The sequence below is a fragment of the Dasypus novemcinctus genome, chromosome 16 (assembly GCF_030445035.2).
Source record: "Dasypus novemcinctus isolate mDasNov1 chromosome 16, mDasNov1.1.hap2, whole genome shotgun sequence".
In the NCBI taxonomy this organism is placed as follows: Eukaryota; Metazoa; Chordata; class Mammalia; order Cingulata; family Dasypodidae; genus Dasypus; species Dasypus novemcinctus.
In genome coordinates, this window is record NC_080688.1 from 36240865 (window position 1) to 36298234 (window position 57370).

At 41.3% G+C, this 57370-nt stretch overlaps 2 pseudogenes; one reads left to right on the forward strand and one right to left on the reverse strand.

Moving 5' to 3' along the window:
- The first annotated feature begins 17277 nt into the window (after positions 1-17277).
- LOC101441969 (ubiquitin-conjugating enzyme E2 K-like) lies at positions 17278-18996 on the forward strand (annotated as a pseudogene).
- An 11738-nt stretch (positions 18997-30734) lies between these two features.
- LOC101438213 (vesicle-trafficking protein SEC22b pseudogene) lies at positions 30735-31331 on the reverse strand (annotated as a pseudogene).
- Positions 31332-57370: the final 26039 nt, after the last annotated feature.

Consider the following 57370-nt stretch of genomic DNA (forward strand, 5'->3'; position numbering starts at 1 on the left):
CTTCTTTCCCAGAAAAATAGCTAGACAGGCTGAAACAGCCTGGAAAAAAATCTTCTAGGGTTTAGGATACCAGGCAAATGCTGGACACTGACCAGAAGAAAAAGGTACAAAGGAAAAAACTCACAGCAGCACAACTGTGAGTTAAAACCAGCAGCTGCTGCTGGGTGCAGTGTGGGGCACCCTTCCCCACACTAAAGACACTAGAACTCTCAAGCCTCTGGCCAGTGGCTACAGACAAAGAGAGCCCCAAGGATCCACTGCCCCAGGAAACAGGAGAGAGAGAGGGACACAGCCTAAAGTAGACACAGCTTCTGACCCACAAATTTGGTTTTCTGTGTCCCAGGAGCCCTTCCATGCTCGGTGGGACCATGCCATTGTTTGCTTTGGGAGCCAAAAAGAGACTAAAGAGATCTGACCCCCCCCAAATCTCCCTCTCTACTAAAATGGGACTAACTGTTGAAGGCACACCTCCCCAGGAAAGGGCAGAGAGAGGGACACAGCCTAAGGTCGACTCACCTTTTAACCCAAAATCTGGTCTGCTGTTCATTTTTTTCTTGAGAGTTGGGAAATTTTCAGCTCTTCCAGGCTTGGTGGGGTTGTGTCATTGTTTGCCTTGGGAGCCAGCTCCAGACTAAAGAATTCCCAGACTAAAGAGATCTGACCCTCCAAATCTCCCTCTCAACTAAATGGGACTGATTGTTGAGGACACAGAGGGAAGTGGAATTATTTCCTACCTGGGAAAAGGGTGGGGATTGCCAGAGAAGACTGGAGAACTGTCTCTGAGAAAGTTTGAATTGCAAGGCTCTTAACCTCCAGGCAGGATCCAGTCCCAGTTGCCGAAAAAGTATTCCAAGCAGGCATTGAATTGAGAGGGCTGCTAAAGAGTGCCATCTGCTGGTAGGTCAAGGAAGTACATGTGAGAAAATTAAGTAAAAGTGGCTTTTTCTGGTCTTTATAGCCTCATTCCCCAAGGCCTTAGGAAGGTCTGCAATCCATTACTGGGTCCAGTTTTGAGCAACTAACAGGGACAATCCTAAAGACCCAGGTTGAGCCAAGAATCAAAGAGATGCAGTAACACAAGCCTCCTCCCACTAAATCCACACAAAAGAGAGAAATTGAGCACCTAAGTAAACTACTATCCTAATCAGATGTCTAGAGATTAACAAAAAATTATGAGCCATGCTAAGAAAATGGAAGACATGGCCCAAGGAAAGACATATATCACAGCCCTAGAAGAGACACCGAATTTTAGACAACTAACTAATAAGATGTGCACTCATTTCCAAAATTGAATTAATGAGTTGAAAGACAATATGGCCAAAGAGATAAATGACATCAAGAAGACATTGAGGGAGCACAAAGAAGAATTTGAAATCCTGAATAGAAAAGTACAGAGCTCATGAGAATGAATGACACAGTAGGCAAGAGAAAAAACACATTAGATGCAAATAACAGCAGACTTGAAAAGAGAATAAAGAATTAGTGATATCAAAGACAAAACAGCTGAAATTGAAGAGAGAAAAGTATGGAAAGAGTTGAGCAGGGGCTCAGGGAGTTGAATTGTTGCAGCAAAGCCAGGAATTCTGAATGACAGAGAAACCCAAAACAACACTCAGAGATGCGGGGGAACAGGTTTATTACACTGGGCTCAGAGGAGAGTCAATCTCCAAATTCTGAGCCCCATTTTTCAGTTTTCATAGGTTTATATGGGATTGTATGTGGGATCAGTGTGTCTTTTGCTCACTGGCTAACACGTTGCTAGGTGAAATTTTGCAAGTGGGGTTACAGAAGCAGAATGCAGGTGCAAGGCCATGCTTTTGTGGGCTGATTTACAGAAGTGGGGGGCACAAGTGGTTTGTTAGATTACAGAAGCAGGGGACAGGAGTCATTCATTTGATATTCTACTGTGAAGGCCATGTTCTCACAGGCTGATTTACAGAAGCGGGGGCAGGAGTGGCTTGTTAGGTATTTTTGCAAGGTTATGCTTTTTATTTCTCAACAGAATGACAACACGAAATGCAACAACATAAGGTGTCATGGGAATTCCAGAAGAAGAGATGGGTAAAGGGGCAGAAAGAGTATTTGAGAAAATAATAGCTGAAAATTTCCCAACTCTCAGGAAAGAAATTAACTTACTTTTCCAAGAAGCGCAGCGTGCCCCAATCAGAATAAATCTGAGCAGACCTATTCCAGACACATACTACTCAGAATGTTAAATGTCAAAGATAAAGAGAAAAATTTGAGAGCAGCAAGGGAGAAGCAAACCATCACATATAAGGGATGTCCAGTTAGACTTATTGTGGATTTCTCATCAGAAACCATGCAGGCAAGAAGAGAGTGGTATGATACAATTAGGATACTGAAAGAGAAATCCTGCCAGTCAGGAATTCTTTTTTCAGCAAAATTGTCCTTCAAATATGAAGATGAGTATAAAATATTCACAAACAAACAGAAACTAAGAGAATTCATTAAACATAATCCACATTTGCAGGAAATATTAAAGGAAGCCATATTAGTTAGAGTTCTCTAGGGAAACAGAATCAACAGGAGATAACTATAAATAGTTTAAGATTTTATAAAATTCTCTCATGTGATTGTGGGGATGCACAAAAGCCCAAATTCCACAGGCAGGCTGCAAAAACCAAGGATTTGATGAATGTCCTTGATGAGTTTCCAGGACATTGCCTGTCCGAAGTCAAACTGGAAAATTCGCTCTGAATGCTGAAATCACTTCCTCTTTTAAGACATTCAACTGATTGGATAAACGTCACTCATTGTTGACAGCAATCTCCTGGGTTGATTGTAGATGTTATCAGCCATTTATGCAATAAACTCACTGGTGACTAAAGTCCATAATTGTCCTTTTATTACAATTAACCCAGGACTTGCTCGACCAAACAATTGAGCACAATTACCTGACTGTGTTGATACATTACCTGGCTGTGTTGACACATTAGCCTAACCATCACAGTCTAACTGCTGTCAACTTGACAACCACACAAGTTACCTTAAACCATACTTAGTCTCTAAATAAAAACAATAACAGACATGCATATATATATATATATATATATTTTTTTTTTTTTTTTTTTTTTGCCCAACAATATTCAATGTCCTGTGTACAACTGGAAATGCATTAATTCCCTACTGAATAAGGTGCAAGTCCTTGGGTAATATTCACTCTTTTTTTTTTTTTTTAAGATTTATTTTTATTTATTGCTCTCCACTTCCTCCCCATTGTCTGCTCTCTGTGTCCATTAGCTGTGTGTTCTTCTGGGTCCACTTGCATTATAGGTGGCAATGGAGAACTGCATCTCTTTATTGTTGCATCATCTTGCTGCTTCAGCTCTTCATGTGTGCAGCACCACTCCTGGGCGGGCTGTGCTTTTTTTTCATGCAGGGTGGCTCTCCTTGTGGGGTGCATTCCTTGCATGTGGGCACCCCTATGTGGAGGCACCCCTGCATGGCAGGGTACTCCTTGCGTGCGACAACACTGCGCGTGGGCCAGCTCACCACATGGGTCAGGAGGCCCTGGGTATCCAACCCTGGACCCTCCATATGGTAGGTGGACACTCTATCAGTTGAACCATGTCCACTTCCCAATATTCACTCTTAAACTTGACATCCTTACTTATTTTGACATGAAACTAATACAACTTGTCACATGATAAGGGAAAATGTTAGGGAGGAAAACAAAGATATTCATTTTATGTACATATACTCACACTCATAACAAAACAAGGAAGAAAGATTCATGAGCATTACAGTCTTCGTTTCTGTAACTGGTCATGTGGTAGAAGTTCATATTTATCACTACCTTCTACCACTACCCATTCCATGTTCCTGTTACCCTCAGCAATCATCTCAGCTGGCTGTAGTTTTTTTTTGTTTGTTTGTTTGTTTTAAAGATTTATTTATTTATTTAATCCCCCCTCCCCCCGTTGTCTGTTCTCTGTGTCCATTTGCTGCGTCTTGTTTCTTTGTCCGCTTCTGTTGTTGTCAACAGCACGGGAAGTGTGGGCGGCGCCATTCCTGGGCAGGCTGCACTTTCTTTCACGCTGGGCGGCTCTCCTTACGGGGTGCACTCCTTGCGCATGGGGCTCCCCTATGTGGGGGACAGCCCTGCGTGGCACGGCACTCCTTGCGTGCATCAGCACTGTGTGTGGGCCTCAGCTGGCTGTAGTTTTTTGCCTGGTGGGGTGACCCAAACTTTCTGAAGATTCTGGCCTATAGTTAGTCCTACTTGGATTGGGTTGTTGCAATTTTCCATTGACTTTGATCCCAGGACACGGCAGTACTGAAGATTCCTGAAGGTTCTGGGCCATAGTTAGTCCTATTTGGATTGGGTTGTTGCAATTTTCCACTTTCAATCCCAGGACATGGTAGTATTAAGAGACTCCCTAAAGGATCTCCTGTATTACAGGCAAACTCTTCTTTATTCCCATTATGTTTATGCAGTATTACTTTCCCTTGATAATCAGGATCAATCACTCCAGCCAGTACAGTAATTCCCTTCTTTGACTGTTGATTCAGAGGTAAGAGGAGCCCAAAGTGACCAGGTGGCAGTCAGTCTTAACTTCTAGTTTAATGGAATCATTGTTGTATTCCCTGGTAAAAGCACTTCTCCTTTTGTAACAAAGATCTGTAGACCAGCAAAGCTTAAGGTAGCAAAGACAGGAAGCAACTTTCCCTAGGGGATTACTAGGGGTAATAGTGAGTGGGGCCACTCTCATTTCCACCCCTTGATTCCTAGACCCATGAATTCTGGCTATGGGAGAAACAGCACCATAGAGTGGACACAGATTTAGAGCATACACAACCTCCTGGAGAACATTGCCTCAGCCCTGAAAAGTACTGCCACCTAGTTGGCACTGTAATTGAGTCTTTAAAAGGCCATTCCACCATTCTATTAATCCAGTTGCTTCAAGATGATGGTGAGCAGGGTAAGACCAGTGAATTCCATGGGCATGTACACAATCCTGCACACCATTTGCTGTGAAGTGGGTGCCTTGATCAGAAGCAGTGCTGTGTAGAATGCCATGGCAGTGGATAAGACATTTGATAAGTCCATGGATGGTAGTTTTGAAAGAAGCATTGCATGCAGGGAACACAAACCCATATCTGGAATATGTTTCTATTCCAGTTAAAACAAATCACTACCAAAAAAGAAAAATAAACAAATAAAAGGAAAACTAATTGCTGCCCCTTCCATGGTGGAAGTGGTCCACTATAATCAACCTGCCACCAAGTAGCAGGCTGGTCACCTTGAGGAATGGTGTCATAGCAGGGGCTGAGTGTGGGTCTTTGCTCCTGGCAGATTGGGCACTCAGCAGTGGCTTTCACCAAGTCAGCCTTGATGAGTGGAAGTCCATGTTGCTGAGCCCATGCCTAACCTCCATCCCTAACTCCATGGCCACTTTGTTCATGAGCCTATTGGGCAATGATAGGAGTGACTCAGGAAAGAGGCTGAGCATTAGCCACAGAACAGGTCAAATTATCCACTTGATTATTTAAATCTTCCTCTGCTGAAGTCACCCTCTGGTGAGCATTCATGTGGGACACAAATATTTTCATGTTTCCTGCCCACTCAGAAAGGTATATCCACATACCTCTTCCCCAGACTTCTTTGTCACCAATTTTCCAATCATGTTCTTCCCAACTCCCTGACCATCCAGCCAAACCATTGGCAAAAGCCCATGAATCAGTGTACAAAAACACCTCTGGCCATTTCTTCTTCCAAGCAAAATGAACAACCAGGTGCACAGCTCAAAGTTCTGCCCACTGGGAGGATTTGCTCTCACCACTGTCCTTCAAGGACATCCCAGAAAGGTGCAGCAGTGCTGCAGCTGTCCACTTTTGGGTGGTACCTGCCTATTGTGCAGAACCATCTATAAACCAGGCTTGAGTTTTCTCTTCCTCAGTCAACTGATTATAGGGACTCCCCAAGAGGCCAAATCTGTGGGCTGGGAAAGAGAAGGCAGCATGGCAGGGGTGGTGACCATTGGCATTTGGGCTACTTTTACATGTAACTTACTTGTGCTTTCAGGATCCACTTGAGCCCTATCTCATATATATACCACTTCCACTTTATGATGGAGTGCTGCTGTGCACACCCAACTTTATGGTTTGGTGGTTCAGACAATACCCAGCTCATGATAGGCAACTCAGGTCTCATGGCCCAAGGTTAAGTGTTCAGTCTCTATTAAGGCCCAGTAGCAGGTCAAAAGCTATTTCTCAAAAGGAAAGTAGTTATCTGCAGAGGATGGCAGGGCTTTACTCCAAAATCCTAAGGGTCTGCATTGTGATTCTCCTAGAGGTTCCAGACAGCATCTCTATTTGCCACTGAAACTTCCAGCACTATTGGATCTGCTGGATCATATGGCCCAAGTGGTAGAGCAACTTTCACAGCAGCCTGGACCTGTTGCAGAGCTTCCTCTTGGTCCAGCCCCCAATCAAAACTAGCAGCTTTTCTGGTCACTCAGTAGATGGGCTGGAGTAGCACACCCAGATGAGGCATGTGTTGTCTCCAAAATCTGAAGAGACAAACTAAATATTGTGCATTTTTTTGGTGATATGAAGGGCCGGATGCAGCAGTTCATCCTTCGCTTTTTTTTCCCTTTGTTTCTTTTTGTTTGTTTTTTTTTTCTTTTTTGTTTTTTCATTATTTTTTTACATTTTTAGATTTTTAAAAATTTTTTCTCTTTTTTTGAAATTTTTGTTTGTTTGTTTATACTTCACTTTTTTAAAGATTTTTAAAAATTTCTCTCCCCTTCCCCCCTCCCCAGTCGTCTGCTCTCTGTGTCCATTCTCTGTGTGTTCTTCTGTGACCGCTTCTATCCTTATCAGTGGCACCAGGAATCTGTGTTTCTTTTGTTGTGTCATCTTGTTGTGTCAGCTCTCCATGTGTGCGGTGCCATTCCTGGGCAGGCTGCACTTTCTTTCGTGCTGGGTGGCTCTCCTTGAGGGGTGCACTCCTTGCATTTGGGGCACCCCTACACTGGGGAAACCCCTGCATGGCAGGGCACTCCTTGCATGCATCAGCACTGCTCATGGGCCGGCTCCACATGGGTCAAGGAGGCCCGGAGTTTGAACTGCAGACCTCCCATGTGGTAGGCGGAAGCCCTATCCATTAGGCCAAGTCCACTTCCCTATATTTCACTTTAGAAAGGGTATCTTGACATGCCCTGCACCACCAGATGTCTAGAAATTCCACTGAGGTGGAAGTCCCCTATATTTTTGTTGGTTTTATCTCCCATCTTCTCTCATGCAAATGCCTTGCCAATAAGTCTAGAGTCGCTGCTACTTCTTGCTCATTAGGTCCTATCAATATGATATCATCAATGTAATAGACCAGTGTGATATCTTGCAGGGGAAAGAGATGATCAAGTTCTCTGCAGACAATATTATGACATAGGACTGAAGAGTTGATATACCCCTGAGGCAAGATGGTGAAGGTATACTGCTGACTTTGCCAGCTGAAAGTAAACTATTTCTGGTGGTCCTTACTAATGGCAATTGAGAAAAAAGCATTTGCCAGATCGATAGCTGCATACCAGGTACCAGGAAATGTGTTGATTTGCTCAAGCAATGATACCACATCTGGGACAGCAGCTGCAATTGGAGTCACCACCTGGTTAAGTTTATGATAATCTACTGTCATCCTCCAAGACCCATCTGTTTTCTGCATGAGCCAAACAGGAGAGTTGAATGAGGATGTGGTAGGAATTACCACCCCTGCATCCTTCAGATCCTTGATGGTGGCACTAATCTCTGCAATCCCTCCAGGAATCTGGTATTGCTTTTGATTTACTATTTTAATAGAAAGGGGAAGTTCTAGTGGCTTTCACTTGGACTTTCCTACCATAGTAGCCCTCATTCCATAAGTCAAGAGATCCAGTGTGGGGATTTTACCAGTTACTGAGTATGTCTACTCCAACTATGCATTCTGGAACTGAGGAAATAATCACAGAATGGTTTTGGGGACCCACTGGACCCATTGTGAGATGGACCTGAGCTAAAACTTCATCAATCATCTGACCGCCATATGCCCCTACTCTGACTGGTGGACCACAGTGATGTTTTGGGTCTCCTGGAATTAATGTCACTTCTGAGCCAGTGTCAAATAATCCCCCAAATGTCTGATCATTTCCTTTTCCCTAATGCACAATTACTCTGGCCATAGGTCTCCTTGGGGAAAGCTGGGAGGAAGATTAACAGTATAAATTTTTGGCAGTGTAACAGGATCCTTCCCCAAGGGTACCTGGCCTTCTCATTCAAGGGGCTCTGGGTCTGTAAATTGTTTCAAATATGGGAATTGATTAAGGGGCTGTGACTTTCTTTGTCTGCAATCCAAGTTAGGGTTTTGTTCACTTGACCTAGAACTCTTCTGCTTCTACAGATCAAATAGGAATTTAAGACTGCCCATCTATTTCACTTCTAGGTACCCCATAATCTATTAGCCAACACCATAACTCTATGAGACTCAGACTCTTTTGCTTGCTGCTTTGAATCTGCCTTTCACTGCAGTAGCCATGCCTACCTTGTCTTTGTAGCGATTAAGCCTTGACACTTGACTTTTCCTGGCCTGAGATGTGATCATTCGCATAATGTTTAAAGATTCTAGTCCCATTACAGCAGTTCCTACAGTAATGTCTAGACAACAGAGAAGAGCAACCACAGAGCTCTCAGGGAAGATGGAGTTATTAGTCTTACAAATTATTCCTCACAGTCCTGATTAAAGGTGTGTTCTCTGGGTATTCCTGGAGGGGGGTGGGGGGAGGCGGAGCTGGCCTCAAATGTTGAATCCATTCTAGCATTCCAATTTCTCTAAGCCTTTGAATTCCCTCTTGTACTGTATACAACGATAAATCAGGCATCTCAACCTCAGACATACTAGGCCATCTTTTGGTCCATGTGTCAGTCAGCCACCCCAACAAACTGTTAGAGCCCTTTCTAACCCCTCAAGTTACCATGCTGAATCCATAATTTCTGCTTAGTGGACCCATATCACTGAATTTAGCCTACCTGATCCAACTTTATATTCCTTCCACCATTATCCCATACCCCCAGTATCCATTTCCACACATATTCCCCTGATTTCTGTCAATATAGGTTGGAAAACTTACGCAGTTTTTTTCAGAGTATAGCTTACTTCCTCATGGGTCACACTTTGTATTTTGCCTTTGGGGGCTTGTTGAGATTTTATTCTAGTAATAGTGTCAAAGAAAAGAGGGCTGGTCGGGGTGGGTAAGAGGATGGATTAGAAATTCCTTGCAAGCTGCTGACCTCAAGACTTTCCTTTGCATTTTCATCTTGTGAGACTTGGTTAATTTCATCAGGAAGGGGTGGGAAGGCAGGGTCAAAGTTGGCCATTGCATGCTGGAGTTTGGCTGGTACCTGCCTCAAGGCTGGGAGAAGATCCCAACTCCCTTGGGCAGGTCTGAGCCTGGGCAGTACAGGCTTTATTTTGGCTGGTACCTGACTCAGGAGTGGAAAGAGATCCGGACTCCCTGGGGCAGGCTGGAGGCTGAGTGATACAAGGTTGACACTGTGTGGTCTCTACAAGGCAGGCCATCACAGGTTTATCTGACAAAGTCTTGGTAGAATTTAGGGTTTAATGTCCCCACTGATATCATCATCATCCCATTCATTTCCATCCCAATCCTCAGGGTTCCACTCATTTCCAATCAATGCATTCACTTTAACAGCAGACACCCTGCAAGGTTGAGGTTTTAGTTTTCTTTGTAACTTTGCAACTCAATGAGTCTGTACAACGAGACTCTGAATCTGGTTTACAGAGATCTCAAGTCTGTGGCTGCATGAAATAAGATTTCTTTTTTCAGAGCACACATAGGAATTTTCACATCAGTCACGTGGCATTTAAGTTGCAAATTTGAAGCCTTTAGGTCATCCTTTTCTTTCTTTTTTTAAAAAAATATTTATTTATTTATTTCTCCCTACCACCACCCTGTTCCGCCCATTGTCTGCTCTCTGTGTCCATTTGCTGTGTGTTCTTCTGTGTCTGCTTGTATTCTCATTAGGTGGCTTTGGGAACCAATCCTGGGATCTTCCTGAGTGGGAGAGAGGCAATCATTCTCTTGCGCCACCTCAGCTCCCTGTTCTGCTACATCTTTTAATATCTCTTCTCTGTGTCTCTTGTTGACCATCTTGCTGCACCAGCTCTCCACGTTGGCCGGCACTCCTGTGTGGGGTGGCACTCTTGCGTGGGGCAGCACTCCTGTGTGGGCTGGCAGTCTGTGTGGGCCAGCTTGCCACATGGGCCAACTTGCCTTCACCAGGAGGCCCTGGGCATCAAACCCTGGACCTCTTACATGATAAATGGGAGCCCAACTGCTTGAGCCACACTCATTTCCCCATCTCTTTCTTTTGTAACTATATCCAGAGTATCTAGGAGGAACCTGCCAACACTATTGTACCTTTGTATTTCACAAAACTCTGTTAAGGTGTTGAAAACACTCTTACTCAGATCCTTGTCACGTATAAACATGGAAGTAGGGGAATCCAGTAATGATATTTTGCATATCTCCATTGCCAACTCACTCCATGTACTGTTAATGGTCTTTTGATTATTGGAAAGGGAGTCATTAGTACCCTTGAGTTCAATTAAAGAGTCAATTGCAAAACTCCCAGAACCAGTTTAGAAATCTCATGTTTAAGATTCTCTTCCTCAATAACAGTTCCTAGTACCAAGTTGCATTAATCAGGGTTCTCTAGGGGAACAGAATCAGCAGGAGACATCTATAAGTAGTATAAGATATTATAAAATTCTCTCACATGACTGTGGAGATGCACAAGTCCAAACTCCACAAGCAGATCACAAACTAGGGGCTCTGATGAAGGTCCTTTATGAGTTCCTAGGAGATGTTGGCCACCAAATTCAAGCTAGAAAATTCTCTCTGAATGATGAAATCACTTCCTCTTTTAAGGCATTCAACTGATTGGATAAAATGTCACTCATTGCTCACAGCAATCTCCTTGGTTGATTGTAGATGTTATCAGCCATCTATGCAATAAACTCATTGGTGACTAAAGTCCGTATGTCCTTGTATTACAATTAGCCCAGTGCTTGCTTGACTAACAACTGGGCACAATATCTGTCCTAGTTGACATCATTAGCCTAACAACCACAGAAGCCTTAGATCCTGAAAGAAAAAAGAAAGGAGAGGATTGGAGGAGAGTAGAGAAGAAAGAAATATCAAAAAGTAAAACAACAGACAAAAATATGAAATGGCATATGTAAATCAAAGAATAAATTGGTGGGAGCAAATGATGCATTTAAAGAATATCATTGAGTGTGAGTAGATTTAACTCCCCAATCAAAAGATATAAATTGACAGGATGGATTTAAAAAACACCAGCCATTTATATGCTGTTTACAAGAAACTCACCTTAGACCCAAGGATACAAATCAGCTAAAAGTGAACGGTCTGAAAAAGATAATCCATGCAAATAGTAGAAAGAAGGGAAAAAAAAGAGCAGGGGTAACTACACTAATATTGTACAAACAAGACTTTAAATGTAAAACATTATGAGATACAGAAGGCCATTGTTTATTAATAAAAGGGACAATCCACCAGGAAGATATAACAGTCATCAATATCTATCCACCTAAGCAGGGTGCCCCAAAATACATGAAGCAAACTCTGGCAAAACATACAAAACTGAAGGGAGAAATAGACATCTCTACAGACATTGGAGACTTCAACACATCACTCACATTATTAGATAGAACAACTAGGCAGAAGATCAACAAGGAAACAGAGAACTTGAACAATATGATAAATGAGTTAGACCTAACCGACATATCCAGAATGTTCTATCCAAACTCAGCTGGTTACACATTCTTCACAAATGCCCATGAATTTTTCTCCAGGATAGAAAACATGTTAGGGCACAATGCAGCTCTCAATAAATAGAAACAGATTGAAATTATACAAAGCACCTTCTCAGATCATAATAAAATGAAATTGGAAATCAATAATATACATGATAGTGGTAAATTTGCAAATATGTGGAGGCTAAACAATATACTCCTAAATAATCCATGGGTCAGAGAAGAAATTGCAAGTGAAATCAGTAACATTGAAACAAATAAAAATGAGAACAAAACTTATCAAAATCTATGGCATACAGCAAAGTTATAGCCCTAAATGCCTATATTAAAAAAGAAGAAAGAGCTAAACTCAAAGATTTAACTGAACAACTGGAGAAACTAGAAAAATAACAACAAACCAATCCCAAAGTAAGCAGAAGGAAAGAAATAATAAAGATAGAGTAGAAGTAAATAAAATTGAGAACAAAAATAATAATAGAAAAATCAACAAAACTAAATGGTGGTTCTTTGATAAGATTAATAAAATTGACAAACCCCCAGCCAGACAAAGGAAAAGAAGAGAGAAGATACAAATAAATACAATCAGAAATGAAAGGGGGGAAGTTACATCTGATGCCACAGAAATAAAAATGATCATAAGAGGATATTATAAGAAACTGAACACCAACAAACTAGACAACCTAGATGAAATGGGCAAATTCCTAGAAAAGCACGACCTACACCAATGCTACAAGAAATATAAGAACTTAACAAACCAATCACATTTAAAGAGACTGAATCCATCATCACAAACCTCCCAACAAAGAAGAGTCCAGGACCAGATGGCTTCACAGGTGAATTCTACCAAGCATTTAGAAAAGAATTAACACCAATCCTGTTTAAACTCCTTCAAAAAATTGAAAAGGAGGGAAAATTACCCATCACATTTTATGAAGCCAATAGCACCCTAATAACAAAGCCAGATAAAGACACTATAAGAAAAGAAAATTCAGACCAATCTCTCTAATGAACATAGATGCAAAAATTCTTAACAAACACTTGCAAATCAAATCCAACAGCATATCAAAAGCCTTAAACATCATGACCAAGTGGGATTTATTCCTGGTATGCAAAGCTGGTTCAACATAAGAAAATCAATCAATGTAATACATCACTTTAATGAACTGAAGGAAGAAAAACATAGAATCATTTCAATCGATGCAGAAAAGGCATTCAACAATATCCAGCAGCCTTTCTTGATAAAAACTCTTTGAACGATAGTAATGGAAGGAAAATTCCTCAATATGATAGAAAGGCGTATATGAAAAATTGACAGCCAACATCATACCCAATGGAGAAAGGTTGAAAGCATTCCCTCTAATATCAGGAACAAGATAAGGATGCCCTCTGTCACTACTGTTATTCAATATTGAAACAGAAGTTCTAACTAGGGCAATTAGACAAGGAAAAAAAATTAAGGGCATCCAAATGGAAAAAGAGGAAGTAAAACTCTCACTATTTGTAGATGACATGATCCTGTATTTAAAAAATTCTGAAATGTGTACCACAAAGCTAGTTGAGCTAATAAATGAGTTCAGCAAGGTGGCAGGATGCAAGATCAACATGCAAAAATCAATAATGTTTCTGAACACAACTATTGAACAATCTAGGAGGAAATCAGGGGGAAAATTCCATTTACAATGGCAGCAAAAAGACTCAAATACATAGGAATCAATTTAACTAAAGAAGTATAGGACCTATATGCAGAAAACTAGGAAACAATGCTAAAAGAAATCATTGAAGACCTAAACAAATGGAAAAACATTCTGCGTTCATGGATTGGAAAAATAAATATGGTGAAGATGTCAATCCAACCAAACTGATTTATAGAGTCAATGCAATCCCAATAAAGATTCCAACAGCCTATTTTACAGGCAATTATCAGAAAAGGCAATTATCAAATTCATTTGGAAGGGAAGATGCACCTGAATAGCCAAAAGCATTCTGAAAAAGAAGAATGATGAGGGAGGAATTTCACTGCCTGACCTTGAAACATATAACAAAGCTACAGTGATCAAAACAGCATAGTTTGAACCATGGAATAAAGATAGACACAATGATCAGTGGAATAGAATTGAGAATTCAAAAATAAACCCTCACCTCTCTAGTCAATTGGTTTTTGACAAACTTACCAAGGCTATGTTAATGGGATACAACAGTGTCTTCAAAAAATGGTGGGAAGAACTGGATATCTATAATCAAAAGAAAGAAAGAGGACCCCTATCTCACTCCCTATATAAGAATCAACTCAAAATGGGTCAAAGACCTAAGTATAAAAGCCAGTACCATAAAACTACCAGGAGAAAATGAAGAGAAACATCTTAAAGACCTTGTGGTAGGTGGTGGTTTCCTGGACCTTACACCCAAGACATGCTCATCAAAAGACAAAATAGATAAATGGGATCTCCTCAGAATTAAACACTTTTGCACCTCATAGGATTTCATCAAAAGGGTGAAAAGGCAGCCGGCTCAATGGGAGAAAATATTTGGAAATCACATGCCCGATAAGGGTTAAATATCTATGACATATAAAGAGATGTTGCAACTCAACAATAAAAAGACATGCAGCCTGATTTCAAAAGGGGCAAAAGGCTTGAATAGACATTTGTCCAAAGAAGAAATGCAAATGGCAAAAAAACATACAAAGAAATGCTCAATATCACTAATGATTAGGTAAATGCAAATCAAAACTATAATAAGATATCATTTCACACCATCAAAATGGCCACTATTAAAAAGACAGAGAACTACAAGTATTAGAGAGGATGTGGAGAGATAGGAACATTTATTCACTGTTGGTGGGAATGTAGAATGGTACAACCACTGTGGAGGGCTCTTTGGCAGTTCATAAGGAAGTTGAATATAGATTTGCCAAATAACCCTGCAATACCACAACTGGATATACACCCAGATGACCTGAGAGCAGTGACAGGAACAGATATTTGCACATCATTGTTCATAGCGGCATTATTCATGATTGCCAAAAGTTGGAAACAACCCAGACATCCATCAGTCGACGAATGGATAAACAAACTGTGGTGTAGTCACATGATGGAATATTATGCAGCTGTAAGAAGAAATAAAGTCGTAAAGCATATGGCAACATGGATGAACCTGGAGGACATTATGTTGAGTGGAGCAAGCCAGACAGAAAAGGACAAATACTTTATGATTTCTTTCCTATGAACTAAATACATTGTGTAACATATTGTATGATTCCATTTACATAAAATGTAAATATAATCAACTTATTTTAAAAAGCATATATTGTAAAAGTGATTGCCTAACTTGAGTTCCATCTTTTTATTTTTTTCTACCCTTCTTTTACTGCTTTCAGGAATCATCTTTTATGAAATGGTTGACAACATGAAATCTTATTTATTAAAAAGGGCATCATTTAAATAATGTGATAGAAGTGACATTCAGTTATGAGTTGGGAGGCCTTGGTTCAATCCTTATGTTACAATATATTTCTGACTATTGATACCCTTACTTGAACAATAAGTAATTTGTCTGGATTATCTCTAGGGTCACTTCTAACATTAAAATTCTGTGTCTTGGTCCTTGTCCTGTGAAGTACTACTGGCTGGAAAGTCAGTTTGTAGCTCTGATCTCCTTTACTTTGAACACGGTGCGGACTAAAGCCGACAGTGTCTCAGGCACTTCCGAAAATTGGTGGCTTCTTGAGCCCCCCAGCTAGGTGCTTGGCTCCTCCACCTCTGCCACTAACTCCATGTTGCTTTCATCACGGAAAACAGAAAACAAATATGAAGAAGGAAGCCAGTTTGTGTGTGTCCAGCTCCCAAATTTCCAAAAGGAATCGGAGAATTCTTGTGACTGGCCCCTAAAAATTCTGAAAAAAAGAGAATCAGATTCCTGAATTCTGAGGCAGAAAGCAGTGGTATAGGAAAAACAAAGAGAAAAAAATGTTGAGAATCTCAAAATTTCACTGGTTTGAAGAGCATCTGAAGGGTTTGACTAGAGGATGAATGCCAATATTAAATCTGCTGGGGTTTCATGTGCAAGACTGATGACAGAGAGATCATCAAGAATTAAAGATAACGTATATCTTTAAAAAAATACAATTTACAAAAATGACGTGGTGGGGGTGGGGAGTGGGTTACATGGGAACCTCTTATGTTTTTTTAAAATCTTTTTTAATGTAATATTTCTTGTCATCTATTTAATTAAAAAATATATTGCATAGAAAAAATAAAATAAAAAAGATAACAACGTACAGTTTTGGTGCTTAACAATATTCCTTTTTTCTTTAATAATGGATATTTCTTTGAATTTTAAAAAGAATTAAAATTTTTTTCATTAAATATGACTTAAGAAATATAAACACTTAAAACTATAACTTGAAAATAAAAATAGATTTCACCTTTACCTAGAAAAGGGTGGGTTGTGGAACAGAGATTTAGTTTTCATTTTGGTTCATTAAACATCATAAAACAATTAGGTAAAATAAAAAACTTCTGTGCTTCATGGATTGTACAACATTGTGATTATATAACTAAAAACAAATTTTTTGTGTTGAACTTATGGAAATGATTTACATTGAATAAAAATTAAATAAAATAAAGAAATCAAGAAAAAAATTCTGTGGCTCTAAGAAATATAGCTTGAAAGGGAGGGGAGGAAAAAAGGAAAAGATTGGGAAACAGATGTGGCTCAACCAATTGGGCTCCCATCCACCATGTAAGAGGTCCAGGGTTCAATGCCCAGGGCTCCTGGTGAGGGCAAGCTGGCCCATGTGGAGTGCCAGCCCACGATGGAATGCCACCCTGCAAAGGAGTGCCCCCCTCCCTGGGAATGCCACCCAGCACGGGAAAGCCACCCCACACAGGTGTGCCAGCTGACTGAGAGCTGGTGCAGCAAGATAATGCAACATGAGACACAGAGGAGAGAATATGAGAGGATGTAGCAGAACAGAGAGTTGAGGTGGCACAAGAGAGTAATTGCCTCTCTCCCACTCCAGAAGGTCCCAGGATAGGTTCCCAGAGCCACCTAATGAGAACACAAGCAGACACAGTGAATGGATGGAGAGAGCAGACAACACAGGAACCAGGAGAGGTAAGGAGAAAGAAATGAAAAATAAATCTTAAAAAAAAAAAGGAAAAGATTATATTTAATGGGAGGGAACAGAGAAAAAAGTCAAATCATTTTTCTTTTATTTAAACCTGTATATTAATTTTAGGTACAAATATGTAAAATTTTTGATTTTCTGGGAAAATAAAGGAAGTAATTTCCCCCCAGTGTTTCCTACCCTTCCTTATGGAAGGATAGGTGTCCTCACCCCTTGGTGGCTGTAGAAACAGCATATTTGGGCGTCTTATTGAAATGGCTTCCTTCTCCTCCAAACAAAGCATTATCTCGGAGGGATGAATGTGCTGAAGACAGAAGGACTGAGGAGAAAAGGAAAACGGTAACTTGGAAAAGCCCACCCCCACCCCCACCCCCACCTCCACCCCGCTTTCTGGTTTTCATTTTGTTTTGTTTTCCCCTTGTCTAAACCACAAGGGATCCGAATTCTGGTCCAGAACTCCTAAGACAAGAGGGCGAGGGAAAGTTTTCCAGAGGCCAGAAGCTGTGATTTTATCACTGGTCTAAATCCCGTTTCCCTACTGCCTGGGAACCTCGTGGGACTACAACAGCCGCCTCTTCCAGTTCGGTGGCTAAGGTTTTGCTCACTTCTCTTTCATTCGGGAATATGAAATTTGGAGGATATTTTTTGCTGTTGTTTATTTAATTAGAAGAGTTGCGAGCTTACAAAACAATCATGCATGACATACAGGACTCCTATATATCACCCCATTACCAGCACCTTTCACTGTTAAATAAATTGGAACATCTGTTACAAAAGATAAAACATCAAAACAAGACCTCCATGCCGAAAACAGCGTAGCGCTGGCAGCAGCGGCGCGCGTGCGCACCTGAATCCGGAGGGAGGAGCCAGTGAGGGAGGAGGCGGTGGCGGGGAGGGGGTCCGCGCGCAGGCGCAGGAGGCGGGGACCAACCAGCTGCGGGGACGTAGCGAAGGTCGCGGTGCAGCGAAGCAAGCGGGAGCTCAAGGGTGCTGAAGAGCAAGGAGAGGAGCAAAAATCAAATTAAAGGAGATCTCATTGATGACCATTTTACAGAATAAAGAGGAGAAATAGCAGGACTTCCAGACGTATCATATGATGGAGGATGATACCAGCTAGAGATATAAAATACCAGAAACCTATCCATTTAATCCCCCTAAGATCCGGCTTAACATTAAAATATGGCATCCTAATATTAGTTCTGTTGATGTGGGCTATGGGTGGAAGGCTCTTTGTCTCTTCAGAGATAACTAAGTTGTTTGACTTGTGGGTGTGAAACGGTAAGAGGCTGCAGTCCTGCTCTTAGGGACCAGCAGGCTCCAGTCCCAGGAAATGTTTAACAAAGCAAGGGCTATAAACTTTAAGTATTTAGGGGAAATGCAAAAACCAAGGCTTATCTAAAATGTCTGGAGTCCTTGCTAAAAGCTTACCTAAGATGTGAAAGAGATATATGCTAATTGAAGCCTATTGAGAACTGAAACAAAGGGACCATTTGGCCTTTCCTCTCTGTATAAAAGACGTTTGAAAATCTTGTTCGGGGCTCGGGATTCAAACTGAAAGCTCCCGAGTCCGGCCGGCCATCAATAAACCATTTTTCCTTCTCAAAATCATTGCTGAGTCCTGGCCTCTCTATACTCAAATAATTGAACTTCTCTTAAATTCCACAACACTGTCACAGGGGCTATTTGTTTGGATATTCTGAAAGATCAGTGGGCTGCAGCAGTGACTCTCGGCACGGTATTATTGCCATTGCAAGCACCGTTGGCAGCTGCAGAACCAGATGATACACAAGACGCTGTGGTAGCAAAATCCTGAAAGGTTCATACAGCGCGACTTTGGGCACATGTGTACCCTGGAGTACCAATTTCTAGTCTGGAATACTCCAAAAAGATAGAAAACCTGTGTTCTGTGGGCTCTGATAGGAATGCAGTAATAGTGGCCTTGTCTTCAAAATCATGGGCTGTAGAGACTGCAACAAAATTGCTTCTGAGTAATTGGGGCAGAGAGAGCCGCTGATAATATAGTCAAGCTTGCCCTTGCCCCTTCTTGAGGAGAATCAACATTAGATTTCTTTTAAACTGGCATTCTTGCCTAATAATGTTCTCTAGACACCATTGAAGACTGAAAAAAACAAAACCCTGCTCTGTAAATAAAGCTAATTTAATGTCCGTGTAAATTTAAAAAGGGGAAATACTTTAAATTTTTTTTCTTGATAGTGTTAAAATTCTTTGAGCTAAGTTAAAACTATGGAAAAACATCCTACGTTAGTGTGTAGCAGTATTTCAAGATTAGCAAGAGTTTGCTTCAGGATTTTTGTTGAACAATTAAGATACTATTTTGAGTGTCAGGACCATTCAAATTGCTGGTGTTGCATCACAGCTACCTTGGCCATTGTTTTTTTTTTTTTTTAAGATTTATTTATTTACTTATTTATATCCACCACCCACTCGTTGTTTGCACCCCCTGTCTGTTCTTTGTGTACATTCACTGTGTGCTCATCTTCTCTTAAGGAGGCACTGGAAACCGAACCTGGGACCTCCAATGTGAGAGAGGTGCTCAATTGCTTAAGCCACCTCAGCTCCCTGCTTTGTTGTGTGTCTTTCACTATCTTTCCTCTTTGTTTCTCCTTGTTGCGTCATCTTGTTGCATCAGTTAGGCAACCTGCCCTTAGTGCCACTTGCTGTCTTGCTTCATCTTCTCCAGGAGGCACCAGAAACTGAACCCAGGACCTACCCTGTGGTAGGCAGAAGCTCAATCACTTGAGCCACATCCACTTCCCCCTTGACCATTTTTAACATGGATCCTCTGTGAGTGTGAATTTACTTGCATGCTTGTACTTGACTTCTTAGGGTGGGTAGCTGAAGAGACTACCATTTTAAGCATTTGAGAATTCTCAAATATTGGATTTATCCAGAATTGAAAATGGTAACCTATCCAGAGCATTTTTTTGTTCTTGTCAACAGATTGGTATACCCTACTCTTCCCCTCTACCACACACAGCTAATATTTTAATGGTAAATTTCTCTGTATTTGGTGCAGAAATGTGCCGAGGGACAGTACTATCCCCTGCTTCATTTTTAGGCCCTTTGTTTGTAATGTTTTGTCTTGATTTTTCAAGCACTCTTGAAGCTTTCTCATGTAAATAATAATGTAAAAATGGAGTTGCCAATTTTATTTATGTAGCAAAAAACAGTAAAATAACAGCAAATACTTGATGTTGCCGTATTCCCAGGTTTAATGAAAGAACCCAATTTTGTTTTTTACTAAATTTGACAACTTTCTATTTTTAAAATTGTCTTAGATAAAAAATTTTTCTTTGAATCTTGTAAGGATGCAATCAACTGCAGTAGTTGTTTGTGTTTGCCTAACTTGAAGCTTTATTGTGTTATTGGATACTTTAACAAGTCACTCTTGCTTGCATATTTTCCCTATTGAAACATGAAAACTATGTTGGTGTTTTACTGTACATACATGAGATGCATGTAAGAATAGAAATGTGTTCAAAATCTAGTTTCTTTATGATGTTTCTAATATGAGAATTGAAATCTTTACCTTCTTTTGTACATAGTCTAACTTTCTATTCGTATTAAAGTTGCATTTCATTCTAAGTTCAAAAATTTGAAAATTACTAGTTTTGCAAGCTCTAACACTAATGTGACCATTTCATAAAGGTTAACGTAGATGTGTGCGGGCAGCCCTATATACAGAAACACAGTTCTTATTAACAACAAAAAAGTAATGGATTCAGACTGAATTAAATTAAGACTATATTTTGAAAGTCATATTTAAAAAGATTTGCTTTCTCTAATGTTATTTATCCTAAATTTATCATGGATAAAAGTGCTTGGAGAATAATTTTTTGAACCATCAATTCAACATAACTTCATTTGACTTCTCAATAATCTTGATACTTAGAATCAATGAAAGAATCATTATTAAATTTATTTCAAAATATTACTGCTATCTATAGTTCTGCTATTGGTTTTTCATAAATGTTGAGATGAAAACTCTGCTCATAACTCTAATATAGTAGGGCAAGTTGTAGACTAGAAGAATAAAATGAGTGAAAGGGAAGCGGACTTGGCCCAATGGATAGGGTGTCCACCTACCACATGGGAGGTCCACGGTTCAAATCCCGGGCCTCCTTAACCCGTGTGGAGCTGGCCCATGCGCAGTGCTGATGCATGCAAGGAGTGTCCTGCCACGCAGGGGTGTCCCCTGCGTAGGGGATCCCCGTATGCAAGGAGTGCACCCCATAAGGAGAGCCGCCAGCGTGAAAGAAAGTCCAGCCTGCCCAAGAATGGCGCCGCACACATGGAGAGCTGACACAGCAAGATGACACAACAAAAAGAAACACAGATTCCCATGCCACTGACAACAACAGAAGCAGACAAAGAAGAACACGCAGCAAATGGACACAGAGAACAGACACCTGGGGGGAGGGGGGGAAGGGGAGAGAAATAAATAAAAATAAATCTTAAAAAAAAAAAGATAAAGATATTGCAGACATTTCCTACATTATGGTTTGGTTTGCAAAATATATCATATCATGGGGGTTGGGGGGTGGGGATAGGGTTAGAACAATGGCTAAATCTGGTATGTATTGATTTTCTAGAAAATAGACTTTTACTATATGCAAATCATATTTTATTATATTCTTTGCCATAAAGCCTTGAATATACTAAAATAAATAAAACTTAAGCAATAAATAATTCTTCAAGTCCCAAAATCTTTTCTACCAAAACTCAGTTCATGTAAGTGCAAAAATAATATATAGCTATTCATCAGATAGCTAAGATTTTCTTTTAATTATATAGTTTCTAGCTTAATATAAATATTTATATAAACATGTAATTGTATATTTATTTATTTTTGAGGTATTGGGGATCGAACCTGGGACCTTGTATATGGGAAGCAGGTGCTCAACCACTGAGCTACACATAATCCCTGTATATTATTTTTGTTCATGCAAATATACTCAGAATATATCATTCCTTTTATAATCAATAGATTTTATTTTTTAGAGTAGGTTTAGACTTACAGAAAATTGAAGATAATACAGTTATCATATAACTCTTATCTCCCCCACTCAGTTTCTCCCTATTATTATTATTTTTTAAAGATTTATTTCTTTATTTATTTATCTCCCCTTCCACACCCCCCAGTTGTTCTGTGTCCATTCGCTGTGTGTTCTTCTGTGACTGCTTCTATTCTTATCAGCAGCACCAGGAATCTGTGTTTCTTTTTGTGATCATGGTATCTCCCCTGCCAGGTAAATATTGTGTTTCTTTTTGTTGCGTCATCTTGTTGTGTCAGCTCTCTGTGTGTTTGGCGCCATTCTAGGGCAGGCTGCATTTTCTTTTGCACTGGGTGGCTCTCCTTACGGGGTGCACTCCTTGTGCGTGGGGCTTGCCTACGTGGGGGACACCCCTGCGTAGCAGGGCACTCCTTGTGCGCATCAGCACTGCGCATGGGCCAGCTCCACACAGGTCAAGGAGGCCTGGGGTTTGAACTGCAGACATCCCATGTGGTAGGCAGATGCCCTATCCATTGGGCCAAGTCTGCTTCCCATCTCCCAATTAACATTTGAAATTAGTGTCATACATTTTTACAGTTGATAAACCAATACTGATATATTATTATTAACTAAAGTTCATGGTTTACCTTAGGGTTCACTGTTTGAGATGTAAATTCTATAGGAATTGACAAATACATAATGCCATGTTTCCATGATTACATACAAAATAGATTCTCTTCCCTAAAACACCTTGTGCTTCACCTATTCATCTCCCTGGCCCTGAAACCTTGGCAAATATATACATATATTTAAAGACAAATCAATTTTATTGGTATATATTAATAAAGCATGCAATTCATCCAAAGTGTACAATCAATGGTATTTGGTAAAATCACATAGTTGTACATTCTTCACTTCTATCATTATTAGAGCATTACGTTATTTCAATAATAATAATAAAGCAGACAAACAAGTAAACAAGACAATTCTTCAGCTCTCAGTTTTTCTATGTTTCTGCTACTGTACATAGCTGCTTTTTCTGGCTTTTTTGGCAGTTATTTATTTATTCAGTTATTTATTTATTTATTAATAAATAATATTTATTTATTATTGAGCTATATCCACATACCAATATGATCTATCAGAAGAGTATAATCAATGGCTTCTAGTATGATCACAATGTTGTGCATTCAAACCACAGAAAATTTTAGAACTATTTCATTACTCCAAAAAGTAAAACTCCGCACCCCTTAGTATGCCTTCCCAAGCCCTACATAACCACTAATCTAATTTCACCTTAATAATTGATTTGTATTTATGTTTTATATACATGGAATATACTATATGTTATACAATATATTTAGTTCATAGTAGTGCAATCATACAGTATTTATCCTTTTGTGTCTGGCTTGCTTCAATCAACATAATGACCTCCAGGTTCATCCATGTTGTCATATGCTCTACGACTTCATTTCTTCTTACAGCTGCATAATATTCCAGCGTGTTAATACACCACAGTTTGTTCATCCAGTCATTGGTGGATGGACACCTGGGTTGTTTTCCAACTTTTCGCAACTGTGAATAATGCCGCTATGAACAATATTGTGCAGATGTCTGTTCGTGTCACTGCTCTCAGTTCTTCTAGGTATATACCCAGGAGTGGTATTGCAGGGTCATGTGGCAAATCTATATTCGACTTATTTAGAGACTGCCAAACAGTCCTCCACTGTGGTTGTACCATTCTACATTCCTACCAACAGTGAACATGTGTTCTTATCTCTCCATACACTCTGCAATACTTGTAGTTCTCTGTCTTTTTTTTTTAACATTCGTTTTATTTTGGGAAGCGGATTTGGCCCAACAGTTAGGGCATCCACCTACTACGTGGGAGGTCCAAGGTTCAAACCCAGGACCTCCTGACCCATGTGATGAGCTGGCCCATGCGCAGTGCTGATGCGCATAAGGAGTGCCGTGCCATGCAGGGGTGTCCCCCGCATAGGGGGGCCCCATGCGCAAGGAGTGCACCCCGTAAGGAGAGCCGCCCAGCACGAAAAAAGTGAAGCCTGCCCAGGAATGGTGCCGCACACAAAGAGAGCTGACAGAGCAAGGTGACGCAACAGAATGAGACACAGATTCCAGGTGCTGCTGACAAGGATACAAGTGGACACAGAAGAACACAGCAAATGGACACAGAAAGCAGACAACTTGGGGAGGGGGAAAGGGAGAGAAATAAAAAATAAAAAATAAAATAGATAAAATAAAAAATAAGAAAAATAAAGGACAAAAAATTCTTTTTATTTTATTTATCCCCCATCCCTGGTTGTTTTGTGCTCACTGCTCTCTGTGTCTGTTGTGTGCTTGTCTTCTTTTTAGAAGGTGCTGGGAACCAAACCTGGGACCTCCCATGTGGGAGGGAGGCACCCAGTCATATGCACCACTTCTGCTCCCTGCTTGTTGTGTCTCTCATTGTGTTTCCTTGTTGTGCTAACACACTTCACCAGCCCATCGCATCAGCTCACTCTCTTGCTCATCATCTTTAGGAGGTACTGTGTACTGAACCCAGGAACTCCCATGTGATAGGTAGGTGCCCAGCTGCTCAGACCACAACCATTTCTTTGTCTTTTTATTTTTATTTTATTTTATTTTATTTTATTTTTTCTCTCCTCTTCCTCCTCCCCACCCTGTTGTTTGCTCTCTGTGTCCATTCACTGTGTATTCTTCTGTGTCTGCTTGTATTCTTGTCAGTGGCACTGGGAATCTGTATCTCTTTTTTGTTGTCATCTTGCTGCATTAGTGCTCTGTGTGTGCAGTGCCACTCCTGGGCAGGCTGTGCATTTTCCCTTGTGGAATGCACTCCTTGCATGTGGAGCTCCCCTACGTGGGGGACACCCCTGCATGGCACGGCACTGCTTGCATGCATGAGCACTGCGTGTGGGCCAGCTCACCACATGGGTCAGGAGTCCCGGGATTTGAACCCCGGACCTCCATGTGGATGCTCTATCAGTTGAGCCAAATCTGCTTCCCTCTCTGTTTAATAGTGGCCATTCTGATTGGTGTGAAATGGTATCTTATAGTTTTGATTTGCATCTCCCTAATCTTTAGTAATGTTGATTATTTTTTCATGTGTTTTTGCCATTTGTAAAATTTTAAAGATAGTAAAGTTGTAAAACTAGGACTGTGTCTAAGACTTCTGGAAGGATAGGAGGAAGAAACGTTTTGCGCCTTCTCCAAGGAGGAGCAATATTCAGCTTGGCAGCTTCGGGATGAAATCTCTCCAACCCCGAGATCTATTTGGCCTGTCTCCCGAGTCCAGAATGGCCCAGAAATGCCCAATGGCAGAGGCCCTGTGGTTCCCAGGGTGGCGGGAATCAGGAGCAGCCGAACGTTCCCTGAGGTTTAACTCAGGAACTTCTATTTGGATAACCGTGTAGTCAGTCTCAGACCCTGGAATGTCAGGGTGGCAAGAACCAGAGCAGTAAACTCTGAATGGCCCCAGTTCCTTGGTTGCTTCCATTCAGAGGGCAGCCAAACATCCCCTGAGGTTTCTCAGGTCCTTTGATTTGGGGTGCTCAGAATGTCTCCCACCAGCTGGCTTGAGCACATTGGTCTGATCTGTGGAATTTAATCAGACACCCCCCAGGACATAGGTTGCCCACGGGGATGCCTGTAGGCCAGGTTCTGAAAATTAAAATTCTCAGGATGATGAGAACAGAGCATCAGTTCCAAATTATGTGAAGTGGTGAACATTTTAGTCAGACTAGGACTCTGGGATGCCAGATCGGTCAATTAAAAAGTGCTTCTTCATTCTTCCTAGAATAATGGGCATGGTCTCTAGCATACCAGTAAACTCCCCACAGGAGTGTCTTCTCAAGAATCAGGAAATCCTGCCTCCTGCTGGTCTACATGGCCACAGTAGAGCCAAGAGCAGCCTCCATATGAAACCTTGAATTCCAGTTAAACCAAGTAAGAAAAGAGGACAGATAGATCTGAGGCCCAGAAACCTTATGTTGTGTCTCCTTAAAGAATTGAAGAAATAAATCTAAAAATTTGACTAACTTCATTTAGAAACTTCCATTAGTTTAAACTTGATTGTGCCTATAAACGGTGTGAGTAGAAATCAAGATCCAGACCAGTTACTAATCCTCTCCTGGAAAATGAGAAACCTCATGTGCCATCAATTAAAATCAAAGAGCTTCTAGAAATGCTAAAGGTATAAAATTCTTCTGTTTTAATCTGTGCTTAACTTTGTGTTCAACTTTGAAATCTGGATTTAAACTTTGTCAATTTGCTTGTACCTAGGCAATCAGATTTGGGGTATACCTGTTATAAAAAAGGATGATGGTGAAAGGTAACCTAAAAATGAGTATTTAAATGTCAATGCTGTCTTGCAAGTGGATTTAATGTATAAATCACAAGTGGAATTAATTCAACTGCTAGAAAATCAGAAAAGTTTCACAAAGTTGTTCAAGAAATAGACTTCAGCATTGTAAAACTATCATGCATTCACACCAGGCCCTCTATACACTGCAGGTTGCCTCTCTATTTGAGTTATTGGCTAGGTTGGTCACTGATCCCTATAACAATAAAGGTATTTACTACATCTCTGATTGTGCTCCTGAAGTCGGTGGAGACTATATTGCTTTTCAAACTCCTGCAGCAACCAATGATGGCTTGATATAGCCAAATATACAATGGATATCACCTCCGGACTGGCATTGTTTCATAGTGCCGAAGGGTGTTATGTACAAGGCTGGTGGAATACTGGAAACTACCTTCTTAGCTTCTCTCTAGAGTCGATGTTGCTGCTACTTGCTGGCTGTGTGAAGAACATACCAAGAGGAGCAATGATCACCAGAATACTGTGAGTAGAATTTAAACACAATTGGCATTATGGCCTGCTCCCATGGAGAGATAACATGTAAAGTATTGCAAACCTGGAATTTAAATCTATTAATTGAAACTCAAAGAGAAACTTATGCACTGGGTAGTACATTAATTAGTATTAAGTGTTGTACCTATATCCTACTCTAGATATATGCCTGATAATTATGGTGATATCTTTTCTATTCTAGACCATATACAGAGAAATATTGAACATGTTAAAAGTTCTGGTAAACTTCATTTTCTAAGTAGTTAATGTGTGTGCTTATAAGATAAAGGAATGTCCACCTTGCCTAAGAGCAGTGGGAGAAACAGCCCTTTTAATTAAAAAGCCACCAAATTAACTTGGGGGGTGACCTCTCAGTCTTCACCCATACCAGGTGGACGACATGGTTAGCCCAGGTCTCATTCCTGGCCCTTATTCCAACACCTGTCCCACTCATACCCTGGGGAGGACTGGAAAATCCACACACCATCCTGCCAGGGCTAAGCATTTCCCACCAGAAGGGAAACAGTAAATGGGGTGGCTAAGACTCACTTCAGCTTAGCTCCTTGGAGATGGGCATGGGCAATCTTTCCTTATCCAGGACCTGGAAACTGGGTTCTGATCAAAACTTGGCAAGAGGGAAGCGGACTTGGCCCAGTGGTTAGGGCATCTGCCTACCATATGGGAGGTCTGCGGTTCAAACCCTGGGCCTCCTTGACCCGTGTGGAGCTGGCCCACGTGCAGTGCTGATGCGCGCAAGGAGTGCCCTGCCATGCAGGGGTGTCCCCGCGCAGGGGAGCCCCATGCACAAGGAGTGTGCCCCATAAGGAGAGTCGCCCAGGGCGAAAAGAAAGTTCAGCCTGCCCAGGAATGGCACCACACACACGAAGAGCTAACAAAGTAAGATGACACAACAAAAAGAAACACAGATTCCCGTGCCGCTGACAACAACAGAAACGGACAAAGAACACACACCAAATAGACACAGAGAACAGAAAACTGGGGCAGGGGGGAGAAGGGGAGAGAAATAAATAAGTAAGTAAGTAAATAAATAAATAAATCTTAAAAAAAAAAAAACTTGGCAAGAAAACAAGCCTCATTGTCAATTAGAGCCAAAGTGGAAGGAAACTTACTCTGTAGTTCTGATCACTCCAACAGCCAATAAAATTAAGAATTTCCAGCTTGGTGCACTAATCATGAGTGAAGTCAGCTGCCCAAGAAATTGCCAGTTTACCAGAAGCACCTGGATGGGATGTATGAACGTCAGTCATTAGACGGCCTGAATTACCTCTTTAAGAGAAAAAGCTAAGTCGTGTCAAAGTCAGCTGTTCCCTCTAACTCTAGCCCAAATGCCTATTGCTCGGGGGAGGGCAAACCAGACATCCCTTAAGAAACCTTGTCCGTTTTCATCTCCTGTAACTTAACTGAAAAGGGCAATGCCTCTTCTCATTCCTCTCCCCTACCAAAGGAACTGGGATTGGCAATTTGTACCTGACCCCATTGCCTATTGCAGTGTCTCCCTAGAGTTAACCAACAGCATAAAATAACTCAAGGAAGAATACCGTTTCCCACCAACTTCAGGAAAAGGCAACCTTCATAGGCATCTGGCTTTTCTACTTTTGTGGTCCATTATCCTCTTAATGGGATCATATATTCTCATAATTCTAATCAAGTTTATTTCTTCTAGAATCAACACTTTGTTAGCCATATGGAAATTTCATCCAGCTTCTCAGGGAATTTATATAAACTGAGACAGGAATGAGGAGTTCTCGGAGATTTTCTCAGATAAATGTATTTAGTAGTTTGAAGTTGTTCTACAAAAACTTTAAATTTAATTCACTACATTTTCAATTTTGAAATTGAGAATGTCCTGGAAGATGTTTATGGGGCATAAAACTACTGGACACAGAGGAATTTTTAATGTTAGCATATTGTGGAAGAGGTAAACAATAGTGGGGAAAGTGATGAAGGGGCAGCCGGGTTTTGTCTAGGTTCTCAGGTAAACTGCAAGAAATGGATTTCAAGAGCAAGTCATGTTGATTAAGGCAGTAATTTATTAAGGTAGGGAGGGAAGAGAAATAGGAGAAAATAACAGATTCCAGGTAGAGAGAAAGGGGCTAAAAAGTGATAAAGAGGGCTGATGTATAGAATACAATTCCCCATTACAGATCATAAATCCCCAGGTTTACTTGTGTATTGTTCATCATGGTGAGGGGAAACAGGCGAGAGCAGGGTGCAGAAGGCAGGAACAGGCACTGGGAGAGGCACTGGGAGAGGGCCAGTTTGTTTTTCTGCTTGCCTTTTATTTTATTTTATTTTTAAGATTTGTTTTTTATTTTTTTCTCTCCCCTCCCCAAGTTGTCTGCTCTCTGTGTCCATTTGCTGTGTGTTCTTCTGTGTCCACTTGTATTCTTGTCAGCGGCACCCAGAATCTGTGTCTTGTTTTGTTGCGTCATCTTGCTGCGTCAGCTCTCCATGTGTGTGGCACCATTCCTGGGCAGGTTACGCTTTTTTTCATGCTGGGTGGCTCTCCTTACAGGGCGCACTGCTTGTGCGCAGGGCTCCCCTATGTGGGGGACACCCCTGCATGGCACGGCACTACTTGCACGCATCAGCACTGCGCATGGGCCAGCTCATCAAACAGGTCAGGAGACCCTGGATTTGAACCCTGGACCTCCCATGTGGTAGGCGGATGGCCTATCCATTGGGCCAAATCCACTTCCCTGCTTGCCTTTTAAATCATTAATTATTCTGCCCTTTTGCTAATGACACAGGAGGAGTGACAGCTGTTTGCTGTTTTAATTGATTACCTCACCCATCAATCCCCAGGAAGGCCCAATGGTAAGACCCCTGGAGAATATTCAGGGCATCTCCTGGCTTCTGCAGAAAATCTTGTTCCAAATGGGATTTCTCGTGAGGGTTTCCCAGCAGCCATCTTGGGAGTATCAAAGGACACATGTTAATGGCGGCAGTTGTTCTGCCAGGTTCCAGATCTGTCTATTAATTCCCTATCTAGCCTGCTTCAAAGGGGCAGGACAAAATGATTATGAGCTGGACCTTTCTTCTCATTAAGCCAGGGAACTCTGGCCATCCATATGCTATACTCGAGTAATATAAACCAGATGCTGAAAGATAAAATTAAGACTGTCCCAAACTAATTTAAGTCTTTTGTTTAAGGAGTAAATGACAGAATGATTTAGCTTCTTAAGGAGTGCTATAATATAATTTCGAGGCATCTTAATATAATTCATTTAACCCTAAAGGAATTGTGCAAAATGCAAAATATCATAAAAGGAAAACAAGAAGAGTTAACTTTTTACAGGGGCCAATAGATAGGATCTGTACAGCACAGCAATCAGCATTCATATACTGGAGTTTTGTTTGAAAGGCCATCAAAAACCCAGATTATAGAAAATCACAAATGTCACCAACAAAAGGAATATTGATTAGAGTAAAAAACTTCCCATAGGATTGCATTCTCTGAAGGAATTCAAAGTGTTGCTAGCACAGGCTGGTTAAGCCAAATCTCATGGATGGATTCATTAGAGAATGAGAATGCCCCAGCCAATGCTATTTAAAGTGTAAAACACTGGAAGGGGAAAAAACAAAATAAAACAATCTACTGATCTTTAATAACATCCATGGCTAAGCACCCGGAGAAAGCCTCTGTCTCAAAAGGGACTTTCTACATAGGGTTAAACTTCATTAAAGAGGTGAGACCTTTCATTTTCAGGACACATCTCTTCTTGCAAGGTCTTTAGAGGCAGAAGTTCCACTTGGCCTTAATATACATACCTGTGAGCTCAGCTTCCTAAAAACATACACCTGCTGGGTTCTAGGTTATACTTTCCAATGACTGGATTCACTAGTTCACAGCCACCAGAATTGCACACACACTATTAACATGATGAAAAAGACAGCTATTCCTGCACGTTTGGCATAAGTGGAAAACATATTCAAGTACTTTGCATCCTGGAAGTACTTCTAGGACAGACTGGGCAAGTTGTTAGCCTTTTAATCCAATACTGATCGTCTGCACATCTTGCAATTCAGTATTGATGGAGCCTATGTTTTTCTGAGCACGACTGTCAATGTAATGCTTTTTGGTTTTCTGAATGTAGGTATCAAATACAATAAAGGAATAAGGTCTAGACATGGTGGGCACCTTCTTCCCATGCTGTTCATCAAACTCTTGAGTGCAAATCTTCCAGGTAGGCAAGAGCCAACTTCTTAGGGAGGGCAGTTTCACAGAAAACCAAGTAACATAGTTCCTGCTCGTTAACATAGCAGTCATGACTCCTGCTTCCAAGGTACATCTGGTAGGGGACTGTTCATTCAACTTTCAAAAGAGTTGCTTATCTTGACTCTGCTCCTGTTGAAGGTTTTTGCCAGACCATTCATCTTCCTGCATCGAGGCGGCCAGGGGGAGCCCATCTGCACTCGGGCGATCGTCGTCAGTAACACCATCTTCGCAGGGTACAAGTAACCAACACTGGCCAAGACAGCCATAGGTGTAGTTCTCACTTCCTCTGCCTGGATAACAGTTGCAACTCTACCAGAGTTCCCAAAGATCCAGCTGCTTGTGTCTCCACATCCTGCTGAGGTCAGAAGTTAGTGTTACACGAAGCACAACAACATAGATGTCATAGGAGTTCCAGAAGAAGAAGAGAAGGGAAAAGAGACAGAAAGAGTATTAGAGGAAACAAGAGCTGAAAGTTTCCCAACTCTCATGAAAGAAATGAACTTACATATCCAAGAAGCACACCCCTATCAGAATAAATCCAAATAGGCCTACTCCAGACACATACTACTCAGAATGTCAAATGTCAAAGAGAAAGGGAAAATTCTGAGAGTAGCAAAGGAGAAGCAAACCATCACATACAAGGGATACCCAGTAAGATTTAGTGCAGATTTCTCATCAGAAACCATGGAGGCAAGAAGAAAGTAGTATGGTACATACTACTATGTATGCCATCTGAGAATTCTTTATCCTGCAAAATTGTCCTCCAAATATGAAGATGAATATAAAATTTTCACAAACAGAAACTAAAAGAGTTCATAAATAAGAAACCACCTTTGTAGGAAATATTAAAGGAAGCCATAGAGCCTGAAAACCAAACAGGAAAGAGGCTTGAAGGAGAGTATGTATAGAAGACAAGAGTAGCAAAAAGATAACTAAATGAGTAAAAAGACAGTCAAAAAAATAAGACATGACATATGAAAACCAAGTAATAAAATGTTGGAAGAAAATGCATTCACAGTAGTATCCTTGAATGTGAATGGATTAAACTCCCCAATCAAAAGATATAGCCTTTTTAAATCCATTTTTGACAGAATGGATAAAAATCATGAGCAATTCATATACTGCTTACAAGAGTCTCACCTTAGACCCAAGCTACAAACTGGCTGAAAGTGCAAGGTTGTGTGGTGTAGGCCACACAAAGAGTAGCCCAAAAAGAGCAGGGGGAGCTATACTCATATCTGGCAAAAACAACAACAACAACAACAACAAAAAACCACTTTAAATGCAAAAAAGTTATAAGAGATGCAGAAGGCCTTTTATATATTAATTAAAGGGACAATCCACCAGGAAGATATAACAGTCATAAATATCTATCCACCTAACCAGGGTGCCCCAAAATACATAAGGCAATCTCTGGCAAAACTGAAGGGAGAAATAAATATCTCTACAATAATAGCAGGAGACTTCAACACCCCCACTCACATCATTAGATAGAACAGACAGAAGACCAACAAGGAAACAGGGTACTTGAATGGTATAATGAGTTAGACCTAACAGACATATACAGAATATTGCCCAAACTCAGCAGGTCATACATTTTTCTCAAGTGCCCATGGATCTTTCTCCAGGATAGACCACATGTTAGGTTACAGTGCAGCTCTCAATAAATATGAAAAGATTGAAATCATACAAAGCACCTTCTCAGATCATAATGGAATGAAACTGGAAATCAATAATAGGAAAGAGGAAATTTGCAAATGCGTGGAGGCTAAAAAACATACTCCTAAATAATCAGTGAGTCAAAGAAGAAATTGCAAGTGAAATTAGTAAAATATTGAAACAAATGAAAATGAGAACAGAACTTATCAAAACTAATGGGATACAGCAAAGGCAGTCTTGAGAGGGAAATGTATAGCCCCAAGTGCCTATATTAAAAAAGAAGAAAGAGCTAAAATCAAAGATCTAACTGAACTGGAGAAATTAGAAAAAGAACAGCAAACCAATCCCAAAGCAAGCAGAAGGAAAGAAAAAGTAAAGATTAGAGCAGGCCTTTCCAGAAGATGGTGGACTAGAAAGGCATGGGGCTCTATTCTCTCCCAGAAAAATAGCTAGATGACAGGCTGAAGCAGCCTGGGAAAAAAAAAATCTTCTAGAATTTAGGACACCAGGCGAAGGTTGGACACTGCCCAGAAGAGAGAGGGACAAAGGAAAATAATCGTGATGGAAAAACTGTGAGTTAAAACCAGCAGCTGCTATTACCGGCACCCTCTCCCGCACTAAAGATACTCTAGTATTCTCAGGCCTCTGGGTTGGCTACAGGTAGAGGGGTGTCCAGGGATCCACCATCCCAGGAAAAGGGAGAGAGAGGGACACAGCCTAAGGCTGACTCAGCTTTTGACTCATAAATTTGTTCTGCTGTGTCCTTCGAGCCCTTCTAGGCTGGGAAAGGCTGTGCCATTATTTGCCTTGAGAGCAAGCTGGGGACTAAAGAGATCCAGTACTGAAGAGATCTGACCCTCCCAATCTCCCTTTCTACTAAATTAGACTGATTGCTGAGGACATAGAGGGGAATAGGATTATTTCTTACCTGGGAAAAGGGAGAGGGCTGCCCACAAAGGCTGGAGAACTATCTCTGAGAAAGTTTGTATTACAAGGCTGTCAGCCTTCAGGAAGGAACCTCCATCACATTGATCCAGTCCATATTGCAGCAAATACTCAGGCACTGAATTGAGAGGGTGCCAAAGAGCACTGTTTGCTGGCAGACCAGAGAAATGGGTGTGAGGAAATTAAAAGAAAATAAGTAAGAGAGTTTTTTTCCTGGCATTTATAGCTTCCCTCCCCAAGGTTCTAGGAAGCAGGGCTGCAACACATTACTCGGTCCGGAGTCCAGTTTTGAGCAGCTACAGGGACAATCCTAATGATCCAGGTTGAACCAAGAATCAGAGAGCAGAAGTAACACATGGCCTCCTGCCACTAAATCCATAAAAGAGAGAGAAATTAAGTATCTGAATAAAACATCATCCTAATTAGATGCCTAGACATCAGCAAAAAATTATCAGCCATAATTATGAGCCATAAGAAAATGGAACACATGGCACAAGAAAAGGAATATATCAAAGCCTCAGAAGAGAAGCAGGATTGTAGACAACTAATTAATAATATAGAAACAAGTTTCCAAAATCAAATTAATGAGTTGAAAGACAATATGGTAAGAGATAAACAACATCAAGAAGACATTGAGGAGAAGTGGCAAGATGGCATTGGTTTAAGTGTGCACTCACCAGCTCCCTTGCAAAAAATGCCTGAGTGGCAGCAAGTTCCTATTGAAGTGAGCTGTTTTGAGAACCCACAGAGCAGGAGGCTTCAGGGCATTGATCTGGAGAGAGCTGGACAAAGAGATAAATTGCTTAAGGTAAAATCTTTTTTGCCCCTGAGGCTACAAATTGTGGTACAGCTAAGCCCCACCCTCAAGGCAAAGCCTCTGTGAGACACCCAGCAGAGGGAGGAGGGAGCATTCTCCAGGAGTGGGAGGGTTCTAGCAAAGGGTGGAAAAGGGTTTCCTTTCTGTGGGTTTGGTCGCCTGGACCCCCTTTGAGCTTTGAGGAGCATACTGACTAGCTCGAGGTGGCACCAGGAAGAGGGGAGAGGCAAATCTGCTGAGGCAGCCTGATTTACCTAACCACAGTGGGTTAAAGAAACTTGGCCTGGAATAGGACAGTCAGGCAATTCACCAGTCCCATGCTGAAAATGATCAAACTTTCAACTCCGCTGTGGGAGGTGGGCAGTAGGAAGCAATTAATAAGCTTCCAAGAGCCTATTTAGGATCCCCTGGGAGGAAGGGGTAGTCTGGAAGAGGGTTGAGAGTCATTTTCCTATGGTGAGTTAGGTCACCAGGGTCTCATTTGAATTTCAAAAGGGAACTCAGCCTGACCTGGTGAGGTGAAGGGAGATCCCCTCAAGCAGGCTATTGCATCCTGCTGCCCTGGGAGAGAAAGCAGTAAGAATAGAAATGGGCAGGGACAGATTCTTAATCAGCAGGAGTCTATCCAAATGCAAAAATCAAACCTTCCTAAGAGAAAGTGACTGGATAGTTTTCTGCAGAGCTCTGACCCAACAAGAAAGTTTAGCTGAATGAAGGAGTTTCCACCTTGAATATACAAGGTCCCTAGTTCAATTTCTGGCCCGTCTTAGAATAGTGACCCACTGGGTTATCAAACATAAAGTTAAATGATGTTTTAGGACAGGGAAAACATAGACAATATTTTTCTATTAGCTTCTCTTGGGTCTCTTATTTTTCCTAAGAAAAAGTTTACTTAAAAAAAAAAATTAACTTAGTTTACTCACTAAAACCCACTTCAAAACCTGCAGAGGGAAGGCTGCAGAATAATTGGTTAATGAACACTGGCAGTCTGAGAAACTCCACAGGGGCCTAAGTGGGAAGGTTGTACTTCCTTAGTTTTTGTTTGACTTCATGCTTCTAGTGTTTTTTTTTTCCTTGTTGTTTTTCTTTCCTCTTTCATGCCCCCACTCCCTTTTTTTAAATTAGGTACTGCTGGCTTGTGTCTTGTTTGCTGTGTTTACTCTTCCTTGACTTCCCCTTTTTTGTGTATATCAATTTTGTCTACCAATGCTATCTTTTTTCCTTCCTTCATCTTTCTATCTTCTGCTTTCTGTTGTTATTCTTACATTCCACCTCTCTTTTAGTCCTCAGTTTTTGTGGATTTTATTTCTAGCTTATCTCTTCTGTTTTCTTTCTTTTATTAACATTTTTCTTTTTGTCCTTTTTTTCTCTTTCCCTCTCTACTCATGATTCTGGGCCTTTTAATTTATTGTATATTTTTCTCTATTTGACTTCCCATTTCATTTTAGGTACTCCACTTTTTTATTCCTATTACTCTACACTACTTACATGAGTTAAATATTCATTAACTTAGACCTTATGTGGTTCCTCTTTTAACTTTTACTATTATTATTACTATTATCATTTTTCTTTTCTTACCTCTTTTACTTTTTCTGGCCCTAATCTTTTTCCTTCGAGGGAACATAGAAAAAAGCAAGGAAATAGAACAAGAAGAACAAAGTGTCAAAGAGAAAATTTAACACACAAACACAAAACAGCAGCTAAATTAAACCCTAGAGTAGAGAGAAAAGCTAATCAACTGAATAAACCCATTGAGATAAAGAGATGACCAGAGAGCAACAAAAAATTACAAACCATACCAAGAAGCAGGAAGACATGACCTAGTCCAATGAACAAACTAAAAACCAGGTAGGGGTGCAGAGCATTGAACAACTAATCAAATCTGTCCAAATAAATATCATGGATCAACTTAATGAAGTGAAGGAAGAGATTAAGGATATTAAAAAGACATGGCAGAACATACTGAAGAAACTGTAAACATACATAAAAAGATAATGGATATGATAGTGATGAATGGCACAATCCAAGAAATTAAAAACACACTGGAAACACATAACAGTAGATTTGAACAGGCACAGGAAAGAATTAGTGATATGGAAGACAGTACATCTGAAATCAAACAGATAGTAGAACAGACAGATAAAAAGATAGAAAAAAATCCAGCAGGGACTTAAGTACTTGAACGACAACACAAAATGCACAAACATATGCATTATAGGCATCCCAGAGGGAGAAGAGAAGGGAAAGGGGACAAAAGGAGTGTTGGGAGAAATAATAGCTGAAAACTTCCCAACCCTATTGAGGGAGATGGACACATCTGTCTAGAAAGCCCTGCACACCCCAAACAGTATAAATTCCAACAGGTCTACTCCAAGACATATACTTGTCAAACTTCCCAATGCCCAAGACAAAGAGAAAATACTGAAGTCAGCAAGAGAAAAGAGAACCATCACATACAAGAAAATACTGAAGTCAGCAAGGGAAAAGAGAACCATTACATACAAGATGATTTTTCATCTGAAACCATGGAGGCATGAAGCAATTGTATGACATAGTTAAGGTACTAAAAGAAAAACTTCCAGCCAATAATTCTCTATCCAGCAAAGCTGGCATTAAAAAATGATGGAGAGTTCAAAATAGTCAGAGATAAACAGAAATTAAGAGAGCATGCCAGTAAGAAACCTGCCCTTCAAGAAATACTAAAGGGAGTTCTGAAAGTTGAAAGAAACAAACAGGAGAGAGAGCTGGAGGAGAGTGTAAGAACAACTAAAAAGACAAAAAGAGAAATAAAAACAACATATGACAAACATAAACCCAAAGAAAATATGGCTAATGTAAGTAATTCCTTGAAAGTAATAACACAGAATGTTTTTTTATTTTTTTAAAATTAATTTCCTCTTCCCCGCTTCCCCCCAGTTGTCTGCTCTCTGTGTCCATTCACTGTGTGTTCTTCTGTGTCCGCTTGTATTCTTGTCAGTGGCACCAGGAATCTGTGTCTCATTTTGTTGTGTCATCTGGCTGTGTCATCTCTGTGTGTGTGTGGAGCCACTCCTGGGCAGGCTGCACTTTTTCACACTGGATGGCTCTCCTTACAGGGTGCACTCCTTGCACGTGGGGCTCCCCTATGTGGGGGACACCTCTGCGTGGCATGGCACTCCTTGTGTGCAGCAGCACTGCACGAGTGTCAGCTCATCACTTGGGTCAGGAGGTCCTGGGTTTGAACCTTGGGCCTCCCATGTGGTAGGCGGATGCCCTAACTGTTGGGCCAAATCTGCTTCCCCATACAGAATGTTAATGGATTAAACTCACCAGTCACGAGACAGATTGGCAGAATGGATAAGGAAATATGACCCACCTATATGCTGTCTACAAGAAAAACACCTTAGAGCCAGGGATTCAAGGAGGCCAAAAGTGAATAGCTAGAAACAACCTTACAAGCAAACAACAACCAAAAAGAGGCAGGAGTAGCTATACTAATAAAGAGACAATGACAGACATGTTATATTAGTAAAAGGAGTAATATTTCAAGAAGAAAGAACAATAAACATTTAAGCACCTAACCAAGGTGCCTCAAAATACATGAGGCAAACACTGGAAAAACAGGGAAGCAGACTTTGCACAGTGGTTAGCGCATCCGCCTACCACATGGGAGGTCCGCAGTTCAAACCCCGGGCCTCCTTGATCCGTGTGGAGCTGGCCCATGTGCAGTGCTGATGCACGCAAAGAGTGCCCTGCCATACAAGGGTGTCCCCGTGAAGGGGAGCCCCATGCACAAGGAGTGCACCCTGTAAGGAGAGCCGCCCAGGCAAAAGAAAGTGTGGCCTGCCTAAGAATGGCGCTTCCCACACGGAGAGCTGACACAACAAGATGACACAACAAAAAAAGAAACACTGATTCCCGTGCTGCTGACAACAACAGACATGGACAAAGAAGAAGACACAGCAAATAGACACAGAGAACAGACAATGGGGGGTCGGGGGGGGTGGGGGTGGTAAATAAATAAATCTTAAAAAAAAAACACTGGAAAAACAAAGTGGAGAAAGAGATGCCTCCACAATTATAGTGGGGAACTTTAATACACAATTATCACCATTACACAGAACATCTCAATAGAGAATCAATAAAGAAACAAAGACTTGGAATAATACATTAAAGGATCTGGACCTAATAGACATATACAGAACACTATACCCAAATACAGTGGGGTATACATTCTTCTTGAGTGCACACAGATCATTCTCCAAGATAAGCCACATGCTAGGCCACAGAAAAATTCTCAGTGAGCTCAGAAAGATTGATATTATACACAGTAATTTCTCTGAGCACAATGGAATAAAGCTGAAAATCAGTAAGAGCCAGAGACCCAGATTAGGCACAAAGATATAGAAATTAAACAACACACTCTTAGACAAACAGTGGGTCATGGAAAAAATTTCAAAAGTAATCAGTAACTACCTTGAAACAAATGAAAATGACAACACAACATCTCAAAACCTATGGGATTCAGCAAAAGCTGTACTGAGAAGGAAATTCATTGCCATTGACATCTATATCAAAAAAGAAGAAAGAACTAAAATTGAAGACCTAACTGCACATCTGGAGTAATTAGGTGTGCAGTTAGTTAGACAACAAACTAACCCCAAAGGAATTAGAAAGAAAGAAATAACAAAGATTAGAGCAGAACCAAATGAAATAGAAAATAAGAAAGCACTAGAAAAAAGAAACAAAATCAAAAGCTGGTTCTTCGAGAAGATCAATAAATTGAAAACCCTTAGCTAAACTAACAACAACAAAAAAAAATTGGTAAGATGCAAATACACAAAATAAGAAGTGACCCCAGAAATAAAGAGTATCATAAAAGGATACTTAGAAAAATTACATGACAAGAAGGATAATTTAGAGGAAATGGGCAAATTCCTAGAAACACACAAGCAGCCTACATTGATGAGAGAAGAAATTGATGAACTCAACAGACCAATCATAAGTAAAGAGATAGAATCAGTCATCAAAAAGTTCCCAACTAAGAAGAGCGCAGGACCAGATGGCTTGACAGGTGAATTCTACCAAACATTCCGGAAAGAACTAACACCAATCCTGCTTAAACTCTCTAAAAATAGTGGAAGGACATTGCCTAATTCATTCTATGATGCCAGCATTACCCTAATACCAAAGTCAAACAAAGACACCACAAGAAAGGAAAATCACAGACCAATCTCTCTAATGAAAACGAAACTCCTCAACAAAATACTTGCTAATCATATTCAACAGCACATCAAATGAATTATATACCATGACCAAGTGGGTTTCACCCTGGGTATGCAAGGATGGTTCAACATAAGAAAATCAATCAGGGAAATGGACTTTGGCCCAGTGGTTAGGGCGTCCGTCTACCACATGGGAGGTCCGCGGTTCAAGCCCCAGGCCTCCTTGACCCATGTGGAGCTGGCCCATGAGCAGTGCTGATGCGCGCAAGGAGTGCCGTGCTACACAGGGGTGTCCCCTGTGTAGGGGAGCCCCACGCGCAAGGAGTGCGCCCATAAGGAGAGCTGCCCAGCGCGAAGGAGGGAGCAGCCTGCCGAGGAATGGCGCCGCCCACACTTCCCGTGCTGCTGACGACAACAGAAGCGGACAAAGAAACAAGACGCAGCAAAAAGATACAGAAAAACAGACAACCGGGGGAGGGGAGGGGAATTAAATAAATAAAAATAAATCTTAAAAAAAAAAAAGAAAATCAATCAATGTAATACAAGATATAAACAGATTGAAAGAAAAAAAATCACATGATCATCTCTGTAGATGCAGAAAAAGCATTCAGCAAAATACCAAAACTTTTCTTGATAAAAACACTGCAAAAGATAGGAATAGAAGGAAATTTTCTGAACATGATAAAGGATATTGTATTAGTTAGCCAAAGGGGTGCTGATGCAAAATACCAGAAATTGGTTGGTTTTTATAAAGGGTATTTATTTGGGGTAGGAGCTTACAGATACCAGGTCATAAAGCATAAGTTACTTCCCTCACCAAAGTCTATTTTCACATGTTGGAGCAAGATGACTACTGATGTCTGTGAGGGATCAGTCTTCCTGGGTTCCTCTGGGCTCTGCTCCTCTGTTTTCTCCACAAGGTCAGCTGTAGACTATGAGTCTCTCTAGGCTTTGCCTCTCTCCACAAGGTCAGCTGCAGACTATCAGGCGAATGGCTCTGCCTCTTTCCCCAAGCTCCAACTGAAGACATCAGCATCAAACTCCAACATCAAAACTCCAACATTAAGAACCCTCAACTCTGTCCTTTGCCATGCCTTTTATCTGTGAGTCCCCACCCACCCAAGGGGGTGGGAACTCAATGCCCTAATGATGTGGTCAAATCAAAGCCCTAATCATAACTTAATCATGCCCAGGTTCAGAACAGTTTACAAACATAATCCACTAGCTATTTTTGAATTTCATAACTATGTCAAACTGCTACAGGTATATATGAAAAACCCACGGCTAACATCATGGTGAAATCCTAAAAGCTTTCCCACTAAGATTGGGAACAAGACAAGGATGCCCACTATCACCACTTCTATTTAACCTTGTGTTAGAAGTACTTGCTCAAGCACTGAGTCAAGGAAAAGATATAAAAGCATCCACATTGGAAAGGAAGAAGTAAAAATTTCACTATTTGTAGATGACATGATCCTATACATAGAAAGCCCTGAGAAATCTACAACAAAGCTTCTAGAACTTACAAATGAGTTCAGTAAAGTCTCAGGTTATAAGATCAGTGTGCAAAAATCAGTAGTATTTTTGTACACCAATAATGAGGAATCTGAAGAGGAAATCAAGAAAAAAATACCATTTACAATAATAACTTAAAAAAATGCCTAGGAATAAATTTAGCTAAAGATGTGAATGACTTAAACACAGAAAGCTATACAACACTGTTAAAGGAAATCAAAGAAGACTTAAATAAATGGAAAAATATTCCCTGTTCATGGATAGGAAGACTAAATATCATTAAGATGTTGTTCTGCTAAGGAAGAGGCAGAAACTCTAAAAGCTATGCAAAGGCAATTTTGTTCTATCAAATGATTATAACAATTGAGCAGTCACAGAAAAGAAGAGTAATTAATTAAAGACATAGGAAAGAATGAAAGTATTTACAACCATTCACCAAATCAAGGGAAAACTCAACATCTGATCTCTCACATGACTGTAGCTGATCAGAGTCCTGATTGGAAAAACAGTCCCAGGCAGAGCATCCCCTCCTGGGTGAGACTCCAACTGGCAGCTTGGGGACCATCTCTTTTAAGGGGTTCAGAACCTCAAAACTCCAATGAGGTAGAGGAGGAGGCAAGATGGCGGCTGAGTGAACTTCCCGGTTACTAGCTCCTGGAGGGAATCAGCTGGGAGGCGTCGGAGACTCCTTGGGACCGGGCTGTTTCGGGATTTTTCCTGGTCCCAAGGTGTTTAGACATCGATTTGGAGGGAAGGTAACAGAGAGGATCCATCCGTGAAATATACACGGAGATCCCAGTGACGTGTGGAGGATTCCCTCCTTGGGTAGGCAGAGCTGAGGCAGCTAGCACCGCGCCGAGCCCCGGCAGGCGGCGGCCAGGGTAGCCTAGCTGGGCCGCGGTGGGCAGCGGGCGGGGGATCCGAGCCACGCCGCGGTGGGCGGCGGGCGGGAGAGCCGAGCCGTGCTGCGCCACGGTGGGCTGCGGGCAAGGGAGCCGAGCCCAGCCTAGCTGGGCCGCGGTGGGCGGCGGGCGGGAGAGCCGAGCCGCGCTGTGCCGCGGCAGGCGGCGGGCAAGGGAGCCGAGCCCAGCCGAGCTGCGGCGGGCGGTGTGCGGCGGGCGGGAGAGCCGAGCCGCGCTGTGCCACAGCGGGCGGCGGGCAAGGGAGCCGAGCCCAGCCGAGCTGCGGCGGGCGGCGGGCGGCGGGCGGGAGAGCCGAGCCGGGCCGAGCCCAGCTGAGCTGCGGAGGGCGAGGGGGCCGAGCCCAGCCGAGCTCAGTCGAGCCCTGCCGCGCCGCGGAGGGTGGCGGGCAGGGAAGCCGAGCTCAGCCGGGCCCGGCTGAGCCCGGCCGAGCCGCGGCGGGCGAGGGAGCCGAGCCCAGACGAGCTCAGCCGAGCCCAGCCGCGCCGCGCCGGGCGGGAGAGCCGAGCCGCGCTGCGCCATGGCGGGCGGCGGGCGGGAAAGCCGAGCCTAGCCGAGCCCAGCCGAGCCGCGACGGGCGGGGGACCTGAGCCCAGCCGAGCCTAGCCAAGCCCAGGCAAGCCCAGCCGAGCCGCGGAGGGCAGGGGACCGGAGACCAGCCGAGCCCAGCCGAGCCCAGCCGAGCCTGGCGGTGGGGTTTCTGTTCTTTGTTTTTTGTTTTTTTTGGGTTTTTTTGTTTTTTTTTTATTTTTATTTTTTTTTGTTTTTGTTGTTGTTGTTGTTGTTTTTTTTTAATCCTCTCTTTCCTGTCCCCAATATTCTTCTTATACTATTTTATCTTAACAATACAATAGGTCCTACAGGAAATACCTCACATTTGCTGGGTTTCCTCACCCTCCACTGCCTCATTTTTCTGTGAATAGATTTAGCCTATCTACACTATCCCCTTTCCCCTACAACTTGATATCCTCCACCATCTGCTATCTCTCCTATATTCCATCTCCCTTTCTTTGATCCGCAAAGTGTCTAACTCTTAATTTCTAATACTTTTGTTTAGTTTTCCATCTGGTATTCGTCCCTGAAACTATTACCTTTCTTTTCTCTTTCCCTCTCTCACGAAAACAATAGCCTCTTAGTACGTACCACATTCCTCCCATATTCAGTCGTCTACCTCATTATAGGTACTTTCCTACTACTATAACTCTACACAATTTACATGATCTAACCTCCATCCTCCCAGAACTCATATTGTTGCTTTGTTAACATATATCACCAATACTACTTCACACTTTTTCCTCCCTTACACAATTGCCTTTCCCCAGCACTAATACTTTCCTTTAAAGTGAGCTTAACTAGCAATAAGAAATTGGAATAAGAAGAACAAAGTGACAAAGAGAAGATATAACACTTACGCAAAAACAACAGCTAATTAATCTCCAAGACTAGACAAAGAAGCTAAGGAACTGATTAAACCCGTCAAGAAAAAATGTTGACAAGACAGCAACAAAAATCTACAAACCAAACCAGTAATCAGGAAAACATGGCTGAATCCAATCAGGAAGGGGGGCAGGACTTCGCACAAGCAATGAAAGATCTCAGATCATTTATCACCAACAAATTTGATGAAGTAATGAAAGAGGTTAACAGCATGAAGACAACACTTGGAGGGGAAATTGCAGACATGCGCAAAAAAATAACAGACATGATGGAAATGAACACCACAATTCAAGAAATCAAAAATACACTTGCAGCAAATATCAGCAGACTAGAAGAGGCAGAGCAGAGAATTAGTGATGTGGAAGACAGTGCATTGGAAATCAAACAGATAGTAGAAGTGGTCAATAAAAAGGTAGAAAAAATCCAGATAGGACTTAGGGACCTGAATGATAACGCAAAACGCTCAAACATACGTATTATAGGCATTCCAGAAGGAGAAGAGAGGGGAAAGGGGTCAGAAGGACTGTTGCAGGAAATAATGAATGAAAACTTCCCAAATCTACTGAAAGAGACAGATGTACATATCCAAGAAGCACAGCGCACTCCACTGGTCATAAACCCCAACAGGCCCACCCCAAGACATATACTTGTCAAATTATCCAATGCTCAAGACAAAGAAAAAATTCTAAAAGCAGCAAGAGAAAAGAAAACCATCACATACAAGGGAAACTCCATAAGATTAAGTGCTGATTTCTCATCTGAAACGATGGAGGCAAGAAGGCAGTGGTATGATATAGTCAAGGTACTAAAGGAAAAAAATTTCCAACCAAGAATACTCTATCCAGCTAAACTAGCATTCAAAAATAATGGAGAGTTCAAAATATTCACAGATAAACAGAAACTGAAAGAGTATATCAACAAGAAACCTCCCCTTCAAGAAATTCTTAAGGGAGTTCTGCAGGAAGAAAGGAAAAAACAGGACAGTCAGAGATGGAGGAGAGTGTAAAAGCAACAAGAAAGACAAAAATAGAAGGGGAAAATAAAATAATACAAACAAAATGTAACAAACACAAATCCAACCAAAATATGGCTACCATAAATAATTCTCTAAATGTAATAACACTGAATGTCAACGGACTAAACTCACCTATCAAAAGATTCAGACTGGGACACTGGATAAGGAAATACGACCCATCTATATGCTGTCTACAAGAGACACATCTTAGACCCAGAGACTCATGGAGGTTGAAAGTGAATGGCTGGAAAACAATCATACAAGCAAACAACAACCAAAAAAAGGCAGGAGTAGCTATATTAATATCAGACAAAATAGACTTTAAATGCGAAACAATTGTGAGAGACAAAGAAGGATACTATATTTTAGTGAAAGGGACAATCTGTCAAGAAGATCGAACAATCATAAATATTTATGCTCCTAACAAGGGCGCCTCTAAAAATGTGAGGCAAACGCTGGAAAAACTAAGTGAAAGAATAGATGCATCTACAATTATAGTGGGGGATTTTAATACACCACTATCAACTCTGGACAGAACATCTCAAAAGAGAATCACCAAAGAAACAAAACATTTGAACAGTATATTAGAAGAGCTGGATCTAATAGACATATATAGATCATTACACCCAAACACAGCAGGATATACATTTTTCTCAAGCACACATGGAACATTCTCCAAGATTGACCATATGCTAGGCCACAAAGAAAGGCTTAATGAATTCAGAAAGATCGAAATCATACAAAACAATATCTCTGACCACAGTGGAGTGAAGCTGGAAATTTGCAAGGGACAGAGACCCAGACTCCACACGACAATTTGGAAATCAAACAGCACACTCTTAGAAAAACAGTGGGTCAAAGAGGAAATCTCAAAAGAAATCAATGACTACCTTGAAACAAATGATAACGATAACACAACATACCAAAATTTATGGGATGCAGCAAAAGCGGTACTGAGAGGGAAATTTATAGCCATAAATTCATATATCAAAAAAGAAGAAAGAGCAAAAATTGGAGAACTAACTGCACTTTTGACGGAATTAGAAAAACAACAACAAAGTAACCCAACAGGAAGAAGAAGGAAGGAAATAACAAAGATAAGAGCAGAACTAAATGAAATAGAAAATAAGAAAGCACTTGAAAAAATAAACAAGACCAAGAGCTGGTTTTTTGAGAAGATCAACAAAATTGACAAACCTTTAGCGAGACTAACAAAGAAAAAAAGAGAAAAGATTCAAATACACAAAATAAGAAATGAGAAAGGTGATATCACCACTGACCCCACAGAAATAAAGACTATCATAAGAGGATACTTTGAAAAACTATATTCCAACAAAAATGACAATTTAGAGGAAATGGACAAATTCCTAGAAACACATAAGCAGCCCATACTGATGAAAGAAGAAATTGATGATCTTAACAAACCAATCACAAGCAAAGAGATAGAATCAGTCATTAAAAATCTCCCAACTAAGAAGAGCCCAGGGCCAGACGGCTTCACAGGTGAATTCTACAAAACATTCCGGAAGGACTAACACCAATCCTGTTGAAACTATTCCAAAAAATCGAAACAGAAGGAACACTGCCTAATTCCTTCTATGATGCCAACATTACCCTAGTACCAAAGCCAAACAAAGACACCACAAGAAAGGAAAATTACAGACCAATTTCTCTAATGAACCTAGACGCAAAAATACTTAACAAAATACTTGCTAATCGTATTCAACAACACATTAAACGAATTATACACCATGACCAAGTGGGATTTATTCCAGGTATGCAAGGATGGTTCAACATAAGAAAATCAATCAATGTAATACACCATATAAACAGATTGAGAGAAAAAAACCACATGATTATATCTATAGATGCAGAAAAGGCATTTGACAAAATACAGCACCCCTTCCTGATAAAAACACTCCAAAAGATCGGAATACAAGGAAACTTTTTGAACATGATAAAGAGTATATATGAAAAACCGAAAGCCAACATTGTTTATAATGGCGAAATCCTGAAATCCTTTCCTCTAAACTCAGGAACAAGACAAGGATGCCCATTGTCTCCGCTCCTATTTAACATTGTCTTGGAAGTACTTGCTCGAGCACTGAGACAAGAACCAGATATAAAAGGCATTCAAATTGGAAGGGAAGAAGTCAAAATTTCATTATTTGCAGATGACATGATCCTATATATAGAAAACCCTGAGAGATCTACAACAAAGCTCCTAGAACTCATAAATGAGTTTAGTAAAGTCGCAGGTTATAAGATCAATGCGCAAAAATCAGTAGCATTTCTATACACCAATAATGAGCAAGATCAGGAGGAAATCAAGAAACAAATACCATTCACAATAGTAAATAAAAAAATCAAATACTTAGGAATAAATTTAACTAAAGAGGTAAAAAACTTATACATCGAGAACTATACAAGATTGTTCAAGGAAATCAAAGAAGACCTAAATAAATGGAAGAATATTCCCTGTTCATGGATAGGAAGACTGAATATTATTAAGATGTCTATCCTACCAAAACTGATCTACACATTCAATGCAATCCCAATAAAAATCAACACAGCCTTCTTTAAGGAACTAGAAAAACTAACTATGAATTTTATTTGGAATAGAAAGAGGCCCCGAATAGCCAAAGACATATTGAAAAAGAAAAACGAAATAGGAGGAATCACACTTCCTGACTTCAAAACATACTACAAAGCTACAGTAGTGAAAACAGCATGGTACTGGCATAAGGAGAGACACACAGACCAATGGAATCGAATTGAAAGTTCAGATATAGAACCTCATGTATATAGCCATATAATATTCGATAAAGCCACCAAACCCTCTCAACTGGGAGAGAATGGCCTATTCAACAAATGGTGCCTGGAGAACTGGATAGCCATATGTAGAAGAATGAAAGAGGATTACCATCTCACACCTTATACAAAGATCAACTCAAGATGGATTAAAGACCTAAATATAAGAGCCAAGACCATAAAGACCTTAGAAAGCAGTGTAGGGAAACATCTACAGGACCTTGTAATAGGAAATGGCTTCATGAATATCACACCAAAAGCACGAGCAGCAAAAGAACAAATAGATAAATGGGACTACCTCAAAATTAAAGCCTTCTGCACCTCAAAGGAGTTTGTCAAGAAAGTAAAAAGGGAACCCACACAATGGGAGAAAATATTTGGCAACCATATATCTGATAAGAGACTTATAACTTGCATATATAAAGAACTCCTATATCTTGAAAATAAAAAGATAAACAACCCATTTAAAAAATGGGAAAAAGACTTAAACAGACACTTCTCCAAAGAAGAAATACAAATGGCTAGAAAGCACATGAAAAAATGCTCCAAATCTCTAGCAATCAGGGAAATGCAAATCAAAACTACAATGAGATACCATCTTACTCCCATAAGATTGGCAGCCATGAAAAAAACAGTAGAATACAAATGCTGGAGAGGATGTGAAGAAAGGGGAACACTCATCCATTGCTGGTGGGAATGCAGAAGGATCCAACCATTCTGGAGGACAGTTTGGTGGTTTCTCAAAAAATTATCCATAGATTTGCCATATGACCCAGCAATACCACTGCTGGGTATATACCCATCAGATCTGAAAACAAGGACACAAACCGATATATGTACACCAATGTTCATAGCAGCATTGTTCACTATCACCAAAAGTTGGAATCAATCCAAATGTCCATCAACAGATGAGTGGATCAATAAAATGTGGTATATACACACAATGGAATACTATTCAGCTGTAAGAACCAATACACTACAATCGCACGTGATAACATGGATGAACCTTGAGAATCTTATATTGAGTGAAGCAACTCAGGCATTGAAGGACAAATACTATATGACCTCAATGATATGAAATAAGTTAACTGCCTCAGAGAGCTAGAGTCTGGAAAAGTGGCTTACAGGAAATCGGGGGGTGGAGGAAGGATGTGAGTTAATGTCTGCAGGGGTGGAATCTGTGATGAGCTGGCGGTAAGTATGAGCACAAAGAAGGGACAAAATGGGGGCAAGGGGTTACCTTCGGGTGGGGTTTTCTGGGTTTGAGGGGGGCTGGGGATGGGAAGAGGGGTAATATTGTCCAAGAAATAGGTGGGAGGGAGGGGCAACATACGAATATGGGAGAGTGTCAGAAGTTCGTTGAGAACTAAATGTTGAATAAAACGTATCAAAGTATAAGTAGGAGGGTTACCTGGTTAGGACGCTCAGGGGGTATGGTCTGATGCGTGACAGACTCCGGAGGGAATAGCTGAAGGCTCATTTTGCCAAGGTGGGTTCTACCATTGGGTGGGGTGGACCCATATCCTGGGGAAGACTAATGCCGTTGAATAGAGAGAACTGTATCTCTCGTGAGAAAGGACGGCTCCCAGGGTATTAGATTGGCAGGCGTTGTGGGCCCTAAGGGGAGGGGAAAATGGATGTGGAATGGATGGAACAAAGGTAAATAAGGGGGCAAAAGAGGAGTTATGTGAGAGTACACGAGGATGAATATAAAACAGCTAATATTACACCAAAAACATATAGGGGACGACAGACTAATAATGAAAACCATAAGACAAAACATAGGATAACTAAAAAATTTAGAAAACTGTACATCCTAAAATATGGACCACATAGTAAGCACAAATGTCACCTTGTTTGAAAACTATAGTGTTGGAATCTGTACATCAGTTTCAGGAAATATGATATGAATAAGTTAAAAGATTATTGCTGTGCAAGGGAAAAGGTTTTATGGTGGATCTGGGGAAATACTGTATATTGTATATATGAATTTCGGTGATCTAAGACTCTTCTGAAGCTGACATTATGTTGGGATTCACTTTACAGGAAGTTTTGGATCACAGAGTGGTTCAACAATGGCAGCGGAGGAATACTGATATGGGATGTTATTGACAGGATATATATGGTTGACAGGGAGTTATACAGGGCATATGCCCAGGGTATATGGTAATGTCTATATAACTCATAGTGGAAACAAAAACAACAGCTGGGGGGGTACTGGGCTCCTGGCCGGGGGGTCACTGTTGTGGGCCCTGGGAGAGCAGCAGCAATCCTCCAGGTGCAACGGCAAGAACCAGGAAGGAAGGAGGGCCCAACAGTGGGCTCGTGATACTAATGGTTACACTTTTGAGCCTATACACCTGCAATAAGAACAAGGCCTAGAGTAGCATTGTGCCTGGGGGTTTCCTCCTGACAGCCTGCATGTTACTCAAATGTGGCCACTCTCACAGCCAAACTCAGTGTGTAGATGCGATGCATTCCCCCCAGCGTGGGACACGACACCCGGGGATGAGCCTCCCTGGCACCGAGGGATCACTACCACATACCAGCTGAAGAAGCAACTAGAAAATGACCTTGAATTAAAGATTCAATGCGGAACAGCAGAATATACCTGTCTACATATAATGACATGACTTCGGGAAGCTGTTTGACCTAATGTAAGGGGGAAATGGAAAGGAGAAATGAGATTATAAGGCTGTGAGTCTCTAAAAAAGAGTCTGGAGGTTGTCAGAAGGAATACCCCTATGTACAACTGAACAGAGTCTAAGAGACAGATAAGGTAGATACAACCCCAGGTATTGGTTCTTTTGAGGGATAAAGAGACCCACGGGTTCTATGGTCATGGCAGAAGGGGTTCACTGCCATGACAGATAGCCCTTCTTTGGATCTGGTGTTTCTGTGTGATGGAATTGGACTCAGAGGGGATCTCTTTTCACAAGACTTGCATGCTACTTTATTGGAATTGTAGTCGGTGCTGGGTTTAAGATATATGTAGGGGATTTGAATCTCTGGACTGATAATATGACACCCAGGCCCAGAGCCTCAACAGACTTCAGCTCCTACACTTGTATTTATTGGACTTACTCCACTCAGCTAACATGGAGTTGAAGAAGGTCAACCACCACAACATGGAGCCTAGAGTGTCTACAACTGGAAGCGGGAGGAGTGCATCCAGTACCCATATGGAATCTAAGCCCTCACTTGACATAGATGTGCAATGGACACAACCAATCCAATGTCCACAGAGAAAATGTGGAATGGGTGTGGGAACGGTAGCCATGGTGGCTGCTGGGTGTGGGGAACGGGAGGAAGAGATGAGATGTGGAGGCGTTTTCGGGATGTGGAGTTGTCCTGGATAGTGCTTCACGGACAATTACGGAACATTATAGATTCCCCCAGGGCCCACTGGATGGAACGTGAGAGAGTCTGGGCTATGATGTGGACCATTGACTATGGGGTGCAGTGATGCTCAGAGATGAACTTACCAGGTGCAATGGATGTGTCATGATGATGGGAGAGAGTGTTGCTGTGGGGGGAGTGGGGGGCGGGGGCGGTGGGGTTGAATGGGACCTCATATTTTTCATAATGTAATTAAAAAATAAATAAATAAAAGGTAAAAAAAAAAAAAACTCCAATGAGTCAGGCAACTTGTGAGGAATGACCTCATCGAAAGTAACTGAGTCCATCTGGGGGTGGTGGTGGTGGTGACCAGCCCTCCACAGGAGCGATGTGGTGTCTTGAGGGGTTTTTGTTCTATTCTATTCATGGTACATTAAACAGGAACATAAGGTTTTCAGCTTTTAGTTTTACAGGGCATACAAACAGTATGTGCAGATTGCAGATGCCATGTCTGGTAACTTGTTCCTTTTAAACATTTGTTTTTCAGTTCTAGGTGAGGATGTTGCCGGCATAGGAGTGTTACAACATTCCAAGACAATGGGCAAGTTAATCATTTACAATTCTAGGCTAAAACAGCAGACACTATTGATTAGAATCTTATGAATTCACAATTCTTATAAAATTTTCTTATAGTACATCAGATGTCTATCCTACTCAAACTAATCTACAGATTTAATGCAATCCCAATAAAAATCAACACATTAATTTTTACTCATTTGGAAAAACTAACTATGAAATTTATTTGAAAGGGCAAGAGGCCCCAAATAGCCAAAGACATATTGAAAAAGAAAAATGAAATTGGAGGAATTACCCTACCTGACTTTAAAACATACTACAGGGAAACGGACTTTGGCCCAGTGGTTAGGGCATCCGTCTACCACATCGGAGGTCTGTGGTTCAAGCCCCGGGCCTCCTTGACCCATGTGGAGCTGGCCCATGAGCAGTGCTGATGCGCGCAAGGAGTGCCCTGCTACACAGGGGTGTCCCCCGCGTAGGGGAGCCCCGTGCAAGGAGTGCACCCATAAGCAGAGCCGCCCAGCGCGAAGGAGGGAGCAGCCTGCTGAGGAATGGCGCCGCCCACACTTCCCGTGCCGCTGACGACAACAGAAGCGGACAAAGAAACAAGACACAGCAAAAAGACACAGAAAACAGACAACCGGGGGAGGGGAGGGGAATTAAAAAAAAAACACAAAAAAAAAAAACATACTACAAAGCTACAGTGGTCAAACTTGCATTGTATTGGCATAAGGATAGACATACTGACAAATGGAACTCAATTGAGAGTTCTGATATACATCTTCACATATACAGTCATCTGATATTTGAGAAGGCCATCAAGCCCACTCAACTGGGAGAGAATGATCTCTTCAACAAATGGTGCATGGAGAACTGGATATCCATATCCAAAAGAATGACAGAGGAACACCATGTTACACCTTATACAAAAATCAACTCAAGATGGAGCAACGATCTAAATATAAGAGCCAAGACCATACCATACAGACCTGGGAAGAAAATGTAGGGAAGCATCTACAGGGCCTTGTAATAGGAAATGATTTCATGAACTTCACACCCAAAGCATGAGCAGTGAAAGAAAAAATAGATAAATGGGACCTCCTCAAAATTAAAACTTTTTGCATCTCAAAAGAGTTTGTCAAGAAAGTGGAAAGACAGCCTGCCCAATGGGAAAAAAAATATTTGATAACCGTATGTGTGATAGGAGCCTAATATCCAGCATATATAAAGAAATCCTATATCTTGAAAATAAAAAGACAAACAACCCACTTTAAAAATGGGCAAGTGATTTGAACAGACACTGCTTCAAAGAAGAAATACAAATGGCTAAAAAGCAAGTGAAAAGATGCTCAACATCACTACTAGGGAAACGCAAATCAAAACTACAAGATACCATCTTACACCCATTAGACTGGTGGCCATTAAAAAAAAAGAGGACTACAAGTGTTGGAGAGGATGTGAAGGAATGGGAACCCTTATCCACTGCTGGTGGGAGTGTAGGATGGTGCAGGCATGATGGAGGACAGTTTGGTGGTTCCTCAAAAAACTAACTATAGATTTGCCTTATGACCCAGCAATTCCACAGCTGGGTATATACTCAGAAGAAGTGAAAGCAAAGACATGAACAGATATATGCACACGAATGTTCATAGTGGCATTATTCACTATTGCCAAAATTGGAATCAACCCAACTGCCCATCAACAGATGAATGGATAAACAAAAAGTGGCAAATACATACAATTGAATATTACTCAGCTGTAAGGAATACAGTATCAACACACAGGATAACATGGATGAATCTTGAGGACCTTATGTTGAGTGAAGCCAGGCATTGAAGGACAAATACTACATGACCTCTCTGATATGAATTAAGCAAATCAAGCCAACTGAGAGAACTAGAGTCTGAAAGACAGGTTTACAGGAAATAGAAGGGAGAAGATTGTGAGACAATGCTCATATACATGAAATCTATGATAATGTGGAAGTGAATAGTGCTGTGAAGGGATATGACAGGGATGTAGGGATACTGTTGGGTTGGGTGGTGCAAGCTTCACAGGGGGATAGTGTGGGAAGGATGGATTGGACAATCCATGGAACTGGGGGGAGAGTTGGGGTAGGGAGTAGATAAACACTGGGGATTGTCGGGTACATGGTTGAAACTACAATGTTGAGAAAATTCTTGGCAATATGACAAGGAAGGATTACTAGTTTAGAGTCTTGGATGGGGGGGCATATTTGGGATAGGGCACACCTGGGGAAGTCTTCTAGAGAATGTGTGAGTGATCATTCTGTCATAGTTTGTTACATCAGTGGGAGTAGACCCACAAAATGAGTGAGAAGGAGTTGCACTCTCATACTGAGGAGGCCTGATATGGTCTCAAAGAGAGGGGAGGGTGTCTCTCGAGAGCACAGGGTTTCCTAAGAGGGGAGGACAGACTAGTGTGTCAAGCCCTCACTGTTGGAAGTCTCTATGAATCTTGACCTCCAAGGAGTGAACTTGGTCACCATGGTCTCTGAGTGAAGCGGGGAAGGAGGAACAGAATAGATGGAAGAGGGGGTATTTATGGGGCAATGGAAGTGTTCTACATGATCTTGCAATGATGGACACAGGCCATGTTAAATTTCATAAAAAAGTTTTATGAAAGTGTATGGTCTAAAATGTAAACCATAATGCAAACCATTGACCATAGTTAGTAGCTATGTTTCAATATTTCAATGTTTCAATGTACTTTCCACATGTAAAAAGGTTACTAATGGGGAAGGGTGGAAAGGGGGAAGATGTTGGGTATATGAGAGTCCCCTATATTCTGTATGTAACTTTACTGTGACCTAAAACTTCTTTGAAGACAAAATGGAAAAAAGTAAGACACTGGGGAAGAAATGGAAGAAAACTTCACTGTACATACAGGACAACAGATATTACAATGATGAAAGGCAAAAAACTTAAAAAAAATTTTTTTAGTATTTTTTTTTTAAATTTATTTCTCTCCCCTTCCCCTACCTGTTGTCTGCTCTCTGTGTCCATTCACTGTATGTTCTTCTTTGTCCACTTATATTCTTGTCAGGGGCACTAGGAATCTGTGTATCTTTTTGTTGTGTCATCTTGCTGCATCAGCTCTCTGTGTATGTGGTACCACTCCTGGGTGGGCTGTGATGTTTTCGCATGGGGTGGCTCTCCTTGCAGGGTGCATTCCTTGTGCATGTGGCTCCCCTATGCAGGGGACACCCTGGCGTGGCATGGCACTCCTTGCACGTACCAGCACTGTGCTTGGGCCAGCTTACCACCCGGTCAGGAGGCCCTGAGTTTGAACCCTGGACCTCCTATATGGCAGGCTGACGCTCTACCAGTTGAGCCAAATCCACTTCCCTTTTTCATTTTATTAATACTCCAATTTTTTAAACTTTATTTTAGTTTCAGTTTTTAAAAATTATTATTTTATTTCATATGTTTAAACCTATCATTTTATTTCATTTTCCTATTTGAATTTGGCAATATTCTTGGCTTCATTTTTGAAGACGTTTTGGATCACAGAAGGGTTACAACTATGGCAGGGGAGAATCACTGGTGTGGAGTATCAGTGATGGGGGATACATGGGAGGAAGTTCACCTGGGCATACATATAAGGTATATAAATATGTTCAAATGTTCATGGGGCATTGTCACAGTGGGTAGAGATTCATACAACAACTAAGAATATTGAATTCCCATGCTGGGGAGCTCTGCCATTCTCTAATGGAACAGCAACAATCTCCCAAGTACAGGGGCAATGACTAGTGAAGAAGGGTGGTCCATTGATGGGCCCTTGATATTGACAATTATGCTTATAAGCCTTTTGCTCTTGAATTTGCAACTTAGCCTAGTATTGTAGGGTGCCTAAGAGTTACCTCCTGAGAGCCTCCATGTTGCTCAAATGTGGCCTCTCTCTAAGACAAACTCAGCATATAAATACATCATTACCTTGCCCTGCAACATGGGACATGACTCCCAGGGATGAGCCTCACTGACACTGAGGGATTACTACCAAGAACTGGCTGGTAATGCAACTGGAAAAAGACCTTGAATAAAAGAGGGGAAGGTAAATACAATGAGTTTATATGGCTAAGAGACTTCAAAGTGAGTGGGGAGGTCATCAGAGCGGTAACGCTTATGCACATCTCAACAGGATCTCATAGACAGCCAAAGTACATACTACCCCTAAGAGTGGGGCTCCTGAGGGCTCTGGAGAAACCCAGGTCCTATGGTCATGGCAGATAGCTCTGGAGCTTGGTGCCTTGCCAGTGGGCCCTACTTTGGATTTTGTGCACCCGAGTGTGACAGAGTTGAACTCAGATGTGGCTTCTCTCATGCCTCTTCTGTCCCTTTTATTTGAACTTAGAGTTGTTGCTGGAGCTGGTAGGTGTATGTCCAAGAGACTTGAATCTCTGGGCTGTCCATGTGCCAGCTTGGCCCTGAGCCTCAGCAGAGTTGCAACACATACTCTCCAGTTCCTTGAACGCACCCAGGACAACTAACAAGGAGGTGAGGATGGACAATCACCACACCAAGGAACCAAGAGAGTCTACAACAGCAAGCAAGAGAATCTCATCCATCAGCCATATGGGACTGAAGCCCCCTCTCAATTAGAGGTGGAGTGGGCATCACCATCTGAGAATCCTTAGGATTGGGGAATAAAATACGGACTAGAGTGGACTTATGGGTGTTCTAGGCTTATTGTGATTCTAGCAATGGAAGAAATTATATCATTGATGAGGAGACAGTGGCTCCTGACAGTGCTGAAGTCAGGGAGAGGGAAGAAGAGGTGTAATATGGGAGCATTTTCAGGATTTGGAATTGTCCTGAATGGTATTGCAATGACAGATACAGGCCATTATATATCCTGTCATAACCTACAGAACTGAGTGGGAGAAAGTGTGAACTACAATGTAAACTATAATCCATGCTTAGTGGCAATGCTCCAAAATATGTTCATCAATTGCAATGAATGTAATACACTAAGGAAAGAAGGGATTAAAGTGGGGGAAAGTGGGAGGTGTGGAAAATGGGGTATATGGGAATCCCTTATGTTTTTTAAAGTAACATTTTATGTAACCTAAGTATCTTTTAAAAATAAATAAAAAATATATTTAAAAAAAGAAGACATTGACAGAGAGACAGATAAAGCAGATACAACCCCCAGATATTGGTTCCTTTGAGGGCTAAAGAGACCCATGGGAGTTATGGTCATGGCCGATGGGGTTAACTACCAGGGCAGATGGCCCCTCTTTGGAAATGGTGTTTATGTGTGATGAATCTGGACTCAGATGGGATCTCCCTTCATAAGACTTTCATGCTAATGTGCTGGAGGTGCAGTTAATGTTGGGGTTTAAGATATATTTAGGGGATTTGAATCTCTGGACTGACAATGTGATAGCCAGATCCTGAGCCTCAACAGACTCCAGCACCTACAATCTGATTTATTGGACTTACCACACTCAGCTAAGATGGAGTTGAAGAAGGACAACCACCACACCATGGAGCCTAGAGTGATTACAACTGAAAATGGGAGGATTGCATCCAGCATCCAGGTGGAATCTGACCCTCCTCTTGACATAGAGGTGCAATGGACACAACCAATCCAATGTCCACATAGAAGAGGTGGCATTGGATTGGGAAAAGTGGACATAATGGACAAAGGGTATGGGGAAAGGCAGGAAGAGATGAGAGGTGGAGGCGTCTTCGGGACATGGAGCTGCCCTGGATGGTGCTTCAGAGGTAATCACCGGACATTGTAAATCCTCACAGGGCCCACTTCATGGAATAGAGGAGAGTATGGGCCATGATGTGAACCAATGTATATGAGGTGCAGAGGTGCCCAAAGATGTACTTACCAAATCCAATGGATGTGTCATGATGATGGGAACGAGTGTTGTTGGGGGGGGGGAGAGGGGGGGTGGGCGGGTGGGGTTGAATGGGACCTCACATATATATTTTTAATGTAATATTATTACAAAGTCAATAAAAAAATAAAAAAATTAAAAAAAAAA